We start from the raw sequence: 72089 nt of genomic DNA on the forward strand, positions 1-72089 counted from the left end.
TACTATTAACTTATTGCAAACTTGCTACTAACATACTACTAACTTACTACTTACTAATAATTTACTACTTACTACTAACTTACTACTTCCTACCAACTTATTACTAACTTACTACTTACTACTAACTTACTACTTACTGCCAACTTACTACTAACTAACCATTTAATATTAATTTAAAAATTACTACTAATTTATTACTAACTTATTACTAACTTACTGACTAACTACTAACTTATTACTAACTTATTACTAACTTACTACTAACTTATGACTTACCACTAACTTACGACTTACTACTAAACTAATTTTATTATTAACTTACTACTAATTTACTATTTACTACTAACTTACTACTTACCACTAACTTAATACTTACTAGTAGCATGCTACTATCTTACACTAACTTATTACTAACTTACTACAAAGTTACTGCTAACAAACTATTAACTTACATCTAACATATTATTTATTATTACTAACTACTAACTTACTACTTACTAGTAACTCACTTCTAACTAAATAATAACTTACCAGTAACATATTACTTACAATTAACATAGTACCTACTACTATATACGTCCTTAGTACTAACTTACTACTTACTAGTAACTTACTACTATCTTATTACTAACTTATTACTAACAATTAATTTACAAAATACTACTAAACTACTACTTACTAGTACCTTAGTACTAACTTATTACCAGCTTCCAACTATCTTACTGCTAACTTACTACTAACTTAATATTTACTAGAACCTTACTACTTACTAGTACCTTACAACTAACTTATTACTAACTTAATACTTACTACTAACATACTACTTACTGCTAACTTACTGCTTACTGCAAACTTACTACTTACTAGTAACTCACTAGTTACTGCTAACTTACTACTTACTAGTAACTTACTAATAAATTGTTACTGACTTGCTACTAACTTACTAATAACTTACTACTTAATACTAACTTACTACATACTACAACTTAATACTTACTACTCATTTTCTAATTACTACTTACTAGTTACTAGCAAATTACAACTAAATTACTACATACTACTAACTTACTACTTACTACCAAATATTACTAACTTACTGCTTACTAATAACTTACTACTTACTACTAACGTACTAAATACTAATAACTTACTACTAACTTACTACTTACTACTAATTTAGTAATTACTACTAAAATAATACTTAACACTAGCTTACGAATAACTTACTACTTAATTATTTTAAACTTACTAAAAACTTATTACTAACCTACTACTTACTACTAACTTACTACTTATTACTTACTACCAACTTACTTACTATTAACTTACTTAACACTAACTTACTAAATACTAGTAACTTACTAATTGATAGTAACTCATTACTAACTTACTACTTACCGCTAACTTATTACTTACTAGTAACTTACTACTAAATTATTACTGACTTGCTACTAACTTACTACAAACTTACTAATTACTACTAAATTACTACTTTCTACTTACTTACAAATAACTTAGTGCTTACTAACAAATTAATACTTACTAATATTTCTCTACTTACTACTAACTTACTACCAACTAGCAACTTATAACTAGCTCACTACTTACTACTAACTTAGTACTTACAACTAACTTACTATTTACTAATAACTTACTACATACTACTATCTTACTACTTACTAGTAACTTACAACTAACTTACTATTTATTACAAACTAACTACTTACTACTAAATTACTAATTACTGCAGACTTAGTGCTTACTAGTAAATTACTAGTAAATTGTTACTAACTTATTACTGACTTGCTACTTACTACTAACTTACTACTTACTAGTAACTTACTACTCAGTTATTATTAACTTACTTCTAACTTACTACTTACTACTAACTTACCACCAACTTACTACTTACTACTATTCTTCTACTTACTACTAACTTAATACGTACTAGTAACTTACAACTAACTCACTACTTACTACTAACTTACTACATATCACTAACTTACTAATTACTACTAACTTACTGCATACTACTAACTTACTACTTACTAGTAATATACTACTAACTCACTACTTAATACAAACTTACTACTTACTACTAACTTACTATTTACTGCTAACTTACTACTTACTAGTAACTTACTATTAACATGTTACTAACTTTCTACTAACTTATTAGTAACTTGTGCTTACTACTAAGTTAATAATTAATAGTAACATACTACTAACTTATTACTAACTCATTAATTAATACTAACATACTACTTACTACTATCTTACAACTTAGTTCTAACTTATTAATTACTACTAAATTATTAATAACTTACTACTAACGTATTACTAAATTACTACTAACTTATTACTTAATTACTACTTACTACTAACTTACTACTTGCAATTAACTTACTACATACTAGTATATTACCACCAGTTATTACGAACATACTACTTTCTACTAACTTACTACTTACCGCTAACTTAATAACTTACCATTTACTACTAAATTACTACTTACTAATAAAATATTACTAACTTACTACAAACTTATTACTAACTTACTACTACCTTACTAATAACTTATTACTAACTTACTACTAACTTACAACTTACTACTACATTATTACTAATTATTAACTTACTACTTACTACTAATTTACTACTTACTACTAACTTACTACTTACTACTAATTTTCCATATACTACTAAAGTAATACTTACTAGTAACTTACTACTTACTTACTACTAACTTAATACTAACTTACTACTAACTTACAACTAAATTTTCACTAAATTACTACTAACTTACTACTTTCTAGTAACTTACTACTAACTTATTACAAACTATTAACTTAGTAGTTACTACTAACTTAGTAATTAATACTAACTTAATACTTACTAGTAACTTACTACTTACCAGTAATTTACTATCTTATTATTAACTTATTACTTACTACGAACTTACTACTTACTACTAACCTAGTACTTACTAGTCCCCTACTACTAACTTATTACCAACTTACTACTATTTAACTGATAACTTACTACTTATTATTAACTTACTACTTACTGCTAACTTACTATGTCCTACATACTTACCACTTACTAGTAACTTACTATTAACTTATTACTAACTTACCACTTACTACAAACTTACCATTTACTACTAAATTACTACTTACTGCTATCTTACTACTTACTGCTAACTCTCTACTTACTAAAAATTTCTGTCAACTTATTCCTAACTTACTACTATATATTACTATCATACTACTTGCAACTAACTTACTACTTGCCACTAACTTACTACTTTCTACTAACTTACTTCTTAATACTACCATACGAATTACTTGTAACTCACTACTAACTTATTACTAAATTCCTACTAACTTATTAATAACTTACTAATTACTAGTATATTAATACTAATTTTTAATTACATACTAATAACTTATTAAATACTTAAAACTTACTACTAACTTATTACCTACTTCTAACTTACTATTAACTTAGTACTTATTACTAATTTACTACTTACTACTAACTTACTAGATACTACTAACTAACTAATTAATGGTAACTTACTGCTAACTTATTAATAAAATACTACCAACTTAATACTAACTTATTAACTTACTACTGAATTACTACTAACTTATTACTAACTTACTACAAACTAATTAATAAATTCGTACAGATTTATAACTAATTTATTCCTAACTCACTACTTACTACTATCTTACTACTAACTTATTACTATCCTACTACTTACTACTAATTTGCTACTTACTACTAACATGCTACATACTATTAACTTACTACTAACTTAATACTAAATTACTACTAACTTATTATCAACTTACTACTAACTTACTGCTTACTACATAAAATAACATACTATTAACTCATTACTAACTTAATAATACCTTATTACCAACTTACTACTAATTTATTACTAACTTATTACTAACTAAATACGTATTACTTATTAGTAATTTACTACTAACTTATTTCTACTTTACTACTAACTTATTACTAACTAATTACTAACTTACTACCAACTTACTACTAACTTACTTCTGCCTAATTACTAAATTACTACTAAATCATTAATAATTTACTACTTACTAATATCTTATAAATTACTACTAAATTATTACTAACTTAATACTAACGTATTACTAAATTACTACTAGCTTATTACTAAATTACTACTAAATACTAACTTACTAGCAAATTCCTGCTTACTTATTACTAACTTGCTAACTTAATACTAAATTACTACTAACTTACTACTTACTAGTAACTTACTACTAAATTTTTACTAACTTACTATTAATTTATTACTTACATATCACATATTTCTAACTTCCTACTTACTGTTAACGTACAACTTACTGCTAACTTACTACTTACTAGTAACTTACTACTAAAATATTATTACTAACTTACTACTAACTTATTACTTACTAATTACCACTATCTTGTTCCCTGCAACTAAATTACTACTAACTTTCCACTTACAATAATTTACTACTTACTACTAAATTATTAATAACTTACTACTAAATTACTACTAAATTATTACTAACTCACTACTAACTTACTAATTACTGCTAACTTACTACTTACTACTAACGTACTACTTACTACTTACATAATCCTTACTTACTAACACTACTAATTTACTACTTACTACTAATTGACTACATGCCATTAACAAACTATTTATTACTAACTTACAATTTAATACTAATTTACTACTAAAACACTATTAACTTATTACTAAATTACTACTAAATTATTACTAATTTATTACTAACTTAATTCTAATTAACTACTACCTAGTAACTTACTACTAACTTATTACTAATTTAATACTTCCTACTAACTTACTACAAACATACTACTAAATTACTACTAACACATATCTTACTCACTTCTAACGTATTACCAAATTACTACTTACTACTTACTTCTAACTTACTTACTACTAACTTACTACTAACTTATTGCTAACTTACTACTAACTTAATACTTACTGCTAACTTACTACAAACTTACTACTTACTACTAACTACTCACTACTAACAAACTACTACCTTAATAATAAATTACTAGTGATTTACTAGTAAATTATTACTAACTTACTACTAACCAATACTTACTAATAATTTCCTACCAAATTACTAATTACTAAGAATTTACTACTAAATTATTACTAACTGACGAATTACTGCTAACTTACTAATTACTACTATCTCACTACTAAGCTACTACTTACTACTAATTTACTACTTAATACTTACTACTATCTTATACTTAGTACTAACTTACTACTTACTAGTTACTTAATAGTAACTTACTACTAACTTATTACTAATTTAGTATTAACTTACTACTAAATTATTACTAACTTAATGCTAACTTATTACTAACTTACTACTATCTACTAATTCAATACTAAATTATTACTAACTTACTAATTACTACTAACTTACTACTTACTTTTACTAACTTACAAATAACTTTTTGCTAACTTACTACTAGCAGATTACTTACTACTAACTTAGTACTTACTAGTAATTTCTACTAAATTATTACCAAATTAAGACAAATTTATTACTGTCTACTAACTTACTACTTACTAGTAACTCACTACTAACATATTACTAACGTACTACTAACTTATTTATAATTTACTACTAACTTACGTCTTACTACTAACTTATTACTTACCAATAAATTACTACTAACATATTACTAACTTACTACTTACAACAAACTTACAACTTACTACTAACTTACTAATTAATGCTAACTTACTACTTACTAGTAACTTACTACTAACTTATTGCTAACATATTCTAACTCATTACTAACTTACTACTTACCAGTAAATTACTACTTGTTACTAACTTACTACTAAATTACTACTTACTACTAAATTATTACTAACTTACGACTGACTTCCTACTAAATTACTACTTACTACTAACGTACTACCTAATACTAACTTACTACATTCTGTTAATTTACCTCTTACTACTATCTTACTCCTTACTATTAACTTACTTTTAACTTGCTACTTACTTATTACTAAATTACTACTAACTTACTACCAACTTATTAATAACTTATTACTAACTTACTACTAACGTATTGCTAACATTTACTAACTTACAGCTAACTAATTACTAATTTACTTCTTACTACTAACTTACTATTAACTTTCTTAATACTAACTTACTGCTCGCTGGTGATTTACTAGTAACTTATTACTAACTTACCACTAATATATAAATAACTATTAACTTACTACTTACAAATAACTTACAATTTACTAATAACGTAGTACTTACTAGTAGCTTACTATGAAGTTATTACTAACTTCTTATTAACGTACTAATTACTACTAACTTACCAGTTACTGCTAACTTAGTACTAAATAATTGCTAACTTAATACTAACTTACCACTTACTACTAACTATTCACTGAAAACATACTACTTACCAGTAATAGACTACTTACTTACTACTTACCACTAACTTACTACTTACTAGTAACTTACTACTAATTTATTACTAACTTACTACTAACATATTGCTTACTACTAACTACTATATACTACTAACGTACTACTAACTTATTACTAACTTACTACTAATTTATTACTAACTTACTACTTTAAACTAACTTACTACAAACTTAATACTAAATTACTACTAACTTACAACATACTCCTAACTTACTACCAATTTATTACCAACTTACTACTTAATACTTACAACTAATAGACCACTTACTACTAACTTACTACTTACTACTAACTTATTACTTACTACTTACTTTCTACTAACTACTTCTTACTAATAATTACTACTTACTAGTAACTTAATAATAACTTATTACTAACTTGCTACTAACTTATTACTAACTTTCTACATACTACTAACTTACTATTTACTACTAACTTACTACTTACTAATAGCTTAGCGCTTACTAGTAACTTATTACTAACTTATTACTAACGTATTACAAACTTACTGCTTACTACTAACTTAATACTTACTACATAAATCTAACTTACTACTTACTACTAACTTACTCCTTACTACTAACTTAGTACTAATATTCTACTTACTACTAACTTACTACATACTACAAACTTACTAATTACTACTAACATAATAACTACAAATAACTTACTACACACTTATAACTGACTTACTTCTTTTTCCTAACTTATTACTTACTAGTAACGTACAAATAAATAATTAGTAACTTACTAGTTACTACTGACTTACTACCTACTACTAACTTACTACTTACTGCTAACTTGCTACTTACTACTAACTTACCATTTACTAGTAACTTACTTCTTATTTGTAACTTACTACTAACATATCACTTACTTACTACTTACTTCTAACTTAATACTTACTACTAAGTTACTGCTTACTGCTAACTTACTAATTAATAGTAACTTTCTACCGACATATTTCAAACTTGCTACTAACTTATTACTAACATACTACCAAATACTAACTTACTACTCACTAATATCTTATTACTTACTACTAAATTAATAGTTCCTATTAACTTACTACTAACATATTACTAACTTAATACTTACTACTATCTTACTACTTACTACTAATTTATTACAAACTTATTACTTCCTACTAACTTACTGCTTACTAGTAACATTTTACTTACTACTAACTTACTACTTACTAGTAACTTAATATAAAAAATAACTAACTTACTACTTACTACTAACTTAGTACTTACGGCTAACTTACAACTAACTTTTTAATTACAAATAACTTACTACTTACTACTAACTTACGAATTACTAGGAAATTACTTCTAACTTACTTCTAACTCATTACTAACTTACTACTAACGTACTACTAACTTAATGCTAACTTACTAAATACTACCAACTTACTACTAACTTATTACTAACTTATACAAACTTACGACTTACTACCAACTTACTACTTACTACTATATTTCTACTTTGTATAACTTACTACTTACTATAAATTTTACACTTACTACTAAATTACTACTTACTACTAAGTTACTACATAATAGTAACTTACTACTAACTTACTACTAAATTATTACTAACTTACTACTGACTTACTAATAACTCACTACTAACTTATTACTAACATACTACTAATTTACTACTAACTTACTACTTACTTCTAACGTACTAGTAACTTACTACTAACATATCACTAATATACCAATAACTTATTAATTACTACTATCTTACTGCTTTCTGCTAACTTACTAATTACTAGTGAGTTACTATTAACTTATTACAAAATTACTACCATCTTATTTCTAACTTCCTACTTACTACTTACAAGTCATATACTTCTAACTTATTACTAAATTACTACTAACTTATTACTAACTTACTACTTATTAGTAACTTACTCCTAACTTACTACTAACTTACTATTAACTTATTAATTATTACTAAGTAACTACATCCTACTAACTTACTATTATATAGTAACTTACTACCAACTTATTACCAACTAATTGTTAACTTACAAATTACTACTAACTTACTACATACTAGTAACATACTTCTAACTTATTACTAAATTACTATTAAATTATTACTAACTTAGTACTTACTAATAACTTACCCCTAACTTATTACTAACTTGCTACTAACTTATTAGTAACTTACTACCTACTACTACCTTAATATTTACTACTAACTTACAACTTGGTACTAAATTAATACTTTCTAGTAACTTACTACTAATTTATTACTAACATATTACTAATTTACTACTTACTAATAACTAAATACTTACTACATACTACTAACTTACTACTTACTACTAAATTACTACTTACTTACTACTAACATAGAACTAACTTACTCTTACTACTAACTTACTACATACTACAAGCTTAGAACAAACTACTAACTAAATACTTACTACTAACTTACTACTTATAATTAATTAATTGAATATATACTACTAACTTAATTATTTCTGTTAACTTACTAATAATTTACTACTAAATTATTACTTACTCCTAAATTTTTACTAAATTACTACTTACTACTGACTTATTGCTTACTACTAACTTAGTACTTACGTGAAACTTACTACTAAATTATTACTAACTTACTACTTACTACTAAATTACTACTTACTACTAACTTACTACTTACTACAAACTTAATACTAAATAATTAGTAAATTACTACTTACTACTAATTTATTACTTACTACTAACTTACTACTCACAGCTAACTTACTACATTCTAGTAACTTTTTATCTTATTACTTTCTTACTACTAACTTATTACTAACTTACTACTAACTACTAATTTACCACTTACTACTAACTTACTAGATACTTATTAATAACTTGCTACTAACTTCTTAATAACCTACAAATAAATTATTACTAACTTACTACTAACATAATAATTACCACTAACTTGCTACTTACTCCTAAGTTACTACTTACAAGTAAATTATTACTAACTTACTACAAACTTACTAATAACTTAGTACCAAATTATTACTAGCATACTACTGTCTCACTACTAACTTACTACTTACTAGTAACTTACTACTAAATTATTACAACCTTACTACTAACTTATTACTTACTATTAAATTACTACTAAACTGCTACTTACTAGTAACTTACTACTAACTTATTACCATCTTACTACCAACATATTGCTAACTTAAAACTTACTACATATTACTACATACTAGTAACTTACTTCTAACTAATTACAAAATTTCTTCTAACATACTACTTACTTGTAACTTAGTACTAACTTATTACTAACTTAGTAATAACTTATTAATTAGTACGAACTGACTACTTATTACTAACTTACAAATTACTAGTAATTTTCTACTAACTTATTACCAACTTAGTACCAACGTATTGCTAACTTACTACTTACTACTAACTTATCACTTACTACTTACTACTAACATACTTCTAACTTATTACTAACTTACAACTAACTTACTTCCAACTTACTACTAACTTATTACTAACTTACTACCAAATTATTACTATTCTATTACTAATTTACTACTAACTTACTACGTACTACTAATGTACTAACAACTTATTACAAAATTAATACATCCTTATTACTAACTTACTACTTACTACTAAATTACTATTCACTATTAACTTTTAAATAACTTACTACTAACTCATTACTTACATAATTACTGAGTACTTACTACTAACTTACTAATTAGTACTAACTTACTAATTACTACTAACTTACTCCTTATTAGTAACTACTACTAACTTATTACGAATTTACTACTAACTGATTACTTACTACTAACTTGCTACTTAGTACTAAATTACTACTTACTATTAACTTAATACTAACTTTTTACTAACTTACTTCTAACTTATTACTTACTAAATATTTTCTACTAGCTACTACTTACTACTAACTTACTACTTACTAGTAGCTTACTACTAACATATCACAAACTGACCACAAACTTATTACTAAGTTGCTACTTACTAGAAACTTATACAAAGTTTCTAATAACTTATTAATTACTTACTACTTACTACTAACTTACTACATACTATTTACTTACTACTACCTTATTACCAACATACTACTAAAAATAAAATTACTACTATCTTACTACTTTCTACTAATATAATACTTACTAGTAGCTTACTACTAACTTACTACTTACTACTAACTTACTACATTCTACTACCTTATTACATACTACAAATTTCCTACTAACTTATTACTAATTTACTATTAAATTACTACTATCTTACAACTTAATACTCATATACTACTCACTACCACTTGATTCTTACTACTAACTGATTACTTACTACTAACTTACTACTTACTAATAAATTACTACTAACTTATTACAAACCTATTTCTAACTTACTTCTATCTTACTACGAAGTTATTACTTAGATACTACTAACTATTTGCTAAATAACTACATAATACTAACTTACTACTTACTACTAAATTACTACTTACTACTAACTAACTACTAACTTACTATATACTAGCAAATTACTACTAACTAATTACAAACTTACTACTTACTACTAACTTACTGCTCACTGATAACTTACTACTTACTACTAACTTACTGCTTACAGCTAACTTACAAAATACTTACTGCTTACTGCTAACTTACTACTTACTAGTAACTTACTACTAACTTATTACAAAATTTCTATTGACCTGTTACTAAATTACTACTTAATACTAACTTACGAATTACTAGGAAATTACTTCTAACTTATTACTAACTCATTACTAACTTACTACTAACTTACTGCTAACTTACTAAATACTACCAACTTACTACTAACTTATTACTAACTTATACTAACTTACGACTTACTACCAACTTACTACTTACTACTATATTTCTACTTTGTATAACTTACTACTTACTATAAATTTTACACTTACTACTAACTTACTACTTAGTACTAACTTACTAATTACTACTAACTTACTCCTTATTAGTAACTACTACAAACTTATTACGAATTTACTACTAACTGATTACTTACTGCTAACTTGCTACTTACTACTAAATTAGTACTTACTTTTAACTTACTACTAACTTCTAACTTATTACTTACTAAATATTTACTACTAGCTACTACTTACTACTAACTTACTACTTACTAGTAGCTTACTACTAACATATCACTAACTGACCACAAACTTATTACTAAGTTGCTACTTACTACTAACTTACTACAAAGTTACTAATAACTTATTAATAACTTACTACTTACTACTATCTTGCTACATATTACTTACTACTACCTTATTACAAATATACTACTAAAATCAACTTACTACTATCTTACTACTTTCTACTAATATAATACTTACTAGTAACTTACTACTAACTTACTACTTACTACTATCTTACTACATTCTACTACCTTATTATATACTACAAATTTCCTACTAACTTATTACTAACTTACTACTAAATTACTAGTATCTTACAACTTGATACTAATATACAACTCACTACCACTTGATTCTTACTACTAACTGACTACTTACTACTAACTTACTACTTACTAATAAATTACTACTAATTTATTACAAACCTATTTCTAACTTACTTCTATCTTACTACGAACTTATTACTTAGATACTACTAATTAATTTACTAAATAACTACATAATACTAACTTACTACTTACTACTAAATTCGTACTTACTACTAACTAACTACTAACTACTAACTTACTATATACTAGCAAATTACTACTAACTAATTACTAACATACTACTTACTACTAACTTACTGCTTACTGATAACTTACTACTTACTACTAACTTACTGCTTACAGCTAACTTACAAAATACTGCTAACTTACTGCTTACTGCTAACTTACTACTTAGTAGTAACTTACTACAAACTTATTACAAAATTTCTTTTGACTTATTACTGCATTACTACTTAATACTAACTTACTACTTCCTAATAACTTACTACTTACTATCTAACATACTACTTACTACTAAATTAATACTTACTAGTAACTTACTACTAAATTATCACTAAATTTCTACTAACTTATTACTAACTTACTGCTTACTACTAACTTACTACTTACTACTAACTTATTATTAATGTACTACTTACTACTAAGAGTGGTGTATTTTGCGGGCTATCGGTGCTACCGGTGGTAGTCCAAGGAATTTAAAAAAGAAAAAGTTTATAATATAACATAATGTAATAATTTTGTATTATTAGTTTTACCATAGTATTTGATATTAAAGTAATTGTTAGATATATTTTGTGTAATAATAGGATCAGCGCTAGCCCAAACCCTTTAACCAGTATACTCCACTGACTACTAACATATTAATTACAAATAACTTACTACTTACTAGTAAATTACTACTAAGATATTACTAAATTACTACTTACTACTAAGTCACTACTTACTGCTAACTTACTACTAACTTACTACTTACTACTAACTCAATACTTAATATCTTACAAATTACTAGTAACTTACAACTAACTTATTACTAACTTATTACTAATACAATACTAACTTACTACTAACTTACTTCTAACTTACTACTAACTTACAACTAATTTATTACTAACATATTACTAACTCACGACTTACTACTAACTTACTACTTGCTACAATCTTACTACATACTACTAATTTTAATAACTTACTACTTACTACAAATTTACTAGTTACTACAATCTTACAATTAACTACTAAATTACAACTTACTACTAAGTCACTAATTACCAGTAACTTATTACTAACTTACTGCAAACATACCAATGACTTATTACCAACTTATTAATACCATACTACTTACTTGCTATTTACTTGTAACTTACTAGTACCTTACTACTAACTTATTACTAACTTACTACTAATTTATTACTTACTTCTAAATTACTACTAAATTGCTACTTACTAGTGACTTACTACTAATTTATTAACAACTTATTGCTAACTTACAACTTACTACATATTACTACTTACTAGTAACTTACTTCTAACTTATTAGTTACTTACTTTTAACTTACTACTTACCAGTAATTGGTACTAAATTATTACTATCTTACACTAACTTATTAACTAGTGCTAAATGACTATCTACTACTAAGTTACTACTTACTAGCAACTTACTACTAACTTATTACCAACTTAGTACCTTCTTATTCCTAACTTACTTCTTACTACTAATTTACTAATTACTACTTACTACTAACAATCTTCTAACTTATTAATAACTTACTACCAACTTACTTCAAACTTACTACTAACGTATTACTAACTCACTACCAAATTATTACTAACTTACTACTCAGTTACTACTAACTTATGACAAACTTACTACAACCTTATTACTAACTTACTACTTACTACTAACTCACGAATTACTACTAACTTTTCAATAAATTACAACCAACTTATTACTCACATACTAACTTATTACTTACTACTAACTTACTACTTACTACTAACTTACTAATTACTACTAACTTACTAATTATTAGTATATTACTACTAACTTATTACCAACTTACTACTACCAGATTACTTACTAATATCATACTACTTACTACTAACTTACTACTTACTAGTAACTTACTAATAACTTACTACTAACATATTTCTAACGTACTACTGTCTTACTACTTACTACTAACTTACTACTAAATTATCACCAACTTACTACTTACTACTAACATACTACTTACTACTAACAAACTACTTACTACTAAATTACTACTTTCTACTAATTTAATACTTACTAGTAACTTACTACTAACTTATCACTAATTTGCTACTATCTTATTACTAACATACTACCTATAACCAAATTACTATTTACTACTTACTACATACTATTATCTTAGTAACTACTATTAACTTACTACTAACTTATTGCCAACTTATTACTAACTTACTACTTACAACTAACTTAACACCAACTACATACTACTAACTTACTACTTACTACTAATTTACTACATACTAAAAACTTACTACTTACTACTAACTTACTACTTACTAGTAAATTACTACTAATTTTCTGCCATCTTATTTCTAACTTACTACTAACATACAACGAACAAATTACATACTTACTACTAAATTACTAAATAATACTAACTTACTACTTACTACTAACTTACTCCTTACTACCAACTAACTACATACTACTAACTTACTAGATACTAGTTCATTTCTACTAACTAATTACTAACTTACTACTTACTACTAACTTACTGCTTTCTGCAAACTTACTTCTAAAGTGCTAGTAAATTCCTACTTCCTACTAATTTCATGCTTACTTCTAAATTACTACTAAATTAATATTCCCTACTAACGTACTACTAACTTATTACTTATTTACTTGTAACTTGTTACTTACTAATAACTTACTACTTACTACTAACTTGTTACGTACTAGTAACTTACTACTAACTTATTACTAACTTACTATTTTCTTCTAGCTTCATAATTATTAGTAACTTACTACTAACTTTTTACTAACTTACTACTTACTACTGACTTACTACTGACTACTAATTTAAATTTACTACTAACTTACTATTAATTTACAACTTACTAGTAAATTACTACTTACTAGTAACTTACTTATTAATAGTAATTTATTACTAACATATTACTAATTTATTACACCCTTATTACTAACTTAGAACGTACTATTAACTTACTTCATACTGCTATCTTACTGCTTATTGCTAACTTACAAAATACTACCAAATTACTGCTTAATGCTAACTTACTACTTACTAGTAACTTACCACTAACTTATTACAAACTTGCTATTAACTTATTAATAACTTACTACGTAATACTAACTTACTACTTACTACTACCTTACTACTTACTATTAAGTTACTCCTTACTACTAACTTCTTAATACTTACTAGTAGTCGACCTGGTTGGCAAATTGGTATAGCGCTGGCCTTCTATGCCCAAGGTTGCGGGTTCGATCCCGGGCCAGGTCGATGGCATTTAAGTGTGCTTAAATGCGACAGGCTTATGTCAGTAGATTTACTGGCATGTAAAAGAACTCCTGCGGGACAAAATTCTGGCACATCCGGCGACGCTGATATAACCTCTGCAGTTGCGAGCGTCGTTAAATAAAACATAACATCAATACTTACTAGTAAATTACTACTAAATCATTACTAACTTACTAATAAGTTATTACTAACTTACTACTTACAACTAACTTATTACTAACGTACTAAGTACTACTAACATACTACTTACAATTAACCTCCTACTTACTAGTAACTTACTACTAACTTATTGATAACTTAATACTTACTACTATCTCACTACATACTGTTATCTTACTACTCATTACTAACTCACTACTAACTACTATCTTACTACTTACTAGTAACTTACTACTAACTTATTACTAACTTACTACTAACTTACTGCTAACTTACTCCTAACTAACTACAAACTTATTATAACATACTAATAACTTACTACTTACTACTAACTTATTACTTACTACTAACTTACTATTAACTTACTACTTGCTACAAATTTAGTACTTACTACTAACTTACTACTTACTACTGACTTACTATTTACTAATAACTTACTACTTACTAGTAACTTATTACTAACTTACTACTAATTAATAACTAAATTACTACATACTTAGTAATAACTTACAACTAACTTATTACTAACATACTACTTCTTTACTACTTACTAGTAACTTACTACTAACTTATTACTCTCTTACCACTAACTTATTATTTACTACTAATTTACTAATTACTACAAACTTACTACTTACTAGTGACTTACTACTAACTTATTACCAACTTACTATCATCATATCGCTAACTTATTACCTACTACTAACTTATGACATACTAATAACTTACTTCTAACTTATTACCAACTTACTTCTAACTTACTACTTACTAGTAACTTTCTATTAACTTTTTACTTACTTACTACTAACTTACTACTTGCTACAAACATAGTACTAAAGTACTAATTACTTCTAACTTAAAACTTACCAGTAGCTTTCTACTATCTTATTACTAAGTTACTACTAACTTACGAAATACTACTAACTTACTACTAACTTACTACAAACATCTAACTTACTACATACTAGTAACTTATTACTAACTTACCACTTACTACTAGCTTACTACTTTCTACTATCGTACTTCTTACTAGAAACCCACTACTAAGTTATTTCCAACTTACTACTAACTTAATACTTACTGCTAACTTACTACTAACTTACTACTTACTAACAACTAACTAAAAACTACTAACAAACGACTAACTAATTACTATCATACTACTAACTTACTAGTAACTTATTACTAACTTATTCTTACTACTAACTTACTATTTACTACTGACTTACTACTTACTAAAAACTTATTATTAACTAATTACTAACTTATTACTAACTTACTACTTACTACTAACCTACTAATTACTACTAATTTAATACTTATACTAACTTACTAGTAACTACTCTCTTACTACTCACTACCAAATTACTATTTACTAGTAACTTAATACTAGCTTACAACTAACTTATTACTAACTTGCTACTAACACACTAACTTACTACTAAATTATTACTAACTTACTACTAATATTTTACTAACTACTAAATTATTACTAACGCATTACTAAATTACTACTAACTTACTACTAACTACTAAATTACTAACAAATTATTACTAACTAACCACTAAATTTATTACTTACTTAATACTCACTACTAAATTACTACTAAATTATTTCTAACTTACAACTTACATATTAATAACTTACTACTAACTTACTGCTTACTACTAACTTACTACTTACTAGTAACTTTCTACTAAATTATTAGCAACTTACGACTAAATTATTACTGAATACTAACTTAATACTTAGTTATAACTCACTACTAACGTATTAATAACTTACTACTAACTTATTAATAATTTACTACTAACTTATTACTAACTTACTACTTACTACCAACTTATTACTTATTAGCAACTTACTGCTAACTTAATACTTACTTACTTACCACTTACCACTTACCACTAACTTACTATTTACTACTAACTTACTACTTCCTGCTAAATTACTACTTACTAGTAATTTAATACTAACGTAATACTATCTAATTCTAACTTATTACTGACTTACTACTTACCACTAACTACTTGCTAGTAACTTACAACTTGGTGAGTACTAATTTACTATTTGTTACTAACGTACTACGTAATACTAACTTACTACTAAATTACAACATTCTACTAATTTACTACTTACTATTAAATTTTTACTTAATATTATCCTACTACTAACTTATTACTTACTATTAAAATACTACTAACTTACTACTAAATTACTACTTACTTACTACTAACTTATTAATAACTTGTTACTAACCTACTACGAACGTACTACTAACTTACTACTAACTTATTACTTACTACTAACTTCTACTGACTTATTACTTATTAACATTCTTAATACTAAATACTTATTAGTAACTTACTACTAACCTATTACTAACTTACAACTAACATATTACTACCTTACTACTATCTTATTATTAACTATTAACTTACTCCTTACAACTTACTTGAAACTTCCTACTAACTTACTACTTACTAGTAGCTTACTACTATCTTACTACTAAATAATTATTATTAACATACTACTTACTACTAACTTACTACTTACTGCTAATATACTACTAAATATTTACTAACATACTACTAGCTTACTACTTACTACAAACTTTTTACTTACTGCTAACGTACTACTTACTGCTAACTTAATATTTACTAGTAACTTACTACTAACTTACTACTTAATACTAACTTACTACTTACTAGTAACTTGCTACTAAATTATTACTAACTTACTACTAACTTATTACTTACTACTAAATTACTACTAACTTTCTTAATTCTACATTACTACTAACTAGTAATTTACTACTAACTTATTACTAACTTACTACTTACTCGTAACTTATTACATACTTCTAACAATACTAACTTATTACCAATTTAGTACTTACTACTTTCTACTAACATATTACTTACTACTAACTTCCTACTTACTACTAACTTAATACTTAAAAGTAAATTACTACTAACTTATTACTAACAAACTACATACTACTAACTTACTATTTCCTAGTAACTTTCAACTTACTACTAGCTTAATAATTGCTAGTAACTTACTACTAAATTATTACTAACTTACTACTAACTTGTATCTAAGTAACTACTTACTACTAACTTACTACTTACTACATACTATTAACTTACTACTTACTGCTATCTTAATACTTACTAGTAACTTACTACAAACTTACTACTTACTACTATCTTACTAATTCCTACTAACTTAATACTTACTGCTAACATACTGGTTACTAGTAACTTACTACTAACTTATTACTGACTGACTACTTACTACTAATTTAATTCTTACTGTTAACTTACTATTAATTTTCTACTAACTTACTACTTACTACAAACTTACTACTAAATTACTAGTGACTTATTAGTAACTTACTACTAACGTACTAGTAACTTATTGCTAACTTACTACCTAATATTAAATTACTAATTACTACTAACCTACTACTTATTAGCCACTTGCTCTTAACTCTATACCCACAAGTAACTTACTACTAACTTACTATTAGCTTATTACTAAATTACTAATAACTTACTAATTACTACTAACTTATTACAAATTTACTACATACTTATTACTAACTTACTACTTACTACTAACTTATTACTAACTTACTAGTTAATTATTACTAATATTCTAACTTACTACTTACTACTAACTTAATAATTACTACTAACTTACTACTTACTACTAACTTACTACTAACTTATTACCATCTTACTACTAACTGATTACTTACTACTAACTTACTATTTTCTAGTAACATATACTAACTTATTACTATCTTATTACTAACTTACTACTAATTACTAACTGACTGCCAACTAACAACTTACTACTTACTTAATACTAACTTACTACTACCTTACAACTTACTTACTACTAACTTATTACTAACTCACTACTAACTTACGACTTACTACTAACTTACTACTTAGTACTTTCTACAAACTTACTACTAACTTATTATTTATTATTAATTTACTATTTACTACTAAATTTCTACTTATTAATAACTTACTAACTTATTATTAACTTACTACACACTTACTTCTAAATTACTACTAACTTATTACTAACTTACTAGCAACCTATTACTAACTTATTACTGACTTACTACTGAATTACTACTAACTTATTTCTTACTAGTAACTTACTACTAAATTATTACTAACTTCCTACTTACTACTAACTTACTACTAACTTATGGCTAACTTACTACTAACTTATTACGTATTAATAACTTACTACTTGCTTTTAACTTACATCCTACTACTAACTTATTATTTACTACTGTCTTACTACTAACTTATTATTAACTTAATTCTAAAATTACGTGCTAATAACTCACTACTTACTAGTAACTTACTACTAACTTATTATAAACTTCCTACTAAATTATTGCTACGTTACTACTTACTACTAACTTACTACTTACTAGTAACTTACTACTAACTTATTACTAACTTACTACTAATTTGTTACTAACTTACCACTTACTACTAACTTATTACTAAGTTGCTACTAACTTATTACTTACTTACTATTTACCTCTAACTTACTACTTGCTACTAACTTAGTACTAACTTACTACTAACTTATTACTAAATTACTACTTACCACTATCTTACTGCTTACTTCTAACCTACTACTTACTTGTAACTTACTACTAACTTATTACTAACTTAATACTATCTTACAACTAACTTATTACTAACTTACTACTTACTAGTACCTTACTACTTACTCATTACTAAATTACTACTAACATATTACTAACTTACTTCTAGCAGATTACTTAATACTAACTTACTACTTACTAGTATCTTACTACTAAATTATTAGCAACTTACGACTAAATTATTACTGACTTCTAACTTATTACTGAGTTAAAACTCACTACTAACATATTACTAACTTACTACAAATTATTAATAATTTACTACTAACTTATTACTAACTTACTACTTACTACTAACTTACTACTTACTACTAACTTATTACTTACTAGGAACTTACTACTAACATATTACTTACTTCTTACTACTAACTTAATACTTACCAGTAACTTACTACTAACATATTACTTACTTACTTCTTACCACTAACTTACAACTTACTACTAACTTAATTCTTACTACTAACTTACTATTTACTAGACCACTAACTTATTACTAACTTATTCGAACTTATTACTAACTTACTACTTACCACTAACTTACCACTTGCTACTAACATACTACTAAGTTACTACTAATTTACTATTTATTACTAACGAACGACTTAATACTCACTTACTACTAACTTACAACTTTCAACTAATTTGCTACTTACTATTAACTTACTACATACTATTATCCAACTACTAACTTACTACCGACTATTAACTAACTACTAACTTACTACTTACATACTACTAACTTATTAACAACCTGTTACTAACTTACTATTAAATTACTAGTAACTTATAACTTACTAATGAAATACTACTAACTTTCTTAATTCTACTTTCCTACTAACTAGTAATTTACTACTAACTTATTACTAACTTACTACTAACTTATTACTACCTTACTACTATCTGATTATTAACTATTAACTTACTCCTCACAACTTACTTACAAATTTCTACTAACTTACTACTTACTAGTAGCTCACTACTATCTTATTACTAACTTAGTTCTATCTTGCTACATACTGCTAACTTACTACTAAATGGTTACTAACTTACTACTAGCTTACTACTTATTAGTAAGTTACTACTTACCGCTAACTTACTACTTACTAGTAACATACTACCAACTTATTACTAACTTACTACTAACTTATTGCTTACTACTTACTTACTACTAACTACTACTTACTACTTACTAGTAACTTACTACTAACTTATTACTAAATTACTTCTAACTTATTACTTACTACTTAATTCTAACTTACTACTTACTACTAACTTATTAATAACTTACTACTAACTTACTACTTACTCCTAACTTACTACATACTACTAACTTTCTACTAACTTATTACCAACTTACTACTTACTACTTACTACTAACATACTACTTACTACCAACTTCCTACTTACTACTAACTTAATACTTACTTTGAACTTTTCACTAACTTATTACTTACTTACTACTAGTTTATTACTAACATACTACCTACTACTATCTTACTATGTTCTACAAACTTTCAACTTACTACTAGCTTAATACTTACAAGTAACTTATTACTAAATTATTAATAACTTACTACTAACTCGTAACTAACTTACTACTTACTACATACTATTAACTTACTACTTACTGCTATCTTAATTCTTACTAGTAACTTATTACTAACTTACTACTCACTAATAACTTACTAAATTCTACGAACTTACTACTTACTACTAACATACAACTTACTAGAAACTTACTACAAACTTATTACTAATTCACTATTACTACTAACTTTATTCTTACTCTTAACTTACTACTAATTTTCTACTAACATACTACTTACTTCTAACTTACTACTATCTTACTACATACTACTAACTTACTACTAAATTACTAGTGACTTATTACTAACTTACTACTAACTTTCTAGCAACTTATTACTTACTTACCACTAACTTACTACTTACTACTAACTTACTAATTACTACTAATCTACTACTTACTAGGAACTTACTTCCAACTTTCTACTTACGAGTAACTTATTGCTAACTTACTATTAACTTATTACTACCTTACTACTAACTTACTAGTAACTTATTATTAAATTACTACTAACTTACTACTTAATACTAACTTACTATAACCATATTACTAACTTATTACTTACTACTACATTATTACTAACTTACTAGTAACTTATTACTAATATACTAACTTATTACTTACTACTAACATACTACTTACTAACTTACTATTTACTACTAACTTACTACTTACTAGTAACTTACTACTAACTTATTGCCATCGTACTACTAACCGATTACTTACTACTAACATACTACTTACTAGTAACTTACTACTAAACTATTACTAACTTGTTAATAATTTACTACTAAATATTAAATTAGGGCTAACTTACTACTAACTTATTACTAACTTACTACTAACTTACGACATACTACTAACTTACTACTTACTACTAACTTACAACATACTACAAACTTACTACTAACTTACAACTTGTTACTAATTTACTACTGACTACCTACTTACTACTTATTATTAACTTACTACTTACTACTAACTTACCACTTAGAAGTAACTTACTAACTTATTATTAACTTACTACTATCTTACTTCTAACTTACTACTAACTTATTATTAACTTACTACCAACTTATTACTAACTTATTACAGACTTACTACTGAATTATTACTAACTTACTACTTACTAGTAAGTTACTTCGAACTTACTACTAACTTATTACTAACTTACTACTCACTACTAACTTACTATTTACCACTAACACAATACAAACTTATTACTAACTTACTACTAACATATTAGTTACAATTAACTTACTACTTGCTATTAACTTACTACTTGCCACTAACTTAGTACTAACTTACTACTTACTACTAACGTACTACTAACTTATTACTAACTTACTACTTACCATTAACTTACTACTCACTTGTAACTTACTACTAACATAATACTAACTTATTAGTATCTTACTAATAAATTATTACTAACTTACTATTTACTAGTAACGTAGTACTAAACTATTAGAAAATTACGACTAAATTATTACTGAGTACTAACTTACTACTTAGTTCTATCTCACTACCAACATATTATTAACTTTTTGATAATTTACTACTAACTTATTTCTAACCTACTACTTACTAGCTTATTACTTACTAGTAACTTACTACTAACTTATTTCTTACTTACTACTTACCACTAACTTACTACTTACTACTAACTTACTACTTTCTGCTAACTTACTACTTACTGGTAACTTACAACTAACATACTACTATCTTATTCTAACTTATTACTAACTTACTGCTTACCACTAACTTACTAGTTGCTACTAACTTACCACAAAGTTACTACTATTTTACTATTTATTAATAACGTACTACTTAATACTAACTTACTATTAAGTTACAAATTTCTACTAATTTACTACTAACTATTAACTTAATACTTACTATTATCCTACTACTAACTTACTACTTACTATTAACTTACTACTAACTTACTACTAAATTACTACTTACGTACTACTAACTTATTAATAACATGTTACTAACTTATTAATAACTTGTTACTAACTTGTAACTAACTTACTACTAAATTACTACTAACTTATTACTTACTACTAACTTACTAATAACTTTCTTAATTCTAACATACTACTTACTTGTAACTTACTACTAACTCATTACTAATTTACTACTAACTTATTACTACCTTACTACTATCATATTATTAACTATTAACTTACTCCTTACAAATTACTTACAACCTTCTACTAACTTACTAATTTCTTGTAGCTTACTACTATCTTATTACTAACTTATTAACTTACTACTAACTTACTACTTACTGCTAACTTACTAGTAAATGATTACTAACTTACTACTAGCTTACTACTTACTACTAACATACTACTTACTGCTAACGTACTACTTACTGCTAACTTACTATTTTCTATTAAATGACTACTAACTTACTACTTAATAACTTACTACTTACTAGTAACTTACTACTAACTTATTACTAATTTACTACTAACTTATTACTTACTACTTACTTACTACTAAGTACTACTTACTACTTACTAGTAACTTACTACTAACTTATTACTAAATTACTACTAAATTATTACTAACTTGCTACTTACTACTAACTTACTATTAACTTATTACTTACTCACTACTAATTTACTTCTTACTCCTAACTTACTACATACTACAAACTTATTTCCAACTTATTACCAACTTACTACATACTACTTACTAGTAACTTACGACTTACTACTAACTTCCTACTTACTACTTACTTAATACTTACTAGTAACTTACTACTAACTTGCTACTAACTAATTACTGACATACTACCTACTACTAACTTACTATTTCCTACAAATTTTCAATTTAGTGCTAGCTTAATTTTTACTATCAACTTACTACTAAGTGATTACTAACTTACAACTAAGTTATAACTAACTTCCCACTTACTACTAACTTGCTACTTACTACATACTATTAACTAACTACTTACTGCTATCTTAATACTTACTAGTAACTTACTACTTACTACTATCGTACTAAATTCTACTTACTTACTACTTACTACTGACATACTACTTTCTAGTAACTTACTACTAACTTTTTACTGACTACTTACTACTAACTTAATTCTTACTGTTAACTTACTACTAATTTTCTACTAACTTACTACTTACTACTAAGTTACTACTATCTTACTACTTACTACTAACTTGCTACTAAATTACTAGTGCCTTATTACTAACTTACTACTATCTTACTACTTACTACTAACTTACTGCTAAATTACTGGTGATTTAGTACTAACTCACTACTAACCTACTAGTAACTTATTACTAACTTACCACTAACTTATTACTAACTTACCACTAACTTACTACTTGCTACTAACTTACTAATTACTACTAACTTACTACTTACTAGGAACTTACTTCTAACTCTCTACTTACTAGTAACTTACTGCTAACTTACTATTAACTTATTAATAACTTACTACTAACTTATTACTATCTTATTATTAACTTACTATTAACTTAGTACTAACTTACTACTTACTACTAACTTATTACAAACTTACTACTAACTTACTACTAACTTACTACTTACTACTAACTTACTAATTACTACTAAATTACTACTTACTAGTAACTTACTACTAACTTATTACCATCTTACTACTAACTTATTACTAATTTACTACTAACTACTGACTTACTGCTAACTTACTACTAACTTACTACTAACTTATTACTAACTTACTACTAACTTAAGACTTACTACAAATTTACTACTTACTACTAACTTACTACTTACTACAAACTTACTACTTATTAGTAACTTACTACTTACTACTAAATTACTACTTACTACAAACATACTAACTTATTATTAACTTACTACTAACTTACTTCTAACTCACTACTAACATATTACTAACTTACTACCTACTTATTACTGACTTATTACTGACTTACTACTGACTTACTACTAACTTACTACTTACTGCTAACTTACTACCAACTTAATACTAACTTATTACTAACTTACTACTTAGAACCAACTTACTACTAACTTATTACTAACTTACTACTAACTTATTCCTTACTATAAACTAACTACTTGGTACTAACCTACTTTTTACTACTAACTTACTATTTACTTCTAACTTACTTCTAACATTACTTACTACTTACTTACTACTTACTACTAACTTACTACTTAGTAGTAACTTACCACTAACTTATTACCAACTTCCTACTAACTTATTGCTTACTAGTAACTTACTACTAACTTATTACTAACTTACTACTAACTTGTTACTAACTTACCACTTACTACTAACTTATTACTATGTTACTACTAACTTATTACTTACTTCCTACTTACCACTAACTTACTACTTCCTACTAACTTAGTACTAACTTGCTACTTACTACTAACTTACTACTAACTTCTTACTAACTTACTACTTACCACTAACCTACTACTTACTACTAACTTACTACTTACTTGCTACTTACTGCTAACTTATTACTAACTTATTACTATCTTACTACTAACTTATCACTAACTTACTACTTACTAGTAACTTACTACTAACTTATTACTAACTTACTAGTAACGTATTTCTAACTTACTACTAACTTACTACTTACAGCTAACATACTACTTACTGCTAACTTATTACTATCTTACTAACAACTTACTTCTTACTGCTAACTTACTACTATCTTACTACTTATTACTAACACACTGCTTACTACTACTATTACTACTACTACAACTACTACTACTACTGCTGATAACTCTGCTAGTACTGTTGCTGCTGCCACTACCACCACTACTATAAAGTGTTGCTGCTTTCTATTGGATTTTAGAATAAAACTACTGAAGAGCCATGATCAAATTATTCACCATTATCAATTTCCCAAAAAAACAAATATAATAATTTTCATTAATATAATACGATGTGTATTCATCTTAAAATTTATGTTCACTAAAAAAATTACATATCCACTCACGAACCGTATGTTTAATAATATTGAAAACAAGACCAAGAAAAAACTTAGACCCCTTTGCTGTTGCTTGGCCATAAAAGTATTATTATTTAGTAAAATACAGCTCCAAATATTTCTAAGCGTGAGGAGAAAATAGGAGATTACAAGGAGAGTAGGGACCATGTTATGAGCACAAGGAGAGTACATGGATAACAAGGAGAATACATGGTGAACAAGGAGAATACGGGAAGAAAAGGGAACATACGAGTAGAAAGCGGGATACTACGAGAACAGGAGAATATGAGGAAAATCAGGCTAACATGGCGAATATAATGACAGCAAGCAGAATTCAAGGAGAACAAATGAAAGAAAAGCAAAACAAGAACAATACAATAATAAGAAGATTAATACAAGCAGAAGGAGAGGAAGACGAAGAAAATATTGGGAAGTTATGGAGAAAAATTGTAAAACAAGGAAGAAAAATAATGCAATGTTAACTTGGAGACGAGGCGAATAAGATGAATAAAAGAAGAAAGATGGGAATAGGGGAGAAAAATGGAAAGAGACTAGTAAACAAAGAATAGAAGATGAAGAAGAGGAATTGAATGAGGCAGAACGGAATGAATACATGCAGAACACCTGAAATACAAACAGAACCATGGGAGTGCAAGGAGAAAAAAGAGGAACACGAGAAATAGGAGAGTCCAGAGAGAACAAGGGGAATACAAGCAGAACAAACAAGGAGAACAAGATAAATACCAGGAGAACACAGGAATAACAAGGGACATACAATGGCAACAAGCGGCATACAGGAATAGCAGACGGAAAACAGGGAAATACTCGGAATACTAAGAGAGCAACCTGGATACAAGGATAACATGGGAACTGCAAAAAGAAAAAGAGGAAGGCAGGAAAGCCAAGCGGTATACAAAGATAACTATGGGAATTCAGGTCGAACAGAGGGAATGCAAGAGAATACAGGCAATTGAAGGAGATTAAGTGGAGTACAAGGAGAACAAGTTGAAATTTAAGGGAAGAAGGAACTAGAAGGAGAAGAAGGTGAATGCAAACAGAAAAATCGAATACATGGAGAAAACGAGCAATATAAGAACAAGCAGAAAAGTGGAATACAAAACGAAGGGGTATAAAATAGAGCACACAAGGAGAATACAAGCAGCATACAGGGAGAACAAGGAGAATACAGTGAGGAGAATCGCCAATATAAGGATAACTATAGGTATAGAAATAAACAAACGGGAGAATAGGAGACATACAAGGAGGAAAAGGGAATATCAAGAGAACAAGGAGACTACGAGGACAACAGCGTAATAGCAGGAAAGCAGGGGGGATATAAAGAACTCAAAATATACGAGAAGAACAGGGGAATGCGAGGAGAATAGCAGGATACAAGGAGAAAATTTCGGATAAGAGGAGAACAGGCCGAAACGAGGAGATTAGGGGGCTTATAAGGAGAACACGAGGATACGAGTAGAACGGGGGGTTACGAATAGAAGATGGGAGATAGGCCTACGAGGAGAGGAAGGGGAATTCGAGGAAAACAGGCGTGGGATTTGAGGGTAAGCAATAATGGCAAGCAGGACACTAGGAGAACAAAGGGATATTTAGAGAACAGGGATAAATACAAGGAGAACAAGGGAAAATAGGGGAGGATAAGAGGAGAACAACGGGGATACAAGGAGAACAAGTGGAATCCCTAACAACAAGTTAAAAGCTGCTGCACAAGTGTAATATCAGGGGAACATGGTTAATATCTGGGAATAAGGGTAACACCTGGAGAAGAAGGAGGAATACCTGGAAATTAAAGGGAATACCTGGAGAACAGGCGAAATATCTGGATAAGAAAGGAATTGCAAGAACAAAGGTAATACAAGGGAAATTTAAGGACAACTAAAGGAATACAGAGAGAACAAGTGGAATACAAGGGAAACGGTTTAAATAAAGGCAAATGCGAGGAGAACAGGGAAACAATACACACTCAGACAACAACAAAATAGTGTAAAGAAAATAGCACACTTCCCTTTCTTCTTCTCCTCCTTCTTTTTCTTCTTCTTCATCTTCTTCTTCATCTTCTTCATTTTCTCCTCCGTCTTCTTCCTCAGCCTCTTCTCCTCCTCTTCCTCTACTCTGATTTCCTCACCTGTTTCGAAGTCCATAAACATTATTTCTGCAAAGAGCAAAATGAACTTGATCGTGAAGCATGTATTCACTGCCTTGCATTGAATGTCATATTAATAGGGAGAGGATTCGTAAGCTAGTCATGCAAAAACATTTTGTACATGTTCGAACGTCTGCAGTGACAAATAGTTGAAGTTACTCGTACATATGTTTGCACAAGTCAGGCGCTCCTCTATATAAACTGGATTCCTATGCATTAGTTTCTTCAGTGTTAAAGTCACGGCTTCACCCACGGTACTTGTTTCTGTAGAAGCGAGTCAATGACACCAATCACATCTTTCAGTTGTAGCGACGAAGATTCCAAGTACTCAGTATATTTTGGAAGGTCACTGAAATGTGCCTTGAGAAAAGCAAGGGAGCCATACATGTTGTCGCTGCTAAGTACAGATTTTGCCTTAGGGATTGAGGCAGCCTCCTCCATGTCGAGGGTGTTCTCTCTCTCACTCTCTCTTGCTCTCGCTCTCTCTCTATCTCTATCTCTCTCTCTCTCGCTCTCTCTCAATGTATTGATATTTCTCTCAAAATTGAAAAAAAAAATCAATATATAACGCAGTAAATGCAAGATAATGCTTATCAAAAATGATTTAGGTTATTTTAGGTACTAAGGTCCGATTGAGTTCTTTTTTAGGTTCAACAGAATTCACATATGAAAAGTCCACTGCAATAATGATGGATGTCACTTTCTTGTCGAAAATGAACCAAGACTGTCAATGCTTAGCTTAAGATATAAAGAATGTACATAGACAGTTATATGGCATTAACACTGATAGTCATTGTCCAGTAATGATCGGAAAATCACAGTTAAGCCTTGAGCGCTAAGCATTTCAAACTTTCAATTGCTTCTCCTGCAAAATTTATTCCAAATGACATCCATCATTCTTGCAGTGGACTCTTCATATACGACTCCTACTTTCACGAGTCGGAAAAGTATTAGAAATCAGGAGTTGAGAAGTAAGGAAAAAAAAAAGATAAAACCTACAAATCCGATCCCTCTAAATTCCATTTTGTAGTTGGAAGTCCATTTGTTATTTTTAATTATGTTTTTGAATTAATTACTACGTTTCACTGTTGTGTATGCGGTATTATCTTTTAAAGTATAGGTGTAAACAACAGCCAAAAAAAAAAAAAAAAACGCAAATGTGTTTCAAGGCTACATGCATTATAAGATATCACATTCCTGCCCTCACTGCCTGGAGTCTTGGATAGAAAATGTAATAATAAATATCATTCGTTTCTAGTTGCATTTTCTCGTTTATTTTAGCATTATATTTACTACCATATTAAAAGCTAGAGAATTGCGTGTTAAATTAATGCTCTTCCTTTCTGTAAAAAACTTAATTCAAATATTTAACACCTGGTTCTACGAACTGCGACAAATTTAACAACCGGTTTTGGGCCTACTGGCTAAGTGGCACTACTCGATAAATCTGCTCTTCGCAACCAGCAATCGAACTTGTGCGCAGCTGAAAGCGGCACCGCTTGGATGTAAACAATAAAATTACTGTAGCCTACCTTCTTCACTGCTAAAAGTCATCGTGCTTGCATTTCTGCACAGATGGCGACCGCTGGACTTCGCGTTGGCTTCATCCTTTTGAATCCGTTTGGCCATATCTGAAATGCAACATAATTCTGATTTTAAATCGTCGTAATAAATTGAATGTTAGCTAATGTAAAGAACAGGTTAAATAGGTATCATATTAAGTAGACAGTATGAACGTTATCTATTAACTATAAGTAAATCATAAAAGTGAAGCTTGAAAAGGAATCAAGAGTTGAAGCGGGTAGTAAAGTTACTTCTAACGCACATGTATGTATTTATTTACACTGCAAGTGGGCAAGCACCCGGTGGCAGTGTTATACACAATATAAACAATGCACAAAAAATGACAAGCAATACACAATACATTTACAATACACAATACAATTTAACACAATAATAAAAAAATATAATTAAAATACCTAATTTTACATTATAACCTACATAATTATGTATAGGCCCTACATAAGTTTCAATAGTCTTTCACTTTATTCTCATCTCACTCACTGTAGTGGCACTATAACACATTTCACTGACACTATAGAACACATTTCATTGACGCTATAAATTATCACTGATCGGAACTATTCACTGCACAGTAAAACCATAACTCCACTGACTCACCTCGCTTCACTGATACAACAGTACAAATAAGTCAAATAATTACACCTTATGCATACTGTACTTATAAACAGAACTACATTTAAACTAAACATTTCTAGTCTAAGGCCCTCTTACACGCTATTTTTAAATAATTTACAATTCAAACCAAGGAAGTAACTCGTCAGGCTAAATAAATACACGTCACCTTAAAAAATTAAATGTTAAATGTCACCTTAATTTTAATTTGCACTTGATACACAACTTTTTAAATTATTCTTGAAACTCCTTAAGGAAGGACAGCCCTCAAAGACTGCTGCAGGTAGGTCATTCCAATCATTTATAGTTCTATTTAAAAATGAGAATTTACCTACATCCGTTTTCTGTTTCCTACATTTGATTTTAAAATCATGATCGTTCCTACCATAGTACGTTGGCTTTTCTAACCAAGCCGCTATGTCTACCCATGCTTTCTGACCTAGATGTGCTCTATACAATGATGTTATTCTAGTTTTCCTACGTCTGTTTTCCAAAGTTTCCCATTTAAGTTCTTTTATCGTATCGTTTCCATCTTCTCTTTTACCTTTAACAAATTTAGCTGCCCTATACTGTATTCTTTCTAAGGAATTTATCTGATATATTCTATAAGGATCCCAACATGTAGTTCCGTATTCCATTAACGGTCGCACTAACGTTAGATATGCTATTCCCTCGATTTGAGGCTAGCCTTTCTCAAGATTCTCATAATAAAGTGAAGTGCCCTCCATGCTCTCCCCAAGAAAGTTTGGAGTTTAAATACACTCCTAGATATTTACAACATTGTATTTGCGGAATTACAACACCACTGAATTCATAATTAAGACTAGTTTCCTCTCGGGTTTTACAAAATGTTATAGATTTACTTTTAGAACCATTTATTTTCATCCTATGCATTAACGCCCAGTTATAAATTTTATTCAAGTCTGTTTGAATAGCATCTACATCTGAATTATTTCTAATCTTTCTATAGATAATGCAGTCATCTGCAAATAGCCTCACATTTGATGTAATATTCTGGCATAGGTCATTTACGTATATTATAAAGAGTAATGGAAGCAGAACGCTGCCCTGTGGCACCCCTGAACTTATATTTCCAATTTCCGATATTTCATGACCTACTCTATCTCTCTGGGTTCTACCTTTTAAGAATTCTTGGATCCATAGCACCACTCTTTTATCTATTCCTAGCCTACTTAAATTATCTATTAACATGTCATGTGGCACCAAATAAAATGCTTCCGAAAAATCAATCACAACTGCATCGATTCTTCCGCCTCTATCTACCTCTTCAGCTAGATCCTGAACCTGCGACGTAATTTGACTGTCACATGAGAAGCCTTCCCTAAAACCATGTTGGCGGTAGTAAAACCAGTCTTCGCAATTAGAACATGACGAATATATTCCGATATCAAATGCTCCATGACTTTACATACGACAGATGTAAGGCTAATCGGTCTGTAGTTTCCGACATCTAATTTATTTCCACCTTTATGTATCGGTACCACTATAGCTGATTTCCAGTCACATGGAATAGCTGCATTGTTTATGGAAACATGAAATATACGCATTAAGTATGGAATTATGGCCTCGGAACCTAATTTAAGAATCTCTGTAGCAATACTATCTGGTCCTCTAGACTTCCGACTTTTTAATTTCGTTAGTCTCTCTCTAACCCCTTTGGAAGTTATATTGAAAGTCGAATTTGGTTCACATTCACGGTCTGTGACACAACCACTCCTATCAACGGGATTATTATTATTATTATTATTATTATTATTATTATTATTATTATTATTATTATTATTATTATTGAAAACCGAAATGAAATAGGAATTTAATAAGTCGGCCTTTTCTTTGTCATCAGTTATACTTTCTCCGTTTTGATTTCGTAAAAGCACTACTCCGTCATTTTTTTCCTTTTCTCCTGCGTACATAATTACAAAACTGTCTCCAATTATTACTTTCATCTTCTAGCCTTAAAGAAAATAAATTGAATGAAATGAACTAAAAGTATTGGTAATTTTTTTATTTCGTTTAAAGAATGAAATTAATTTATCCTTATTCTTTTATCTACAGTAAAATTCGAAATTGTTCGTAGATTATAGCGCCACCACTTCATGATGTAAACAATTACTGTACCTTCATAACGACTCATCTTGCTCCACACTGTGATTATCCTTCGTTGTATCTCGTCCTGGTCGTCACAGCTCGACGTCTCGCTGTCTTCGTGTCCACCTAAAATGCAATACAATTCTGAGTTTAAATCGTTGTAATAAACTGATTGTTAGTTAATGTAATGGACAGGATAAATAGGAGTATACTAAGTAAGTAGACAATATGTACGTCATCAAACTATTAACAATATCTAAATCATAAAAGTGAAGTTTGAAAAGGAATCAAAAGTTAAGCGCGTAGTAAAGTTATTTCTAATGCACTTCTAGCCTGTAACTCAGTACAATATAACATAATATTATTCCGAACGTTTTAGGTTCCCGAATAACAAACAAGTCATTACGAAGCTAACAGTGCAGAGTGATAATTCAAAATGTTTTCCATTTTCATTTTACTTCTAAACAAACTTTAAAAATGCTCTCCGCTAGATAGAACCTTGTTGGTTTGAGCACTCGATTGTTCGGCTTGGTTAAGTGGTAATGATTTTACCGCCACACATTGAGTTGAGAAAAAAATATTTCGAACTTTTTATTATGTTTCCTTATTAAACGGCAAGATACGACGGAGTTGTTAATCTATTTTCAGACAAAGTACCACATAAGTTTTAAAAATTCTAGAACACTCGTAATTACTAACTACATTGAAGAAAACAAACAAATGCATGAGCTTAGCTTGCAGAAAGTCTTTTGCCGTTCACACATTAATTTCAGTGCAATCTAGTGCCAACTAGAGGGAAAGAGATGTTTGGGACTGAGGTGTGAAAAAAATACGAACCAAGAATAAACGTACATCCTTTCCCCTTGCACGACCATAAAAGTGATTAATTCATAATATTACAGCAACAAATATTTTTAAGCGTGATGTGTCTATCGGGATAGAAAGTGGAAAATGCGACCACACGCGCTTAAATATCGCCACATTGAGTGGAGCCAAGGAACGGAGCGTGAGATTGACACAGAATTTTAGCACATAAAGAAAAGGCCGCCAATCAAAACGAAAGTTTTAATGGTTGGTAACATTAAGGAGGGCACATAATGCAGTACTACTGCAACAGAATTTCTTAACTATGAACAAGTGGGGAAGGAAACACAGAAACATGCGAGGGCGATCAACCTGAAACTGCCTCTTAGATCACAATTTGTAAATACTTACGTCTGAAAAGATGACGAAGCCTACGAAATCCATTTCTTAAAAAGGGGCAGCAGCCACCCTTCGCACTTCTCTTATCTTTTTCTTCGACCAATGATAGTTCAATCATGGAATATTCCTCGATTTCTTCTTCTTTTCCGATTGATGTCGCTGGCGTGGAAGCTGGTATGGGACCCATGGACGCTGCCATGGGAGGTCGAAAGGCCGCTGGGTTGTAGGCTGCAAGTAGAAAAACAAACTTGGTCGTTACACATGTGTCATTGCATTCACTGGTTTTCAGGGAATGACACAATTAATAGCGATAAAGACTCATATGCAACTGTATATTTTTTGCTGTTCATTTGCAAGACATACAATTTTTTTTTTTTTATGCTTTGAACGAATATAACTACGAATGGTCAAATTTAATTCTATTAATTTTTTTATGCTCGACCATGCCGAAATGTAGTAATTACACACCTGGTAGCAGTCCTTTAATGCATGTCATTAAAGTACATCTACGCTTTAAAGTACAGGTGTTCAGCCAATGACAACTCAGCTTACAGGTGTTCAGCCAATGACAACTCAGCTTACAGGTGTTCAGCCAATGACAAGTCAGCTTTGTACCATTATAAAACCGCATGTATCGATTATTCTCGGATATGGAATCGAAAGAGAATTTGCGAAAAGTCACGGAGGCTGGAAATTCAATACTGTCGCAGAAGGTTATGTTCTGTTACTATAATAATTAGCGTTAATTGTAAATAATATTCAAATAAATTCAATTTGTCATCTCGTTTTTCAATGTCGAATTCAATAATCAAAGTTATATCAAGTTTAACGGGATTACATCAAGGCCAATGACATTATTGTTCCTCGGAAAAAATCAATACTTACTTTCGCGTCTGCGCACATCTCACAATTCACGACCTAGAAAAGGTCACCTCCGATCTTGTCAGATACAAATAAAATGTATACATCTGAATAATTTCAAGTTAGAAATATGGTCGAGTATAAAAAGCCTATAATGGTAATTAAGACGCTCGTATGAATATTATGAAACTCTCTTGCGCTTGTTTCATAAACAACCATACTTGCGTCTTAATTACTATCATTATAGGCTCGTTGCATAATGTACTATTAATATTTCAGGCGATTCTGTATATAATAGACCATTGAGCCTGCAAAGTAGAATATTTTCAGTGTTTGTGTCATAAAGCCCCAAACTAGCATATCGATGGCATTAGACTTAGTAGGCCTATCACGTATTTGATATTTCCAAAATGTTCACGAGACACATAAAACTATTACTATATAACTGTATCTAGTTGAACCACTGAAAATCACAATAATCAGTAAGAATACTATGTACGTCTCAAATTAAAGCTTCATGTTGCTGTGAAAATTCTAATTAACATATACGAATTTGAAACTTACGACAATATATTTAACTTTATTTCAATCGGTAATTATGTCTGGAATTATAGGATGGGATAGCTCATTTAAATCTAATTTCAATCCAATTTATTTATTACAGAAGAAAATAATTAAAATATGTCTTCATAAATGTACTGATTTTCCATCTCAAAATTTGTTTCTAGACTTTAATGTACTTAACGTAAGACAATTTTATTATATTGTATTAATAAAATTCATACATAAAAATCAAAATAATTTGAATTGTATTCTCATAGTAATGAAACAAAAGGTATGAATTCTTTAAGATTGTTTGAACCAAAATGCAACACTGTTACATTATTTAATCATAGTAGTAATTTAGGCCAAAGAATATATAACAAATTTATATTTAAATATCCTAATCTTGTCAATTCTAATAGTTCTAGTATTAAATTTAAAAAGTTATGTACGGATTTTATAAAAATTGAAAAATTGTAAAATTAAATTTATATACTATTATTGCACAGTAGACATAAGAAATTGTATTGTATAATTGTTAATTTCAATTCAGGAATCCGCCCCTGAGCACGAGTTCTACTCTTTCAGGTGCGAGCTAAAATTTTTCTGTATATGTTATAATTTATGTTACAATTATTATCAAAATAATAAATAAATAAAGAAATAAATAAATAATAAATAAATAAATAAATAAATAAATAAATAAATAAATAAATATAAGACATGATTTTAATTTGAATTAAGTTCAACGATCCTTTGCATTTTCACAGCTACATAAAGCTTCAAAATGCAGGTTTCTCAAAACTTTACATTTTGAGTTGTTTCACTTTCGAACTGGGCCATCGATATTGTATTCCTCTTCTGACTGTCTGCACACTTGGATAAGAAACAACTATTTAATAAAATTATATTATTATGTTTACTGTCATATTAAAATGCTAGAGAATTTCGTGTTAAAATGTTAAATTAATGTTCTTTCTTTCTGTCAAGAACCTAATTTGTTTTAACTTCACACATTGCAGAACAGGTTCTACGATATGTAACAAATACAACAAGTGACTCGTACGACTGCTGAGTACTACTTTAATAACGTCACTAAATAAACGCTCTTTTCTTGAGATCTACTAGTGACAACCTTTCTCAGATAATCAAAACAAAATATTGCAGTTACTTTTTTAATATGTGGTTTAGCGATTCCGATTGAAGTGATGAAGAAGTTGTTGTGAGAAGAGCTAAAACTATTTCGAGAATGAACAATTATTCCTTTACTGGAGCATTGTTTAAACATTATAATGAACGGTTTAGATAAAGAGCTGAAAAGCTTGAAGTGTCGTTAAATATAGTGGGACCTGCTATAAAAACAAACAAATAGAAGTCATGCATTCTCAGCAAATCTACAATTAGCCTACAAATTGCTCTACAAATTGGGATATTGATTATTTTCCAATGCCATCAGGTCTTTTTGTCCTACACCGGCAAGACTAGCACAATTTTTACCTAATAATCCAATACCAATTCATCAACTGCAATAATTTTTGCTGGTTTTCCTCCGCCACTGCCATTTCTTCTGATATTGTCAACTTCAGCTTACAAATTAAATATAAAACCACACTAATTTATGGATAGATAAAATATAAAACTGTAAAAAAAAAAAAAAAAATTGGCGAATTCTTCATCAAATCATAAGTGGCATTCATTTCGGCAGTAGACCCACTAGCGACACATTAATATATTCATATTATGATACTATCTGTGAACTTGAATTCGTACTTATCAAAGTTGCTTTCTAATGTTGGGCCAGTAGGTGTTCCTAACGTATGCATAATCTTTGTTCTGCGGTATCAGTTCCACAGCCTCACACATTATAAATTACTTGTCTATTCGTTTACTTTATCATTTTTGTTAATATACTTGAAAGAGCACCAAACAATATATCTTCCGATTCATTAATCATATTGAATGTGGCTAATTTGCTTTCAATTGATGGCATTTCAGCCGAAAAGAGAAAGCAAAGCCAAAACACAAACAACTTATTCTAATAACCCCAAATAACAATACCTACCAATGACTATAAAAAAAAGAAGAACTCAATCAGCTGACTACAGTCTGTACAAAACTAGAAGGGTATTAACAGTTCAAGGCGTCAACATGGCAACCGCTCAAACCAGCCAACCAGAATCCATGGTGACAGGTCGGCGTTTCCTACTCTTTCACAGCGGGCACGTGGTAGCGAGCTGTTTTGTTCGGAAGAGTTTAATCTTCGGTACTGTGTCACAGAAATATTGGTTCTGTCGTGACTATTGTTTTCGTAGTTATTTATATTACTGACTATGTTAAATATGATGTCAATTTCGCTACGAGAAGCGGAACCTTCCACTGCAGTGTTTCTTCTCTGCACACTATCGTAAAGAATTTACGTTTCACATCTTCAGTGGTCGGGCAAAAGGGCTTAAGTCATTATTCTTTGAGATATAAGATTTCCTTCATTAAATTCGTTTCCTAAAATACATGCATTTAGCGATATGATTGCGAGGGGATTAGTTTATTATCCATCCTGTAGGATCGTCAGAAATAGAATCACTATTATCTTCCGCCCTATTTAAATCTTAGGTATAATATGAAATAGGCCTAATTTATTTTGCGTTATTATTACTGATACTAATATCTCAGACGATAGGCTGAGATAAACCGCTCACCCCCTATTTTCTCTACTGTTCGCTACATTATGAAATTCAAATTTATGTAGCCCGACACTTTTCCACGAGACATTATTAGCTGATGTAAGATGTTCCATGGAGTTAAAAACCAAGGACCCGGGTTCGATTTCCGGCGCCGGAGCGAATTTTTTTTCTCAAATATTAATTCAAAATATTGCAGATATTATTCTGTAGGACAAATTAATAAAGAATCTTTAGTGTTATCATAGCTAGCAGTGCATATTTCTGTGCAGATTACTGTGCACTTAACTGCGGAATCCCGGCCAGACAGTCACTCAGCTGAGTGCACCCCTTGTATGAGAGCAGTTGACTTTGACATATGACGTCAACATAGATCCATAAATTGGAATCAGGCCACAAAAGGGAAACATTGAAGGTGGAGAGTTCGTTCCGGTGCTGTGGCTTGAAATCAGCGTAGCTCAGTGGTCAGAGCGCTTGGTACGTAGAACGAAGGACCCGGGTTCGAATCCCGGCGCCGCACAGTGGTCCAGAATGCAAATTTAGCGGGACACACTAATAACTTTTCAGCTACCTAACTGATTTTTATGAAATTTTACACAGTAGTTACAGGTAGCATATATATTTTGTATACGAGCTCTGATTACGTTAGTGTAAGGGGAACTACCCCTTATAGGGGGCGCAATTAAACAAAATTTGTAACTTTCTCATACGTGACAAATTTTTTATGAAATTTTACACAGTAGTTACGTGTAGAATATATGTTTTGTATACAACCTCTTACTACGTTGGCATAAAGGGAACTACCCCTTATATGGGGGCGCAATTAGACAAAATCAGTAACTTTCCTCCTATCTAACAGTCTTTTATGAAATTTTACACAGTAGTTACAGGTAGCATATATGTTTTATATACAAACTCTGATTACGTTGGTATAAGGGAACTACCCCTTATAGGGGGCGCAATTAGACAAAATGAGTAACTTTTCTTCTATCTAACACATTTTTATGAAATTTTACACAGTAGTTATGGGTAGCATATATATTTTGTGCACAAGCTTTCATTACGTTGCTCTAAGGGGATCTCCCTCTTACAGGAGGGCGCAGTTAGACGAAATTAGTAACTTTTCTCTTATCTAACATATATTTATGAAATTATACACAGTAGTTACAGGTAGCATATATGTTTTGTATACGAGCTGTCATTACGTTGGTATAAGGGGAACTATCCCTTATAGGGGGCGTAATTAGACAAAATTAGAAATTTCTCTCCTACCTAACATATTTTTATGACATTTTACACAGTAGTTACAGGTAGCATGTATGTTTTGTATATAAGCTCTCATTACGTTGGTCTAAGTGGAACTACCCCTTATAGGGGGGCGTAATTGGACAAAATTAGTACCTTTTCTCCTATCTAACAGATATTTATGAAGTTTTACACAGTAGTTACACGCAGTACATTTTTTTTGTGTACAAACTCGGATTACGTTGGTATAAGAGGAACTGCCCCTTATAGGGGGATGCATTTAGACAAAATTATTATTTTTTCTTCTGTCTCACAGATTTTCATGAAAATTTATACAGTAGTTACAGGTAGTAAACTTGTTTTGTATACAATCTCTAATTATCTGGATTGTTTTTGTTTCAACCTCATACTTGCTATAATGGCAAACCTTTCTTGGGCAACCACCACTTTTTCCAAACGTAAGTTTTCTCTAAATTTTCATTATTATCACTATGAGAACTTAATTTAATAAGTAGTTCGCTAAGACAATGTTCATTTCATTAAAAAGAAAACTCATATTCTTTATCCTCTTGCTTTCCAACGATAAATTATCTTATGGGAAAAATGCATCATTTTAGGTACTGTTGCACTTTTTGGGCACTCGGGAAGCTTATTTGATACATAATTAACAAGCTACCTCCTTGAATTCCCTAAATTTTACTTCGGAAGCAGATTCAGTTCACAGATATTTAAATAACTGTAGCCCGAATCGAGAAATTTTGCACTCCTGCACCTGGAAAGAAGAGTGCGCATAATTTATTACTTCCGCAAATCTGAGCACCTTCAGACTGCATTTAAAATAGAGTTAAATACTCGAGGAAGTGAAAAAAAAATCATTTTGGGACAGAATAAAGGGTGTTTTTTTTTCTACCTTAGTCAAGTCTGCACTCAATGGTTACATTTATATTTCGTCCCGTGTCCATTCATGCTAATGTGACATGTTATAATAACATTAAATGTAACAAAAACAAACAGTGTTACATACCTAAAGAACTACGTGACATGTTGATACCAAATATGAACGGAATCGACCACTTACAACAGAGTTACAGCACAAAGAAAACGGCAGACTCGCGGCACTTGCTGAGTAAGAATGCTGGGTGGCGAAGTGTGGTATGTTACCGGCCTCTTATCTCGCTCTGCAGCCACCTCCGCTGATTAAGGTTACCAATTCAGTATTTCTCAGTTATATAGGTAACGTAATTTAAGGGTTTTATTTCATTTTTTTACATGTCATTTTTCTACTTTTGTCCTCCTAAAAATATGGATTCTGGACCACTGTGGGACGTAACAATTTCTTAGAAAAGAGGGAAATTTACTGCCTATCTCATCTTCCTTAATTTGAGGAACTGTCGATGTTATGAAGTCCACCATTTGCTTCTTTACAACAATAGTATTTGCTAGAAATAGAAGACTTCCGTTGAAAAGGAATTCGAACATGTCCATTCGCGTCACTATCTGACTCATGCCTGGCAACGTAAAACATAAAAAATAGTTAACTTCCGCAGACCCACGCACATTTAGAGGTGTCTTATTACATAGATATGGGTGTAACGAAGAATATTAAGCAATTCTTATTCCGAAAGAAATGGGGTTATTTTTTCCCATCCTGTTGAATTTAGTTCAAAGCTCGCTGAGACGCATTTTCTCTCTTAATCCAAAAATGAATTGTATTATAGTGATAGAATCAAACGATGTTGATAAAAATAGTACATAATTTAGCTGAAGGATCAGCAGCCATGATGACACTCAAATATTCACAATATACTTCAGTGAGCACTTGCTATAAGAAAACGAAAAACCAACTGAAAGCGCTGACAATCAGGGACTGACGGCTGTGTATATTTTGTTCCGTTTAACGTGTTGTTCTTGCTCTTTTATCTCCGCTGATTTTATTAATAGATACTTAGAAGTGCTACGCAACTATCTGGCTATATTTCTACGTCAGTGTTTTACAATTTGAGCAGGTTGAGTTTTAGGGCAAATGTCCCCGTAAAAGGGAGAAATAGACCACTGTGCGCCGGAGCGAATTTTTCTTCTCAATTAATATTAGTCGATATTACAGATATTATTCTGTAGGACAAATTAATAAAAGATCTTTAATATTCTCATAGACAGCAGTGCATATTTCTGTGCACTTAACTGCGGAATCCCGGCCAAACAGTCACTCAGCTGAGTGCGCCCCTTGTATAATGGCAGTTGACTTTACCATATAACGTCAACAGAGATCCCTAAATTGGAGTCAGGCCACGAAGGGAAGCATTGAAGATGGAGAGATCTATCCGGTGCTGTGGATTGAATTCGGCATAGCTCAGTGGTCAGAGCGCTTGGAATGTAGAAGCAAGGACCCGAGTTCGATCTCCGGCGTCGGAGCGAATTTTTCTCCTCAAATGTTAAGAATCTACGTCGTGCTGTGGATTGAATTCGGGGTAGCTCAGTAGTCAGAGCGCTTGGAACGTAGAACCAAGGAACCGAGTTTGATCTCCGGCGCCGGAGCGAATTTTTCTCCTCAAATATTAAGAATCTACGTGGATACGGTGCTGTGGCTTGAATTCGGCGTAGCTCAGTGGTCAGAGCGCTTGGAACGTAGAATCAAAAACCCGAGTTCGATCTCCGGCGCCGAGCGAATTTTTCTCCTCAAATATTAAGAAACTACGTCACCAAACTACTGACAATAACTGAATCATAAAAGTAAAGTCTGAAAATCAATCAAAAGAAGAAGCACGTAGTGACGGTTACTTATAATATAGATACAACCCCAAGCATTTGTTCTCTATGGGCTGTATTTAGTTACTTCTTACCTACTTTGAAATACTACTGATATAAACAATTACTGTACCTTCAGAAGTGCTATATTCCGTTGTTTGTGTGGACGCCTGAGTCAACACAATAACTACAGGCTCCATGTACAAGTTCTGGCAGCTGGTCTGAGAGGCTGCTTCTGTCATTGTCTCTGCCGGTCCAGCTGAAGAGCCCCCATCGTCTTCAACTAAGCTGGTACCGGCACTGTTGTAGTTGGTCGTCGTCGTCGTCTCTGGAGCCGTCTGGATGGTAATCGGGCTCTTGGTCTTCATCGAATCTGTTAAGTAAAGCAAAATCAACATAACATTGAACGACAGAACTAAATTGCAAACTTCAAGGTTTGCTTTCCTCAAATATTTTACTATGTTCTAATTTAACACTTTAAAATCCAGGGATACAAGGGGAACAATTACAAAGCAAAGGAAACTTGTTGAATACAACGAGAACGCGTCAATACAAATAGAAAAAGGGCAATACGTAGAGAAAACGGGGCAATACGTGGAGAAAACGGGGTGTACAAAGAGAACAAGGGCAATTCAAGAAATAATAGGACATCCAAAGAGAAAAAGTGTACTGGAAGAATGGTATCATGTACAATATTATCGCATCATATGTATATATATATATATATATATATATATATATATATATATATATATCGTGTCATGTCATATATAATATGAATAGTATAGGAAAAAAATCTGATAAGTCACGTTTTACTGTTTTTACAACATAGCAAGTTAAAATTTCAAGATCCATTATATTCTATTATCTTTGGGTGAGTGAGTGAATTGTTGAAATTTGGTAAGGAAGATTAACTAGCTGTGGCCTACACTGCTGTGGTCAAAGTGTGTGAACATACACTAACAATTCCTACCACCACTTCCTCTCTATTCTAAAGAGGGTAAAGGCTTTTGTCAGAAACTCCATAGACCATGAACGAATATCAGAGTTGGCAGTTTTGAAACTGAAAAATCTTTTATTAAGGAACTGCCACACAACTTCGATTTTACGATGTCGTCATAGACGAGTTTGACAAACAAAACGGGAGAATCGTTCTGCAGTTTCAATGACAGATGGGTATTTAACTTATTTCCTAATTATGTATTGTATTTAGTTACTGCTTCCCTACTCTGAAATATTACTACAGCCATTGATGTAAACCATTACTATACCTTCAGAAATGCTGGATTCTCCTGTCTGTGTGGTTGCGTCGATCTTCTGCACCACTTCGGGGGCTTGCGTGGCTGCGTCCGTCCATCTTCTCTCTTCCTGACTGTTGGCTTGGGCGATGACATGTCCTTCCCCAGTATCCCCCTCCCGGACATCCGAGTGGGGGGATAGTTTACGTCCGGAATTTTTTACCAGGGAAAGACTCATCATGCCATTTAGAATCATATCTTCTGGGATATAAAAATGCGGCAGCTTCCCATTGCTGTCCGCACACCACTCTCTCTTTCGCATCTTAAAAGATCCCAGGGGGCCCCAGCGTGGAGGTGAGGAGAGTGGATTTGACTAATTAGGCCCTCCGGACTTCACCGAAATTCACCGCAAGGGTTAAATATCAGTTCCATCAGGGTTTTTGACCCGATCAGAGACCGGGAAATCCCAATTAGCCTTTGCCCCCCTTTTTGAGTCTAAAACATTATAAAGGTCATCATTGTGAAAAGACCAACTAAGATGCTTATCGAACATGACACCAAGAAACTTAGTCTTTGATGATGATTTAAGCCATGTAATGTGGGTCCCTATTACCACGGCATGGCGCGTCCTCAGGTTGCGGGTAGAGGAGACGGCCTCCAGATATGGAGGGTAGCTGCGGATATTTTGACTAAGCAGTCGTGGACAATCGATAAGGAGTGGTCCTCCAGATTGTAGGTTGGACGAAGAGCTAACAACCCATCACCGTAAAAAAACAGCTTGTTACGAATCCATACTATAAGCCTCGGAATGGGACTGATTCCCTGACACGATCAGAGGAAAGTCTTGCACAGGATAGGGACCGTTGGCGGGCTTATGTGAGGGCGAGAATGAACCTGCGGATTCCTTAAAAGCCATTTGTAAGTATGTAAGTAAGGATGATTTAAGTTTGAAGTTCTGTCATTGAAATACTCTATATGTAAAATTAACAGTATTACTAAAGAATAAACATGATATTCTGTCTACATTAATAATGAGATTGCTACAACGACATAATTTTTTAATTCATGAATACCATTAATTAATATTCAGTTTGCGCAAAACCTAGATGCGAAACGAGAACAGGACGAAGTTAACCTTCTATAAAGATTAAGCAAACTAGCACTTCAATATCTTAATTTATATGCAGTGATAAGAAAATTAGTGAAAAAATACGAAGGAAAAATCGTGACCTTAACATAAATTATTAAAGTAATAATTATATGATTGGTAGAAATAAAAAAAAGTTTTAACTTCAATTTTTATAATCATGTGGAGTGGGGGGCACACAGGTAGGCATGGGGTAATTTTGATTGTGCTATGAAAGCCCCTTGGGTCTTGGTGTCCCTGAGTGAAAATATGTCCAGCAGATCTCACATTTGACGGAAACGCCATTTCGTGGCACTCCGTTTTATTAACTATTAGGATAACCTAGAGCAGCTGTCATCAGCACAGTGCACCTCGGGCTAGCGTCTCTTACTCGCGAATAAGAGACTGCACCATGGTGCATCCGTGGCTGCTCTCAGGAATGCTCTCTCCCTCGTCCTGCTGCACGACGAGGCATATTACAATGCACTGCATACCCGTTATCCATTTCAGCGATTGCTGATGACTACTGACCGCGTAGGTTGGGAAAATTGCACACTGTGTGACCTAGAGAATGAAAAAGTACAGCTCTAATAGATCCACGGTAAAATGCTAATTTTTAATTAATTTGTATTTTATATTTTGGTTCAGGGAAAATACTCATCCTTCACAACATTCGCAAAATTAATATTAATATTATTATTATCATTATCATTATTATTATTATTATTATTATTATTATTATTATTGTTATTATTATTATTATTATTATTATTATTACACATTTATTGAAGTGGGTGTAACTGGAGAGTTGAAACTATCTTGATAATGCACATTCTTTGTAAAAAACTTGCATTTTGAATTTAGTTCAAAGTGCACATTCGCTATCGACATACTATGAACTTCTATAAGATCTTCACGCTATACTTCGGAATACCGCGTAAGTACTTTCGTACAAAGACTGTGCAAATTAAAAATTATTAAAACACATGTTTTTATCGATGGCAGAAGTGTAGATAATTAAATAAACAAATAAATAGATACATATATAAAAATATGTCCCCTTGACCAAAAATAAATAATTGAATAAGCAAAGTCGACATGGCTATGTACTTAGGCCTACGCGGTATTCTGAAGTCGTTCCGAACTCTAAAAGAATAAAGAAAAAACAAAATTATGCTTACGATGCAAATGTTATTATACTTTTATATTATTTAATAACTAATACACGTAATTACGGACTGTAAATATTAGTACTTAATTGTTCTGTTGAGATAGGTGATGTTTCATGTTTCCATTGATTCGTATTTTCGTGACTTTGTACACATTTACATTATTCTCTAAATTTCAAATACTATTTAAATACAATTTACGAGTCACAGAATTGCAAATTATTATGCCTATCCAATCGTAGCTAATTTATCAGCCCTCAATATAGACATTTAATATTAGAATCGCCATTGATGCTACAAAACGTAAATGTTTTTATTCACTACTTATTGTTGCAATTTTCAAGGATAATTCGTAATGTAACATAAAAAGCTTACCTCAGTGTGAAGAGGTTTATCCTAGTTGTCCTATGAGAATCGAACCGAGCTCCTCAATGCACGTACTCTCCATAAGGCGCTATCTTTGCTTACTTTAACTGAAATCGAAACTCATAATGGCGGTCCAATATGTTATTTGCATTGTTGAAGACGGCGTTGTTACGCATTCAGCGATGAACGCGAATTCCATAGAGAATGAAAAAATGGAACTAGCGTCAATGAGTAGAACCTGTAGATAAGAAAACTGATACTGCTTGGGTTGAGAACTTTCGATCTGATTTTAAATGTAGACAATTGGCGCAAGAGAATTTAAATATTGTCGTTTCATTTGTTATATTTAAATCGAATTTTTAATTTTTCGGAAGAAAATTATGTAACGTACATTTTTATCTGTATAAAAATAACAAATTTCTACTTTTTTGAGAATATTAATTTCAAGACTCTTCGGCTTAGAGACTTTCATTTTCTTTTTCTCTTATTAATTTTGTAACTGAAACTTCTTTCTATAATATGTTGGCTGCGTTTTCGTAATAGAAGATGAACTTTAATGTTGCGAATGTGCAGTGAAAGAAGCGCAATTCTTCCCACGTTCAAGTGTGTATTTGGTTTTCAAAAAATTACATTTATTTGCATGTGTCCCCATTTCCTCTGCAATAAGTGAATATAGACAATTGAAATTTCACCGTTTTTTAACTTACTACATTCTGTCAGTCATGTGGTAATTAACGTAACGTACAGTAGCCTACTGATTGAAAATATAAATTAGAAACTTCTGTAGAAGTCAGAACGTTTTCAAGTATTAATGTAATACAAATAGGTTAATTCGATATTGCATAATTCGAATTGATGTTTATTACTACAACTGCAACTGCATTACTACAAAAATATAGATTTCCAGTTTGACTGAACTGTATATTTTTGCATACTTGACATAAAGTAGTGGTTTTTGAACGAACAGTATTTCTGTCTTTCTGTGTTCCTCTTTGTGAATAGGCAATTCGTGCATGTTATTGAACGAATACTGTTACTCAGTAATCTACAGTTTATATACCAGGCCATCTTGAACAGTGCATTATACTATTTACAGATGAACACAGATTGGATTTTTTTGAATGCTAACTAAAATGTAAAACACGTCTTTTCGAAAGTTAGATATGCCTTGCTTCCTGCGTTGGCTGCGTAATATAGACCATCATTCTGTCGTGTAGGTGGTCTTGGTTTGAGTCTCGGAAATTCTAAGATTTTCCATTCAAAAACTCATATTGACACTTGAGGCGGGCAAGGTCGCAATTAGGGTTCTTCTCGATATTATTCCCTTTCCCCGTGTTAGACATTAATATTTTTCTGGCCGCCCTCTAATCCGTTATCATATTCATAACAATTCTCTGATCACTGACATATAGAGAAGGCCGGCTGGACTGCGGACATGAAACCAGTATGTCTATATGCAGCTAACCTTAGCGCAATCAACTGTTATTGGTGAAAATGCGCCTCACCAGGGGCTGACGAAATGGTTCATTATAACGTAAATTTAGGTGTTCACCCTCCTCTTTCAAGGTGTTTTCATGTGAGTTACTGTATAAAAAAGTAAAATGGATAAATGGATTTATTCAGCAATACAGCGTGATTCAAAAGTCACGCGACATAGACAAACTCCGTTATTTTGGAGATAGTGAAATGTGGAAAGAGGGGAAACTTGTTTGTCCCGTTTAATGTGCTTGAATTTTGAACGTAGCGTACACTGTTCTGGCACTACGCTAGTTCGACACTCCCGCCAGTCCAAAAGTTGCGAAATTAGTGGATATTCCGCTAGTTTTACCCGATTTTAGATACGTAGTGTCTGGGGTAAATTACGAAATGATGACGATGATTAGCAGTGTTGCCAGTACAAGTTCAGGGAAAACCGCCAGGGGAGAATGAAATTATTCTGAATTCTTACGCTATCAATGTAAAGAAATGCTTCTTTGCACTGTGAGAAGCTAAATAACGTCTACATTCTGCATGTCAACTGAATCGGTCATTGCAGAAAGGGGATAAGTCACGAAAAACGCGAAAATGAGTTAAGAGTGCCATTGCTTTCTCCAGACTTAGACACACATTTCCATACAGAAATGGGACAAATTTACTCATTCTCTCATTCCATTGGGATGTCCGTAGCATCCAGTACGACAGGAGAACAGTGTGGGTAAGAAACTACTCTTTGTTTGTTTAGACGCAACTTTGAGTCATCAATTTTCAACATTCACAATTTCAAAGACCATGCGGCGCACTTCTATTCCTATCATGAAGATATGGGCCACAGATCTTCAAATGAAGTGTGTTCCTTCTGAACTACATTGAAAATAATGTCCCTTCTTCAGTCAAGGAATTGTATCTTTTCTCTGATGACTGTGGAGGGCAAAATAAAAATCATACCTTAATTCGATTGCTGCTTGCACTGACCCAAATGGGGAGATTTAACAAAATCATTCATTATTTTCCACAACGAGGCCATTCATTTCTTCCCTGTGACCACAACTTCGTAGTAGTGAAGCGCAAACTAAGTAAGACAGACAGGGTATATGTACCAGACCAATATAATACCTTGATCCACCAGGCAAACACTACAGATTTTCTGTAGAATCAGTTACTACTGCTGATATTTTGAATTTTAAATACTGGTGGCCAGAGTATTGCAAGAAAACCACCTGCTCATTAGACACACTGAGGAAAAAAGGGAAAGATAAGAATATGTTTTCTTCAGCACACTTCAGTGAATTTGTTTACTCTAAAGATGATCCAGGATGTGTGACTGCCAGTTTGTTCAGTGGTAGTGAAATGAGGAAACACAGATTCTGAATGAAAAAACCAGGTTCTGGACGCATAGTAATGCCTACACAAAAGCATATAATGGGAAAATTCCCATTAATACGAAAAAAACTTGGAGACGTATCGAAAGTAAGGCAATACATTCCATTGGAACACACTTTTTTTACGAAGAGATTCTGAACTGGCCACCTTGTGACAAGGAATCTACAAATGACGTGGTTTCCAACGTCTGACAGTACACTCTATAACAAATTGAAACAAATGATTTTGTGTAGTACTTTAGTGTATTTTTATTGTGCTCTCCTATATGCAGTTTTTAAGTATTAGTTTGAAAGTAGAGTTTTGATTTAAAACTGTGATGTAAAATCACATATTGGTACATTTCTGTAGTAGGAATAATGATTAAAATGCAAAAATAATTATGTAAATGGTGACAGTAATGTAGTAATGACACACAGAAACATCGTTATCATTGTAATTATTAATATTTAGTTTGTTTTCAAATATTACATTAGCCCAAAATTGTAAATTATATATTTTTTCTTTTATATTTAACAATTCCTTGCAGAAAGGGGATAAGTCATGGTTCGATTAAACAACTTTAAACAAAAGTGTTTGAGATGTCAGATGTCTAACATGATGTATTATACTTCTCTATTCATAAACAAAGTCAGAAAAAATATTTATAATGATTACTCCAGTATTGGAAGAATAAAACAGTTTTTATTGATTATCTCAAAAGTAAGATTATATGACTTATCCCCTTTCTGCAATGACCGATTCAACTATTGTTCTCCGTTAAATAATACATACAGTATCTAACATCCGGTAGAACTAGCCGAAAAGTCACTAATAATGCAGCATTGGGACTGGTTAGGTGTGTATACTAATGTACAGCCTCAACGGTGCATTCTGCGTTGAAAATTCAAGCATATTAGATTCAAAAACTACTTCTTCCAACAAGTTTCTCCTCTTTTCAGTTTTCACCACCTGCACTAATAAACGGAATTTCCCTGCCGATCCGGAGTTGCGCTCGGGCGCGGGTTGGATTCGCGCTTGGGGTGATTACCTGGTTATGTTTTCACCGAGATTTTCCACAACCGTAATGCAAATGTCAGGTAATTACAGAGAATTCTCACCCTCATCTCGCCAAATTCCATCCCACTATCATCAAACCCATCGACGCCTATATAACCTGGTAATTGTTACAGCGTCGTTAAATAAGCCATTAAAACACGTTTGTTCTTGTCTACACAGCGCTATAGACCAGCATGCTGAACCATACACCACAGAGATGGCCAAAGGTGTGTCCTTTCGCACAATATTTTAACATAATCTGGACGAAGAATTATTACAGTCTAAACCCCTGATGTGCAGGCAAATTCTCTGCATCGGGTGTGTAGCGAGACGATATACTCTACAGGCGAAAGCTGCAGATTCTTACTGCACTGTGGGGGGGATTGTTGATGCAAATTAAGCTTTCAGGAATAAGTCCCTGTAAAGTTAATTTGAATAATTACGAGGGAAAAATTCTTCCGGGGCCGGGTATCGATCCCGGGACCTTTGGTTAAACGTACCAACGCTCTCCCACTCAGCTACCCGGGAACTCTACCCGACACCGATCCAATTTTTCCCCTCTATATCCACAGACCTCAAAGTGGGCTGACAACAGTCAAGCAACCAACATTTGAGTGCACACTAACTCTGTGTGAATTTAAATTGTGGTTTTCTGTTACGTACAGTGGATCGGTGTCGGGTAGAGTTCCCGGGTAGCTCAGTGGGAGAGCGTTGGTACATTTAACCGAAGGTCCCGGGTTCGGTACCCGGCCCCGGAACAATTTTTCCCTCAAAATTATTCAAATTAACTTTACAGAGAGTTATTCCTGAAAGCTTAATTTGCATAATACAAGTCACTGTACGTAACAGAAAACCACACTTTAAAGTCACACAGAGTTAGTGTGCACTCAAATGTTGGTTGCTTGACTGTTGTCAGCCCACTTTGAGGTCTGGGGATATAGAGGGAAAAATTGGATCGGTGTCGGGTAGAGTTCCCGGGTATCACAGTGGGAGAGCGTTGGTACGTTTAACCAAAGGTCCCGGGTTCGATACCCGGCCCCGAAACAATTTTTCCCCGAAATTATTCGGGACTTTTGATGTTATGACTATGGTTTAAAGTTAGTGTCCGATAGAATAGGTTAACTGTAACGATACTATAGAGACATTGTATGGAAAGTTGACTTTGGAGAAGAGTGATGAATGGTACGGCACAACAAATTGGAATAGAGGTATAGAAGTTACAGAGATTTAATTATGCGATTTATGGCGACACTAATGTTTCAGTACTTCCGTTTATGTTGACTGATAGAGAACATCAAGTTGTGTAAATTGAATATTATCTATTGCACTTCCATAAGTACATTAATATTATATAATACATTGTACTCAGGAGGAAATTAAACGGAGAATAAATATGGGAAATGCCTGTTATTATTCGGTTGAGAAGCTTTTGTCATCTAGTCTGCTGTCAAAAAATCTGAAAGTTAGAATTTATAAAACAGTTATATTACCGGTTGTTCTATATGGTTGTGAAGCTTGGACTCTCACTTTGAGAGAGGAACAGAGATTAATGGTATTTGAGAATAAGTTTCTTAGGAAAATATTTGGGGCTAAGAGGGATGAAGTTACAGGAGAATGGGGAAAAGTTACACAACGCAGAGCTGCACGCATTGTATTCTTCACCTGACATAATTAGGAACATTAAATCCAGCGCTTGAGATAGACAGGGCATGTAGCACGTATGGGCGAATCCAGAAATGCATATAGAGTGTCAGTTGGGAGGCCGGCGGGAAAAAGACCTTTGGGGAGGCCGAGACGTAGATGGGAAGATAATATTAAAATGGATTTGAGGGAGGTGGGATATGATGGTAGAGACTGGATTAATCTTGCTCAGGATAGGTATTAATGGCGGGTTTATGTGAGGGCGGCAATGAACCTCCGGGTTCCTTAAAAGCCAATTGGTAAGTAAGTAAGTGCATTGTATCATAACCTTATTAAAATATAGGTTATAACTGGTACATCCTACTTCTGCCAATTTCTTTTGTGGGATTTCTGTATTTGGACGTTCTTGGTAGGCCTCATTTCATGGGCATTCAAGTAGTGAATATAAAATAATAGACACATAATTTATGGACATTACCAAGTGTCTGTGTTCCAAGCTTTCAAATAAGCTACCCATAATGCCTAGACGCTATGTTTCAGGGATGTAAATTTTTATGAGCAAAATTACATTTATTTTCTTTGCAAATTTTGCCCAAAATCACAGGAAAGACACCTCTCACCAAGACAAGCCAGATAGTCACGAACCTTAGTAAATAGCATTTCATTATTACGGGACGGGAAACTTTTGACATAAACACAATGATGTTAAGTCTGAGGCAACCACCCAAGGAATTTAGGTATGTTATAAATGGATACATTGAGAGGTGAAGAGTGGGGGAAGGTCATGTGAACTGAGGCTTCTGGTATCGGTCATTATGCAGCTTTCAAATTTGTGTGTGAGTGGAAAATGGCCCACTCATTTTTCCTGTAGCAGTTATATGGTGCATAGACTACAGAACTGAATCACATATACATTCAGATTCTCAAGCAGCATTGCTCTCTATTAAAGATAAATTCAATTTAAATGAGATAGCCTCAGAAATAAGAACCAAACTCTCAAGATATAATAACCATATTTCTCTCTCTTGGATAAAAGGACATGATGGCCACACTGGATATGAAAGAGCTGATGAACTGGCGAAATTAGCAGCATCCAGCGGAGGTGATTTTGCATACAAAAGGTGTCCTTTATCTCGTGCAAAGGCTGAGTATAAAAAACAAATAATAAATAGGTGGAATTCACAGTGGAAGAATAGTAATAATGGCTCAACCACAAGAGATTTATTCTTCCCCGATGTACATAGCCGCTTAAAGTGCACATTATTTATACCTGAGTTCATACTCACACAATTTGTATCCGGCCATGGTAAATTTCTTTCATATTTCAGGAGATTTCACATTAATGTAGAGAACGGAAATGAATGCGTTTGTTGAAGTGAACAAACAGTAGAACATTAGTTATTTGATTGCCCACTTTATGGATATAGAAGATACAGCATTGAAATGCACCTAAATAATTGTAATATGAGCTACAATAAGCCATTGTACAACATTTTCAGTAGAAATTGTTGTCGCAAAATATTCATTAATTTTATTAACCACATCAATAGAACATTTTAAGTGTCAATATTGTTCTTGTATTGTGTGTATTATTTAAAAATTTTAACCCTAAACTAGTAAGAATTGTCCATCTTATCTATGCTATAGAAGGGTGTGTGTAAATTACAAATTTACTTCGGTATGAAATATTTGTTTGTATGATTATGTCTGTATATTCCACATTGCTCTAGTATGTATAATAATATTTGTTGACTTATGGACGCTATATGTATTATTTGATGTCAAATTCTATGTTATTGTTATTCAATTATGTTTTGTATTTATAGATATCATTTTTATGTATTTTGTATAATTATGCGCTTGCTTTTATGATTGATGTAGACTTCTAATGTATTTGTGTTACTAGTTGTAACTGTCGTAAAAGTAAGTTTACATTTCTCTTATTCATAACATCGACTGAAAAAATGTTAAAAATGTATTTATATTATATTATATCAAGTTGATTGAAAACTTTAACCCCAATATACTCATGTAAAATAGGGTCTTTATGTGGAAAATAAAAAAAAATGTGTCTTTTTTCAGTTTTATACTGATGTTAAGAAAATTTTCCTCTGCTACATACTCAATCATATTAAATTTATCGTGAAACCGACCACTATTGTGTCAAATAAAAATCATACACTTCTAAATCAACAGTTTCTTATGCTATTTAACCGTGCAATAATAAACAGAACAGAATTTTCGGACAGTTATAAGTTAAACTATTCACATTACATACCTTTTAGGTATGAACAAACCCTGTTCTTGCACAATGACACTTGTCTAACTTATTACATAACATATCTTATAATTTCGAGGTCATCTTGTAAAATTACAATAATGTAATTTTCTTATCGCATATATAGACACATTTAGATAAATGTTCACACATAGGCTTATCATTCTGTTAGAGATCATTTTTGAAACAACAAAATTAGCGGTACAGGCTATGTTTAAATTGCTCTAACATATCCATATGCGAAACAGAGCTAAATAGACATACAAATACCCTAATTATTCAATCACACTATGCATACACTAAATAGACTGAAGAACAAAATGCAGAAACAACTTGAGACCAGTCATAACCTTGTACCTATAAGGTACAAATGCATGTTAATTTATTTACATCTACCTACTGAAAACGTGCTATGCATTATTCATAATAAATTATTAATTTTGTGATTATCAGTAATTCAGAATATGAACTTTCATTCTGCGGTTTGGATACTTACTAAAATTATTATGTATTTACATATATCTCTCGAATGCTAGTGCAAAACATAAAGTATAAATGGTAACACCATTTTGATTAGAAGTGTGACAAATAATAGGCCTATGCATTTTTATAAAGTATTTAAACATTCGGTGAGAATGTAATATGTTTCGATTTAAAGTGACGCTGGTTGTTTGTAATAATAACATGCAGTAAAACATAACGAAAAGATATAGAACAGAATACTAACATATTACAAAAAATAATACCATAACAAAATCGACAATAAACAATGTGAAAATATTACAATAGTAGAAAAAAAAGTAAAATATAGATCTAAAGAATGGAAGATAATAAAGACAACTCAGTTACTAAAAAAATAATTAACAGGTAAACGTAAGGAAGAATACAACAAATGGAATGCAATAAAGGCAATGATAATGCTTTCATCTACATATTATGAGACAAAAAAAAAAAACAAGGGAGAAAAAGAAATCTTTGTTTCAGAAAAATATTGCAGATAAAAGGGCTTATAATTGAAGGGAATCTCAATTGAAAAAAGTACAATTTTGACTTATTTTTGAAACAAGATAATGTCCGCCAGTCTATGACATGATGGAGCAGAGAGTTCCAGACATGAGCTGCAGAGATGAAGAGTAGGAGATTGTTCTGTGTTTAGGAATGGAGAGCATGATATGGTGTTGTGAGCGAGTATCTATTTCGTGATATAAGGACAAATATTGAAAACGAAAAGCTAATTATAGTACGATTGTCTAGTCCTGACAGTCGCCGGAGATGTGCGCCTGGGTCAGGCGAGTCCATTTAGTTACGCCTAGAGGTATTTCGATTAGTCACCTCTTGCCTTCGGAGCGATAGCATGTCATGCGTGCGGTAAAGAGCTATGTTTCTAGTACAGTTAGGCTGTACTATATTCCTTTACCGACCGCTCGCCCTTATCTCTACTCCGGAGCTCTCCCCACTACTCCTATTACTTCTCCTCTTTCGCGTCGCTGCGCAGTCAGGACTAAATAATCGGTCTGTAGCTAGGGTTGAGTTCTGAAGAATATGGTAGAGTAACGTTAGAGAGTGAATAATTTCTTCACTCTTTGAGACGGACCGAGGACAGCATATTTCCAGCCTTGGCAATACATACCTCTGTATGTTGTGGTACATAGTTTATTTTTTCTCCGCTGTGGCGCTGATCACCGACTGTTCCTCCTCGCTGTCTGCTGCTATAAACGTAACACTTTGCGACCAAGAGGTATTGAGTTTAAATATTTTGGTCTTTCAAGAGCTTCAGTTTGAACAAATGCCACACGTTTTAACACTGTATGCAAAAAGTATTTACACACGCCACTTGCTAGAATTGTTGAATGGTCTTGCGATTCACAGTGTTCACTCGCAGCAGTAAAAAACTTATTTAGTTCTGGTATTAAATATGATTGCAATTTGTTTCCTCACACCACACGAGGGCAAGTATATATTTGTAGTAAAAATGCAGCTCTTAGCTTGTTTCTTTCACTATGGACTGAAACAACCCAGAACTCACCACGAGGAGGTGGCTGCATGTCGAGTTCCGCCCTGCCCAACCCAACCTCCCTACCTTCTGGACAAGGGCTCTTCATTGTTATTAACTCATGTATAATTTTCAGTTAAATGTCTTCAGAATGTTTCAAGTAAAACAATGGCAGTCTTGTATTTATATTAGCGTTCCACTTTAGAAGTCTTTATGTGAGGTTTTGAAGGGATCCATGATCTTCTTGTAGTACAATACATAATAATAATATTACACTAATCAAATACATCACATTCTTAATTACATTTCTTTGTTTCTATAGCATTTGTACTTTGCTTCCAAAGACCATTTGTCATTAGCAAGAATTAGGTAGTATCTTAAGATTGAGTTCACATAACATCGATGGCTAAGAAGTAATGCCTCGTATCTGTGAATTTGCAGGTGAATCGGAAAATTGTTTTAAAGATTGAAGACTTCGGGGGTAAATAGTGATAACCAACATTCACACATTGCATACATTTTAATTTTTACTGCAAATAAAAGAGGATTTTCATATTTTTCAATCAGCATATTCCAATGATTTAACATATTTACGTAATTATTTAACCAAATCTAATAATATGTGTCTTAGAGCGTGTTAATAACGAGAAAAATGTCTACCACAATTTTGAGGGTTATCATTATTAACCCCCGAGGTCTTCAATTAGTTTCTCTCAAAATAGACAAACGTTTTATATATGCTTCTGCTTTGCAAGTTGTTGTACTCGAGGACAAAATATTAGTTAACTTTCCAGTTTTTTAAATATAATGATAAAGTAGTTATTCTAAATAATATAATGCAGATCAACTAAAGAATCATTTTTGTAGATACGACGTATCACGTCTTAGCCATCGATATAAAATAATCCTCTTTTCTTTGTACATTTCTTTTGTATCATAGGGTATTGAATTTCTGTTGTTTAATAATTTTGTATCTCTTTTTATGTTTTTCTGCATTTATTTTTTTTTTCAATATCTCTTTGCGTGATTATTCTTACTCTGCTTATTTCCTTCATTTTTTGTTCAGTTCCTCTTCCCATTATTTAGTTGGTAGTATCTTTCCATAACAAAAAATGAATTGGCCCATGAAAATTTAATTAAAACATTAATTTTTTCCAGATCACTCGTAATTATCGCATTATTCTATTACAAAGGTAAGAACTTATTGTGGAATTCATAGTATTATCACAGTCTAGTATATACAGTCAAGAATCTTGAGTTGTGAGGGTGCTTGGAACAATAGACTGTGCCGGTACTATTTTGCATTGTCTGTAATGCGGCGATATTAGCAATCTTAATGGTTAGCAACTATCTATGGATGCATATTTACTACATATTGAGCTTCATGAATGCATATATTACACTGCAGTACTATTATGCCCTTTATTTCTTACCCTCCCGTGTCTCGCTTTTCCTTATTCTTTTCTGCCATAAGTTCGATTTCCTATTGTCTTCAATTCATTCATAACTTCTTCTTTTATTTAAATTTAATATATTAAGGCAATAACGAATAATTTGCATGGTCTTCTATTTATAAGGGCGCCTGCGTTTAACATATGAAAATAGCCGAAATTGAAGTGAAGTGGTTAATTAAACAATAATTTACTGTAAAAAAACTCCTTTCGATGTCGCGAAAAGTGATAAAACATAATAATATCAATGATAATTTTGCTGCATTTCTTCTGTCATGGTGTACTATCCTTGTTTCACTAACACATCACGCACACCACATGTGATAGAGAACTGGTATTTTTGTCTCGAATACACTTTAGCTTCCTTTTCATCTTTTCAGTAACTGTTCCAGGTTTTGCAGGGCTAATCATTCTAGATGAATGCCTGGTCCAAAAGGCAATCGGAGTGTGGTGTTGACCATACCACCTCGTTCTAGTGTCGCGATTAGGACGGTATGATCTTCTTCCATATCTCTGAAGTATCATCATGGCGTAGTATTAATATGATTTGGCATTATCTGATTATCACAGTTGCACGTCCAGCAAAAGTTGTCTCCATGTTTGTCCATCTAGTGACCGCTGTGGTAGAATCAAGATGAACTGAAAGAACTTAGAACTGATGCCACCAGTAGCTTTGCTGCCACAACTTGAAATGATTACTATGTTAATATAGAAAATATGTAGTGGAATAAAGAATATTGATTAAGGGGAAAAAGAGTCATAGAAATAAAAATTAAATTTCTACACTAATTTACGTGACAGAACTAAATCAATATGCAGAATTCTTCCCCTATTCATTGAGAAGTCACAGTCAAATGCACAAAGCCAAAAAGTAAAAAATGATAATTAAAAGTGATATTTCAATTAATGTTTCATTAAAAATTGAAATATTTTTTTTTATTTTGAAAAGTATTGGATCTAATGAACTGAAATTTTGCATGTTACTATCCATGTGTATATTAAACTTTTTCTCCAAATTTGAAAAAGATTGGTCAAATAGGAAAAAAGTCCCAAAATATAGTTGAGTGTCCCCTTAAATATCGACTTATTGGTATCTTGTAATTTTGAATTAAGACCACAATTTATTTTTAAATCGATAAAACTGAATACAAGGAAAACAAGGGAAATAAAAGGATAACATGGGGAATAAATGAAGAAAAGGGAAATACAAGAACAAGGGGAATATAAGTAGAACCAGGGGAATACAAGGGGAAGAAGGGAAATATAGGAAGAAGAAGAGAAATACAAGAAACGAGGGAAATAGAAGGAGAAGATGGGGAATACAAGGAGAACTAGGGAATTACAAGAACAACATGTGGAAAGCAAGTAGAACTAGGGAATAGAAGAGGAACAAGAAAATGAAAGGAGAACATAGGATATACAAGGAGAACATGGGGAATACGAAGAGAGCAAGAGGATTACGAGCCGAAGAAGGAGATTACTGGAAGAATAGGGCAAGTGCGAGGAGAATGGGAAAATACGAGAGAATACGGGGGATACGAGGAGACACGGGAGATACAAGGAGATCAAAGGAAATACAAGGATAACATGGAGAATTCGAAGAGAACATGGGAAATTTGAAGAGAAGTAGGTGGTTACGGGAAGGGGAATGCGAGGAGAACAGGAAAAATACGAGGAGAACAGGAAGATATAAGAAGAATGGGAAGATGCAAGAAGAAAGGGGAAATACAAGGAGAATTTGGGGAATTCGAGGTCAACAAAGGAATTAGGAGAAGAACGTTGGGAGGGAGGAATGGGAGGAGAACGCGAGAGTACACAATGAGAACAGAGGAAATACAAGGAGAATACGGGGTATACGAAGAGTACAGAGAAAACTCGAGGATACCAGGAGAACAAGGGAAATACGAGGAGAATACTTGGATACCAGGAGAAAATGGGAGATACAAGGAGAATAGGGACGATGTAATGAGAACAAGGAGAATACAGGAAGAATATGGGGACACGAGAAATAAAGCGGGATACTAGGAGAACCGGAGGATATAAGGCAAATCAGGCGAACAAGGCGATTATGACGACAGCAAAGGGGATGCAAGGAGAACAAAAGAAAAGAAGCAAAACAAGAACAATAGAAGACTGAGAAGAGTAATACAAGCAGAAGGAGGGGAAGACGAAGACATAATGGGGAAGATATGGAGAAAATTATAATACAATGAGGAAAGAGACATGCAATGATAACTTGGGGATACAAGACGAATAAGATGAATAAAAGAAGAAAGATCGGAATAGGGGAGAGAAAAGGGAATAGAGGAGTAAATGAGAATAGAAGGTGAAGAAGAGGAATGGAAAGAGAACGAAGGGAATGAATACAAGCAGAACCAAGGGAATACAAGGAGAAAAAGAGCAACACGAGAAAAAGGAGAGTCCAAAGAGAACAAGGGGAATACAAGGAGAAAAGAGCAACACGAGAAATATGAGGGTCCAAAGAGTACAAGAAGAATAACAGCAACACGAGAAATAGGAGAGTCCAAAGAGAACAAGGGGAATGCAAGGAGAAAAAGAGCAACACGAGAAATATGAGCTAGCAAAGAGAACAAGGAGAATAAGAGCAACACGAGAAATAGGAGAGTCCAAAGAGAACAAAGGGAATACAAGGAGAAAAAGAGCAACACGAGAAAGATGAGCTTGCAAAGAGAACAAGGAGAATAAGAGCAACACGAGAAATAGCAGAGTCCAAAGAGAACAAGGGGAATACAAGGAGAAAAAGAGCAACACGAGAAATATGAGAATCCAAAGAGTACAAGAAGAATAAGAGCAACAAGAGAAATAGGAGAGTCCAAAGAGAACAAGGGGAATACAAGGAAAAAAGAGCAACACGAGAAATATGAGCGTGCAAAGAGAACAAGGAGAATAAGAGAAACACGAGGAATAGGAGAGTCCAAAAAGAACAAGGGGAATAAGAGCAACACGAGGAATAGGAGAGTCCAAAGAGAACAAGGGGAATACAAGGAGAAAAAGAGCAACAAGAGAAATACGAGCGTGCAAAGAGAACAAGGAGAATAAGAGCAACACGGGGAATAGGAGAGTCCAAAGAGAACAAGGGGAATAAGAGCAGCACGAGGAATAGGTGAGTCCAAAGAGAACAAGGGGAATACAAGCAGAAAAAGAGCAACACGAGTAATAGAGTCCAAAGAGAACAAGGAGAATAAGAGCAACATGAGAAATAGGAAAGTCCAAAGAGAACAAGGTATAGGTGTAAGAATGGAATATAGACATATAGTGAAAATGAAATGATTGAAGATAAACAGAAAGTTAGGGATATTGTTAATGCAAAGATAGCAATGATAGTAGGAGGAGGATTAGTTACACATAGATGGTAGAAGAATTGTATAGATATCAGGAATAGGATAAAGGGATGAAAAAAGAGGGTACTATTACTGACACTACTACTACCATTACTTACTACTACTTACTACTACTAAATACTACTAACTACTAACTTACTATTTACTACTACATTACTTCTAACTTACTACTTACTACTACTAACTTACTACTTAATAATAACTTCCTACTTACTAATAACTTCCTACTTACTACTAACTTACTACTTCCTAACTTACTACTTACTACTAAATTACTACTACTAACTACTTACTAATAACTTACTAATAACTTACTACTTACTAGTAACTTAATACTTACTATAAAATTACTACAAACTTATTACTAGCTTTCTACTTACTACTAACATACTACTAACTTATTACTAACTTAATAATTACTACTAACTTACTAATTACTACTAAATTACTACTAACTTACTACTTACTACTAATTTACTACTTACTACTAACTTATTACTAACATACTACTAACTTACTACTAGCATATTACAAACATATTACTAATTAATACTCTCTTACTACTAACTCACTATTTATTACTAACTTATTACTAACTTACTGCTAACTTATTACTAACTTACTATTTACTACTAACTTACTACTAACTTACTACTAATTTACTACTTACTACTAATTTACTACTTACTAATCACATACAACATACTATTAACTTACTACTTACTACTAACATACTACTAAGTTACTACTAACTTACTACTAACATTACTAACTTACTAAGTTACTAATCACTCACTGCTTACTACTAACTTTCTACTAACGTATTACTAATTTACTACTAACTCATTACTAAATTATTACTTACTACTAAATTAGTGCTAACTTATTACTAACTTATTAATAACTTACTACTAAATTATTACTTAATACTTTCTTACTCCTTACTACTAACATACTACTTTGCACTAACTTACTACATACTACTAACTTAACACTTAGTAGTAAATTACTACTAACTATTTACTTACTACTAACTTACTACTTACTAGTAACTTACTAATAACTTATTACTAACATACTAATAACTTACTACTTACTACTAACTTAGTATTTACTGCTAACTTACTACTTACTACTAACTTACTACTAACTTCTTACTAAATTACTACTTACCACAAACTTACTACTTGCTACTAATTTAGTAATAACTTACTACATACTAGTAACTTACTACTTACTAATAAATTATTACTAAATTACTACTAACTTACTACAAACATATTACATAATTACTACTAAATTACTACTTACCATTAACTCTCTAGTAACTTATTAATAACTTACTACTAACTTATTACTAACTTACTACTTACTACCAAATTATTACTTACTGCTAACTTACTACTTACTTGTAACTTACTACTAACCTATTACTAACTTACTACTAACTTATTACTAACTTACTACTTACCATTAACTTATTACTTGCTACTAACTTACTCCTCACTACTAATTTACTACTATCATCCTACTAACTCACTACCAACTTAATACAAACTTATTAGAAACTTACTACTAACTTACTCTAACTTATTACTACCTTACTACTAACTTATTACTAACTTACTACTAACTTACTACTTACTACTAAATTACAACTAACTTACTACTTACTACTAAATTATTACCAACTTACTACTAACTTAATAATAACAACTAACTTACTACTTACTAGTAACTTGCTACAAACTTATTACTAAATTACTACTAACATTACTAACTTACTATCGACTTGTTAGTAACTTAATAATTACCAGTAACTTACTACTTACTAGTAACTTAGTACTAACTTATTACTAACTTACTACTTACGTCTAACTTACTACTTACTACTAAATTACTAACTACTGCTAACTTACTACTTACTAGTATCTTACTACTTACTTATTACTAACTTACTTCTAACTTATTACTAACTTACTACTAACTTGTTACTAACTACCTCCTACTAACTTACTACTTACTAGTATTAACTACTTATTACTAATTTATTTCTAACTTACTCCTAACTTACTACTAACTTAATACTAACTTACAACCAATTTATTAATAACTTACTATTAACTTACTAATTACTACAAACATAATATTAATACTAACGTACAGCATTCTACTAACTTACTAATAAATTGCAACTTAATTCTAAATTACTACTAAAAGATTACTAACTTACTAACTTATTACTAACTTTCTACTTACTACTAACTTACTACTTACTGCTAACGTACTATATATTTACTGCATACGACTACTTACTACTAACTTACTACTTACTATTAACTTACTACTTACTACTAATTTACTACTAACTTATTACTAAATTTCCACTAAATTACTACTAACTTATTACTAATTTACTACTAACTTACTACTTACTACTAAATTTCTACAAACTTCTTACTACTAACTTAGTGCTAAACTATTACTAACTTACTATTAACTTATTAATAACTTACTACTAAATTATTACTTACTACTTTCTTACTCCTGACTACTAACATACTACTTAGTACTAACTTACTACATATTACAAACTAACTACTTACTAGTAACTTACTACTAACTTATTAATTACTACTAAATTACTACTTACTAGTAACTTACTACTAACTTCTTACTAACTTACTACTTGCTATTAAATTACTACTTGCTACTAATTACTAATAACTTACTACTTACTACTAACTTATTACTAAATTACTACTAATATATTACATACTTGCTACTAACTTACTACTTACTACTAACCTACTACTTACTAGTAAATTTCAAGTAACTGATTACTAACTTACTACTAACTCATTAATAACTTACTACTTTCTACCAACTTACTACTTACTACTAACTAAATACTTACTACTAACTTACTATTTACTAGTATCTTACTACTAAATAATTACTAACTTACTACTTACCACTAACGTCCTACTTGCTAGTGACTTACTACTAAATTAGTATTTACTATTAACTTATTACTAACTTACTACTTTCCACTAACTTACTAGTTACTACTAACTTACAACTTACTACTAACTTACTAATTACTAGTAATTTAATACTATCATATTACTAACTTACTACTTACCACTAACTCACTAATTACTGCTAACTGACTACTAACTTACTACTTACTATTAACTTACTACTTAGCACTAACGTTTTACTAACTTACTGCTAACTTACTGCTAACCTACTACCAGCTTACTACTTACTACTAACTTACTAACTTATTACTATCTTACTACTAACTTATTACAAACTTACTACTAACTTAATAAAAACTTATTACAAACTTACTACTAACATACTACTAACTTACTACTAACTTATTACTAACATACTACTGACTTATTACAAACTTGCTACTAACTTATTACTAACATACTGCTAACTTACTACCTAGTACTAACTTACTACTCCTTTACTACTAACTTACTACTCCTTTACTACTAACTTACTAGTTACTTCTAACTTACTACTTACTACTAACTTTCTACAACCTTACTATTAACTTACGAATTTCTACTAACTTACTACTTAGTACTAACTTATTACTTGCTACTAACTTACTACTAATTTACTACTTACTAATAACTTATTACTAACTGATTACTAACTTACTACCAACTTAATACAAACTTATAACAAACTTACTACTAACTTATTACTAACATACTACTTACCACTAACTGACTACTAACAACTTATTACTAACTTACTAGAGACTTATTACAAACTTACTATTAACTTGCTACTAACTTACTACGAACTTATTACTAACATCCTACTAACTGACTACTAACTTATTACTCACTTACAACTAATTTATTACAAACTTGCTTCTAACTTATTAATAACTTACTACTAACATACTACTTACTACTAACATACTACCTAGTTACTAATAACTTATTACAAACTTACTACTAACCAATTACTAACTTACTACTTACTTCTAACTTACTACTCCCTACTAACTTACTACTAAGTTATTTTATCTTACTATTAAGTTATTACTATCTTACTACTAACTTACTACTTACTACTAACTTACTAATAACTTATTTATAACTTACTACTAAATTATTACTAACTTACTAAATACTCTTATCTTACTACTTACTACTAACTACTTACTACTTACTAGTAATTTACAAATATATTACTAACTTACTCTTTACTAATAACTTAATACTTCCTGCTAACTTAGTACTAACTTACTACTTACTACTATCTTACTACTTGCTACTAACGTATTACTAACTTACTACATACTACTATCCTACTACTAACATACTACTCACTACTAACTTTCTAAGAACTTACTACTAATTTACGAATTACTACTAACTTACTACTAACTTAATACTTACTACTAACTTACTCCTAATTTACTACTTACTACTAACTTATTACTTACTACTAACTCACTACTAACTTACTAACTTACAACTAACTTATTACTAACTTATTACAAAATTACTACCTATTTAATACTAACTTATTACTAACCTACTAGAAACTTATTACTAACTTATTACAAAGTTACTACTAAATTATTACTAACTAACTACTTACAACTAACTCACTACTAACTGACTACTAACTTATTATTAACTTACTACTAACTTATTACAAACTTACTAGTAACTTATTACTAATAAACTACTAACTTACTACTTACTACTATCTTATTACTTACTACTAACTTACTACTAATTTACTACTTACTACTAACTTATTACTTACTACAAACTCACTACTAACTTACTAACTTACAAATAACTTATTAAAAAATTACTACCGACTTAGTACTAACTTATTAGTAACCTACTACTAACTTATTACTAACTAACTACAAACTTACTACTAACTTATTACTAACATACTACTTACTACTAACTAACTACTAACTGACTACTAACTTATTATTTCCTTACTACTACCTTATTACCAACATACTACTAACTCATTACTTACTACTAACTTATTACTTACTACAAACTTACTAATTACTACTAACTTACTAATTACTAGTAACTAACTACATACTTATTCCTAACTTACTACTAACTTATTAATAACTTACTACTGCCTTATTACTAACTTTCTACTTAATACTAACTTACTACTTACCAAGAACATACTACTTACTAGTAACTTAGTACTAACTTATTACTAACTTACTACATGGTACTAACTTGCTACTAACTTACAATATACTAGAAATTTTCTTCTTACTACTAACTTGTTACTAACTTACTATTAACTTACTACTAACTAAATACTAACTTACTACTAACTTACTACTATCTTATTACTAACTTACTACTAATTCAATACTAACATACTACTAACTTACTACTTACTACTAAATTACTACTAACTTATAACTATCTTACTACTAACTTATTACAAACTTTCTACCAACTTATTACTTAGTACTAACTTACAAGTTACTAGTAACATACTACTTACCACTAACTTACTACAAACTTATTACCAATTTACTACTAACTTAATAATAACTACTAAATTACTACTTACTTGTAACTTACTATAAACTTATTACTAATTTACTATCAACTTGTTACTAAATTACTACTTACTAGTAACTTACTACTTACTAATAACTTTAAAAAAACTTATTACTTACTCACTACTTACGTCTAAACTACTACTTACTAGTTACTAGTAACTTACTACTTACTTATTACTAACTTACTACTAACTTACTACTAACTTGTTACTAACTACCTCCTACTATCTTAAACTATACCAGTAACTAACTACTTACTACTATCTTATTTCTAACTTACTCCTAACTTACTACTAACTTATTACTAACTTACTACCAATTTATTACTATTTAATACTACCTTACTAATTACTACTAACATATTAGTACTAAAGTACTACATACTACTAACTTACTAACATACTACTTACATCTAACTTAATACTAACTAATTATTAACGTACTACTAACTTATTACTAACTTACTACTTACTACTATATTACTATTTACTGCTAACTTACTACTCATTTACAACTTACTACTAATTTTCTACTTACTACTTACTATTAACATAATACTTACTACTAACTTATTATTAACTTACTACTAACTTACTACTTACTACAAACTTTCTACTAAAGTATTACTAACTTACTACTAACTTATTACTAACGTCTTACTATTAACTTAGAGCTAACTTATTACTAACTTACTATTAACTTATTACTAACTTAGTACTAAATTATTACTTACTACTTTCTTACTCCAGACTACTAACATACTACTTAGTACTAACTTACTACTTACTACAAACTTACTACTTTATAGTATCTTACTACTAACTTATTAATTACTACTAACTTACTACTCACTGTTAACTTACTACTTACTGGTAACTTACTACTGACATCTTACTAACTTACTACTAACTTATTATTAACTTACTACTACCTTATTATTACCTTGCTACTAACTTATTACTAACTTACTACTTACCACTATCATAGTACTTGCTACTAACATAGATTTACTAGTAATTTACTACTTGCTACTAACTTATTACAAACTTACTACTAACATGTTACATACTTACTACTAACTTACTACTTACTACTAACCTACTACTTACTAGTACATTTCTAGTGGCTTATTACTAACTTACTGCTAACTTATTACTCACTTACTACTTACTACCAACTTACTACTTACAGCTAAGTTACTTCTTACTAGTAAATTACTACTAACTTATTACTAACTTACAACTAACTTACTACTTACCATTAACTTACTACTTGCTACTAACTTACTACTTACTACCAAGTTAATACTTACTGGTAACTTATTACTAACTTACTAGTAAATTTTTACTAACTTACTAATTTCCACTAACTTACAACTTACTACAAACTTACTACTTACTACCAACTTAATACTTACTGGTAACTTACTACATACTACTAACTTACTACTATCTTATTACAAACTTACTACTTACTACTAGCTCACTACTTACTGCTAACTGACTACTAACTTACTACTTACTATTAACTTACTACTTGCCACTAACTTATTACTAATTTAGTACTAACTTACTACTTACTACTAACTTGCTACGACCTTATTACTAACTTACGAATTACTACTAACTTACTACTTAGTACTAACTTATTACTTACTATTAACTTACTTCTTACTACTAATATATTACTTACTACTAACTCACTTCTAACTTACTAAGTTACTACTAACTTATTACTAACCTATTACTAACTTACTACCAAATTAATACAAACTTACTACTAACTTACTACTCACTTATTACTAACTTAATACAAACATACTACTTACTACTAACTCACTAGTAACTTATTACTAACATACTACCAACTTATTACAAACTTGCTACTAACCTATTACTAACATACTACTAACTTACTACCTACTACTAACTTACTACTCTTTTACTACTAACTTACTAGTTACTTCAAACTTACTACTTAATACTAACTTTCTACAACCTTACTAGTAACATACGAATTACTACTAAGTTACTACTTAGTACTAAATTATTACTTACTACTAACATATTACTTACTACTAACTAATTTTTTACTACTAACACACTACTAACTTAATAACTAACTACTAACATATTACTAACTGATTACTAACTTACTACCAACTTAATACAAACTTACTACTAACTTACTACTAACTAATTACTAACTTACTAGCCACTACTAACTTTCTCCTCTTTACTACTAACTTACTAGTTACTTCCAACTTACTGCTTACTAGTAATATACTACTAAATTATTACCAACTTACTAACTTATTACTTATTACTACCTTACTAATTAGTACTAACTTACTACTTACTAGTAAATTACTACTAACTTATTGCCAACTTACTACTAACTTATTAATAACTTACTACTGACTTATTACTAACTTACTACCAACTTAATACTAACTTATTACTAACTTACTAACTTACTACTAAATTACTACAAACTTACCACTAACTTATTACTAACTTACTCCTAACACACTAATTACTACTAACTTACTACTAACTGACTACTGATCTATTACTTCCTTACTACTAACTTATTACTAACTTACTACTAACTTACTACCTACTACAAACTGACTACACTTTTAGTACTAACATACTAGTTACTTCGACCTTACTAAATACTAGTAACACACTACTAAATTATTACCAAATTACTACTAACTTATTACTTACTACTAACTTATAATTAGTACTAACTTACTTCTTACTAGGAACTTACTACTAACTTATTACTAAGTTACTACTTACGACTATCTTACTACTTACTACTAACTTATTACTTACTGCTAACTTACTACTTACTAGTAAATTACTACTAACTTATTACTAACATACTACTAACTTATAACTAACTTACTACTTGCTACTAACTTGCAACTATCTTACTACTTCCTAGAAATTTTCTTGTTACTACTACATTACTACTATCGTACTACTTACTTACTACTGACTTTCTACATACTACTTCATTACTACTAAGTTACCACTAACTTACTACTTACCAGTAAATTATTACTAACTTATTGGTAACTTACTAATTTGTTAATAACATACTACTGACTTATTACTAACTTACCAATTAATACTAACTTACCACTTACTACTAACTTACTACTTACTAGTAACTACTAACTTATTACTAAGTTATTACTTACGACTAACTTACTACTTACTACTAAGTTACTACTTCCCACTAACTTACTACTTACTAGTAAATTACTACTCACTTATTAACAACTTTCTACTAACTTATTAGTTACTACTAACTTACTAATTTTTACTAACTTACTACAAATTTATTACTAATTTTACCACTAACTTATTACTAACTTACTACTTACTTGTAACTTACTACTTACTCCTAACTTACTACTTACAAGTAACTTATTACTAACTAACTACTCAGTCTCACTTACTAGTTACTACTACCTTACTACCTACTGCTAACGTACTGCTTACTAGTAACTCACTACTAATTTATTACTAACTTACTACTAAATTATTACTAACTTACTACTAACTTATTACTAACTTACTACTAACTTATTACTAACTTACTACTAACTTGTTACTAAATACCTCCTACTAACTTACTACTAACTTACTACTTACTACTAACTTACTACTTACTACTAATTTATTAGTAACTTAGGTCTATCTTACTACTAACTTTTTACTAACTTACTACTATCTTACTAATTACTACTAACTTAATACCAACTTATTACTAACTTACAACTAACTTACTAATTACTACTATCCTAAGAACTACTACTAACGTAATACATACTACTAACATATTACTAGCTTTCTACTTACTACTAACTTATTACTAACTTACTACAAAATTATTACTAACTTACTACTTACTACTAACTGCTAACTTACTACTAATTTACTACTTACTACTTACTATTAACTTACTACTCACTACTAACTTATTACTATCTGATTACTTACTTAGTACTTATTACTAACTTACTTACTTGCTACTGACTTATTACTTACTACTAACGTATTACTGATTTACTACTGACTTATTACAAACTTACTACTTACTACTATCTTAGTGCTAACTTATTACTAATTTACTACTAACTTATTAATAACTTAATACTAAATTATTACTTACTAATTTCTTACTACTTACAACTAACTTACTACTTAGTACTTACTTACTTCCTACTACTATCTTAAAACTTACTAGTAACTTACTTCGAACTTATTACTTACTACTAACTTCTTACTACCAACTTACTACTAACTTTTTACCAACTTACTAAAAAAACTTATTACTAAGTTACTACTAACTTATTACAAAGTTACTAACTTATTACTAACTTGCCACTTACTATTAACTCACTACATATTACTAACTTACTACTTATTACTAACTTACTACTTAGTAGTAGCTTACTACTAACTTAATACTAACTTAATAATAACTTACTACATACTACTAACTGCTAACTTACTACTTACTAGTAACTGACTACTAACTTCTTACTAACTTACTAGTAACTTATTACTAAGTTACAACTTACCACTAACTTACTACATGCTACTAACTTCCTACATTCTAGTAACTTACTACTTTCTAGTAACTTACTTCTTACTACTAGCTTATTACTAACTTACCCTTTAACTTACTACTAATTTATTACTTATTTACTACTAACTTACTACTTACTACTAACCTACTACTTAGTAGTAAATTTCTAGTTATTTATTACTAACTTACTACTAATTTATTACTAACTTGCTACTAACTTACTACTAATTTATTACTAACTTGCTACTAACTTACTACTAATTTATTACTAACTTGCTACTAACTTACTACTAATTTATTACTAACTTGCTACTAACTTACTACTAATTTATTACTAACTTACTACTTACTAGTAACCTACTACTTACTAGTAACCTACTACTTACTAGTAACTTTCTAGTAATTTATTACTAACTTACTAATTATTACTGCTTATTTACTACTATCTTACTACTTGCTGCTGCTGCTGCTGCTACTGCTGCTGCTACTGCTACTGCTACTGCTACTACTACTACTACTACTACTACTACTACTACTACTACTACTACTGATACCACTGCTAGTACTGTTGCT

The sequence above is a fragment of the Periplaneta americana genome, chromosome 2 (genome assembly GCF_040183065.1).
Source record: "Periplaneta americana isolate PAMFEO1 chromosome 2, P.americana_PAMFEO1_priV1, whole genome shotgun sequence".
Taxonomy (NCBI): Eukaryota; Metazoa; Arthropoda; class Insecta; order Blattodea; family Blattidae; genus Periplaneta; species Periplaneta americana.